Source organism: Nuphar pumila, chromosome 12 (assembly GCF_984573655.1).
Source record: "Nuphar pumila chromosome 12, dmNupPumi1.hap1.1, whole genome shotgun sequence".
Classification (NCBI taxonomy): domain Eukaryota; kingdom Viridiplantae; phylum Streptophyta; class Magnoliopsida; order Nymphaeales; family Nymphaeaceae; genus Nuphar; species Nuphar pumila.
Genome location: NC_143260.1, coordinates 44,119,364 through 44,191,452, shown reverse-complemented (window position 1 = coordinate 44,191,452; position 72,089 = coordinate 44,119,364). Strand labels below are relative to the sequence as shown.

The 72,089-nt window shown below is 35.1% G+C and overlaps 1 protein-coding gene across 1 annotated transcript; it reads left to right on the top strand.

The window, feature by feature from the left end:
* The first annotated feature begins 44,124 nt into the window (after positions 1–44,124).
* LOC149820851 (uncharacterized) lies at positions 44,125–59,613 on the top strand. The gene is made up of 7 exons (XM_089982332.1): positions 44,125–45,985; positions 48,508–48,925; positions 49,270–49,414; positions 55,868–55,983; positions 56,060–56,138; positions 56,338–56,571; positions 58,957–59,613. Exons 1-7 carry the CDS (start codon positions 44,692–44,694, stop codon positions 59,326–59,328), a joined length of 2,658 nt encoding a protein of 885 aa, XP_089838458.1. The 5' UTR covers positions 44,125–44,691; the 3' UTR covers positions 59,329–59,613.
* The last annotated feature ends 12,476 nt before the right edge of the window (positions 59,614–72,089 follow it).

The window sequence follows — 72,089 nt, the reverse complement described above, 5'->3', positions numbered from 1 at the left end:
TTTGTTTTTTTTTTCTTATTTCTTCTTTTTCTCCTTCATTTGCTGTTTGTTTTAATCCCATTTAACATTAAGCTTCGTCCCTGAGTTTGCATTTTAGATTTTTGTTTCTGCAACCTCATCACAGGCCTTCCCAATTTTAGCCTTATAGCGAGTTCCCCATGCGGTTCTGTTCCAATTCATGATCTATGAGTTGTTAGGCAACGACTCATTCTGTTTGCAACCTTCGGTTATTATGTGTTAACGTAATGCTAAATGACATCCATTTTTTTTTAATATAGTCATATGTGCAATTTTCTTCTCATCCATTATTTTGCAAGTTTCATGCTGAATTTGCTTTAGAATACCTATTACATTCTCAAAATCCCTCATTAGTCTATGTGTACCAATTCAGCCTTAGTCTTATTCTGTGCATAATGAGTAGTACCTTACCCCACTATCCTCCGTCCTGATCAATTTAGATAAACTCGCAGAGATAGATTCACTGCGAATCAATCTATTGCTGAGAATAGATTTTGAGGTGTTATGTTATAATAGAATGACGTGAAAGACCCTGATCAACTGATCCAAATTGAATCCACTTTTGATTTACCGTAAGGTGGGATGGAGGCGCGCATGTTGTTTTATTCTCTTACCGAATCATGACCTAGCATCTTAAGATGTGCATTTTTTTGTATATAATATTTAGTTCCTGTTATTCCCATTATTCAGTATTGCTCGATTATTTGGATTCTTCGTTTATCATATTTAATGGTATGCCGTATCCCTTTTATCACATTAGAATTATATCTCGCCCTGATTTATGAATATATATTTCCCAAGTTTTTTGCCAATCAGTGCCCTGCGTTTTGATCTAACTCCTTGTGCTTAATCCTCATGATTATTGTGTTTTGTGGACTCAGAAAGGTGTGTTCTGTCCCGATATACAGGTTTTGCCTCTGATCCAGATAAAACCCACTGCCACCGCTAGCTGAGGCTTTGCTTAAAAGGCATATTACTTCGTATAGTTTACATAAACCAGAAGCATTTCTTATGTATATAAGGGTTTGAAGTCTTGCCCTAATGAGTGAGGATCTTTTCTTGATTTATCTAGACTGACTCACTGGAGGACAATACAGGTGGTGATTTCTGTCACTAAGATTTATCAAAGCAAATGATATAAGGTGCCATCACTTGGCAAGTCCCAAAACAAAGGCAACTATATCAAAGGATCGAAGGTGAAAAGCTAACACAGAATATCTTGGAGTATTTCTACAGGTTTGATCATCTTTCTTGCTTTGTAAAAAGTTCTACATGCTCTATAACTTGATCGGAAGATGAAACTTTTTCCATTTTGATCATCAAAGCCTTCGGTCAGTCCATCAATATTTTCAATATCCAAGACATTCCTGAGACCACAAGTATCCTGCTTGATAACACGCTCTCAAAGTTGAGCAAATGTTGAAAAAGGTGGGTAGTGCTAATGTTATCGTCATTTGCTACTTGGAATATACACTAAAATTGCTAAGCTTTGCTACAAAGTTGGGTTTCCCCCTTTGTGATGGGTGCTACTGGAGAAGGCAGTCAGAAGCAACTACAGTTATATAAAAGTTTTCAATACAGTTGCTGTAAAAAAAAAAAAGAGAGAAACCTTCTTCTGCCAGTCCTCTCATAAGATGGGCTAAGAAGCGAGTTGTGAATTCGGAGAAATCATCAACTACGTCACATGAAGTCACTTTTTCTATAATGGTTGATAACTACATTGACAAAATGGGTGGTAGACCTTCAGCTAGCTCCTATTACGTTCACTTGTACAAAAAAAATGGAGTAGATGTTCAAATTGCATGGTCCATCCGACAGGGTGGGCGCACTTAAACTTATGTTGTGATGAGTATTCAGGTGTTGTGGTGGTGGACTATACCACACCTCTCCTGTAATTTCCTGTACATAGTGTGATCACAGTACATTTCCCACTGTCACAATTCACCCATTTGTGCACCACTATGTATATACTTGCATTTCTTCATTCAGCAACACTGTCATCGGTTTCCCACTGTCCACCCATCTTCATTCACCTTCATGTTCAATCATCAGTAGTTACATTGGTTACAATAACTTTCAGATGTGCAGTAGCAACCTCCATCTTACCCCCCCTATAATTTCATAATGCCCAGCATCTGTATGCCTGCACATACCATGACATTGTCAATTCTTTTACTCTAATTGGGAGCATCTAAATACCTTGCAACAGTGGAGGTCTACTGTTAGTCATGCGTTGTATCTGTGTCATAAAACAAGTGTATGTCCCATCATACCAACAATTCCAGTTTTGATGTTTATTCTGGGAGGTGGTTACCCTCTTGGAGTTACCTGTAGGTTTTATTTCCTTGGTGCAGCCATTGGTATAACAATATATATTCTTCCTTGGAAGAATAATTGAAAGGTCATTGGTTACTTCAAAATCGGAGGATTGTCCATAAGTATAAAATGCAGCTGCAACAATTCCGAAGATCAGATTTTTAGATTACATTACTGCCGCAGTTTGCTTCTCTGCTTCTGTTTAAAGCATTAAAACACTTGTTGTCCCTGTCGAGTAAGTTAAACCTATTGTCTCTGCCATCTCAAATCCAAGCTTTGCAAATCAATCAATTAGATCCTGTGCTAAGAAGTTGGAATATTGATGCCCGTATGTTGCACAGCTTCCCTCCAGCTACCTTTGCCAATATGATTTGCAGCCTCCCCTGCCACACAGAATTCCTGTGCATCCACATTTATTCTTGATCCATCATCAACATTCTTCCACCAGCTGTTGTCACCAGCTGAAATGAACACCTTCATTGCTGCACCTAGAAATTCACATTTCCCAAACACCATGTACCTCATTTTTCTTTTTTTTTTTATTATTTATTTATCACAAACTGCCTTCATTACTGAAAGGGTTTGCTTGCAGCAACCTGGACATAATCTGTCCCTCAGCATATTTCTCCATTAAATATACCCCTATATGTATATATATATGTGTATGTCTATACATAGATACATACATTTATGTGAATACACCAATACATGTATGTATATATATGTATGTAAATAGATATCTTTTCCATCCTTTTTATCATTGTCATCATTTGATTTCCATATATATATATGATTTTTCCTTTTACTAACCCAATTGTTTTGCAGGAAATATGGAAAAGATATCATTACTTAAGATTGTACATTTGATTTTATCCATTGGAATAAGAATTTACCTTTCCTGCTTTAGGTAGAATGGATGAGCATTGTAAATATCATTACTTGTTGTTCATGCATTTTTTTCCTTTATTTCTCAAATTCTCACAATGGTAAAACACGAATGACACGTGCACCATTTCGTAAGAGGTAATCGATACTAAGTTGATGATCCATATCAATGGCCATAGTCAGGGTGTGGACAAAACTTAGTATTTTTATCTCTTACAAAATAACACTGGATCCACACTGGATTCACTTTCAAAATTCATCATATTTTCTCAAAATATTATCTTTCTTTTATCAGAATTTAACTTAGGATTAACTCAAAATATATACCAATGGCCATAGTCAGGATATATTGAGAGTTAATTTCATTTTAAATTCTATAAAAGCACTAAAAATGTATTTTATTCTTCTTTTGAATTTAAATATAGATTATCATATAATACATTCAATGACCATAGTCAAGGATGTATTATATTTTCAATCTTATTTTAATTCATTTAAAGAATGAAATAGCTTTTCAAATCCCAAATTTCAAAACTTATTCAAATTCATTCATCATATAGGATAGAATTGCATCATATTTTCAAAACTTCCTTTTCAAAATTCCAAGTGATTCTTCTTCTGAAATCAAATCTTATCCAAATCCAATTCTATTTTACTTCAAGATTCAAAATTTCAATTTCAAAGTCCAATTTGACTCTGAAAATTCCAAAATCATATTATTCAAAATTCCAACTCAATTCAAAATTCAATTTCAAAGTTTAAATTAACTTTGAAGTTATCTTCTGATTTCAAAAATCAAATTCACCTCCTTTATCTTCAAATCAAAGTTTGGATTTGAATATCAAGTTTAAAATTTGGGTTTCTAAAACCCAGATCCATCTTTAAAGGTCCTATCTGGACTTCTCAAAACCCAAATCCAAAGTCCAATCCTAGTCTCAACTTGGATCCGGATTTCCAAGTATAAACTCCACTCCACTTTGGATCTCCAGTTACAGATCCAAAATTCCATTTAGGATCCAGATTCTCATCCCATTTTTGGATCTCCAATTACAGATCTAAAATCCATTTAGGATCTAGATCCTCATTCTACCTTTGGATCTCAGATTCAGATCCAAATTCCAATTCTTAAGATCCAGAATCCAACTCTACCATTGGATCTCAGATTCAGATCCAAATTCCAATTCTACTTTGGATCTCAGACTTCATATCCAAATCAATTCTAGGATCCAAAACCCAACCCTATTTTTGGATCTCAGATTTCAGATCCAAATCCATTCTAGGATCCAGAACCAACTCTACTTTGGATCTCAGGCTTCAGATCCAATTCAATTTAGGATCCTGAGTCCAACCCTATCTTGGATCTCAAATTTTAGATCTAAATACCTTCTTGGATTCCAAATCTTGAATCCAATTCCATTCAAAATTCTAAATCCAAATTCTACTTTCCTTAAAACCAATTCCATTTCATTCCAGATTTCAGATCAAGTTCCCATTTCAGATCCTAAAATTCACAATTCAACTTTGAAACTCTATTCAGAATCCAGATATTGGATTCGAATTTCATCTTAAAAATCCAACTTTCAAATCAATTCCATTTCTCAATTTTGTTTAAAATTCCCAATTCTATCTTTCCTTCTGATTCAATTTTTTTCATTTCTATTCTGATTTAAAGTCCATTTATGACTTTGAAAATTCCTTTCATCTCAGAGTTTTATATTCCAAAACCAGATTCATATTCCCAAGCTTTTGATTCTTCTTAAACCTTAGAACTTTAATCCTAAGTTCTAAGTTAAAATAATTTCTTCACTTTATCAGATTCATCTCACTTGGAAAAATCTTCAAAATATCTCAAAAAGAGCATACATCTTTGCATTTGTATAAGCATGATTCTTTGTGCATCTAGACTTAGGATAAATACTTAGATAATTTCTTAGCAAAGCAAAAGGCATTAATTCGACCCTTGGTTCAATTACCCCTGGTAAAGGCCCCAGGAACGGTCGAACCTCGTACCGACGAGCGGATCCCGTCTCTCAGTTTTCCCGGAAATATTTCAAAAACGGAGGCGAGTTATTTCAAAATATTTTTCAAAATCAAGGTCAAGTGAGACCCGCAAAAGAGTTCATCTTCTCTTCTCTTCTCTTCTCTTCTCTTCTTTTCTTTTCTCTTCTCTCTTCACTTTCCGTCTTCTATTTTCTCCCTTCAAAAGGAGGACATAGAGGTAGGAAAGGAAGAGAAAGAAAGAGAATATTACGAGAGGAAAAATTTTGCGATGATCACAGGTTTGGCGACCGTGATGGGACTCGTCTTCGTCCGGTCGAATTTAATGCTTTTCTTTTGCTTTGACATTATCTAAGTCTTTATTCTTCATATGTCAGCTTCATTTCCATGCAAACCTTAGGAGCCTAGATCTTGTCTTAAGCTGACATCATTGCATATAGGATTTAAGTATGGTTTGGTAGGACCATATTGAGGAGATTATTCCATGCTCACATTAGACTTAGGTCTTAAATACAACTCTCCTCAATTCTAGGGATTGAATGCAAAACGATGTATGCAAGTGTATGCTTCTTTTCATTTTTATCTATCTCTTTAGGACTTGCATTAGAGCCATCTGATTTCTTGCATGTTGAGCATATTTTGAAAACCTCCTTACCTATATTGTCCTGGTCTTCACGTTGCTGGGCTGTCTCACTGAACCATAGTTCGGGAGAGAGCCTCACAACTGGATCACTTATTTTGGGTTCGCGCCCCCCTACCACGTACCTAAGGGCCATAGTCCGAGGTATATCGGTAGGTGCTCAAGGATGTTGGGAAACCATTACCTTAGAACCGGAGGAATATTTCTATGCCACGTACTTCGAGCTTCAGCTTGAGTATATCGGCGTATCTTGATTGGAATCAGATGATTTTTGAACCCTAGAGTTAGGATTAAGGTCCTACAAGCCATTTTAAAATATTGCATTTAGAGTCAGCCTCTAGGGATTGCTGTTTGTGCATCCTTGTTTGTATATCAATGATTGTATGATATTTTATATCCCCTATATTTTTCAAAACCCTGGGTATATATTATTTAAAATTTCCTCTTTTAAAACCCAGGTGTATTTCCCTTTTCTTCTCTTAATTTCTTCTAAATTCTTTTTTTATCCTGCCTGCAATTCTTCAAAATTTTCCTTTTCTATATTCTATCCATTTACAATAAAACATCTTTTGTCAGGATATGTCCTTTTCAAAATTTATCTTTATTCATATTTTTACGTGTCTATCCTTTTTCAGAAAAACAATGCGGTTGTCGCAAATTTTGGTGACAACCCGATCCCTCGTAATGGGATGTTTTCATTTTCAGATTATAATTTCCTCCTTTATTAAAATTTCTTCCTAGATCTTTTCTAAAAGACCCATTTATAATCTACAGAGAGCATCAACACTATCAGTTGAGTCGGGCAAAACTCAGAGATCACGCTACTCTAACATCCCAGTTACAAGCAGAGAGAGTAAGGAATGGATTCTCAAAAATCTGTCAGAAAGGGAGTTCAAGACAGCAAGAGTGAGATTGATCCTGCGATATATCAGTTATTCAAAAAGATGATGCTGGAGATATTATTCGAGCAAGCTGAAGCCAGTTGCGGAAAAGCTCCCACAGAAGGAAAGGCGCTCGTCACCTTCCCCATGAATAAACACGGCAATATCAGTGCATGAAATTCCAAAGCCAATAGGGGCAGCAATCAAGGCAACCAGGGCAACGACTTGAGAGAGCATAAAAGCCAGATTGGGAAATATTGTGAAAATCGCGATAGACCTCTTCAATGCAGTCCTCAGCAAAAAGGCAAAAAGCAAGAAGAGCCAAAGCGCAAGGATTGGAGCAAGGATCGAGATTTCACTCCTTTAGATGAACCGCTTGACAAAATCCTCGAATACATGTTGTCCAGTGGATTACTCAGGCTCCCGAAAGCTGCCAGCCCTTCCACAATCATGGGAAAATATATAGATCAATTATGTGGGTACCATCGAGCAATAGGGCATGACACTGAGCATTGCTTCATCTTCAAGAATATAGTTCAAGACTGCCTTGATAAGAATCTCTTTATCAAAATCGAAGAAGAAAGACGTCTAGATCTCCTAAACATGCAAGATCAGTCCAGCTACCAGGTAGAGGTCAGCACTCGGCAGAGGTCAAACAAGCCGAAGAAAGCAAAGCATGAAGGTTGGGGTCATGATCGTCAGTTTACCCCTCTAGGTCAGCCGATCGAAGAAGTCCTCAAATACTTGCTTGAAAAAGGCATGATCAAACTCCCAAGAAAGATTGATCCTCCTGTCATCATGGGAAAATGGAAAGATTGCTTCTGCAAGTTTCATCGAGCAAGGGGGCATGACACGGAGCGCTGCTTCGTCCTCCAAAACCTTGTGCAAGACTACATTGATAAAGAGCTCCTGGTGCCAGAGGAAGGAGAAGAGCAGCCTGCAGTTTCAACTGGACCTTTTCCAGACCAATCAGAGAATTGAGAATACCAAGAGTTTTCCGCTTTCATCCCTTTCTGTCAGTCGCTTTGTAGGGGCAAGTCAGCCCAGTCTTTGTGGCTCTTTTTAGTTAAAATACTTGTAAATATTCAGTTTTGTTATCAACTTTTGCTTATCAATGAAATGTCGATTTTCTTTATATTTTTGATATTCAATACTTTCTTCTTTTTCGCTATATTGGGGCATTAAATTTCTTTTTCAAAAATTCGGGACAATCCTGACATCATTCATGAGAAAAATGATATTACCTATGAGGGTCTTTCAAAAACCATGAAAATCTTAGTTCAAATATTTTATTACAACCTTTTTCAAAGATCAACCCTTGTGTTAATCATATTTTTCTACAAATTGATTTTGAATCATTGCATTTCAAAGATCAACCCTTGTGTTGATCATATTGATTTCGAATTATTTTATTTCAAAGATCGATCTTTATGTTGATCATATTTTCTAAAAATTTGGTTTTCAAAATATTACGTTTCAAAAGATCAACCCTTGTGTTGATCATATTTTCTAAAAATTTGGTTTTCAAATCATTACATTCAAAGATCAATCCCTGGTGTTGATCATATTTTCCAAAAAAATTGACTTCAAATCATTTCATTCAAAGATCAATCCCATGTGTTGGTCTCATTTTCCAAAAAACTTCAAATCATTTCATTCAAGGATCAATCCCTTGTGTTGATCTCATTTTCCAAAAAATTGATTTCATTTCAAAAGATCAATCCCTTGTGTTGATCATATTTTCTAAAAATTGATTTCAAATCATTACAATCAAGTATCAACCCTCGTGTTGATCATATTTTCTACAAATTGATTTTCAAATCATTGCTTCAAAAAAAAATTAACCCTCATGATGATCTCTCATGAATGATCCCCTTTCAAAGATTAGCTCTCGTGGTTAATCCTTCTTTCCAAAAAAATGATTTTCCCATCTTCTTCTCTCATTTTAAAAATCCCACATGCAGGCAGGATCAAACTCTTTTTCTCGATTTTTATCAACCTTTTGTTTATCCATCGTTATCAGTCTTATCAATTTTTTTTATTTATATTAATTATTCATCCATTTTTCTTCTTGATTCTTATTTCAAAAATTACCCTTTCAGGTTAAGGAACAAACCTGATGCCTCTTTTCCATGAGGAATTTCTTTTTCCTTCTTTTCTTTCTTTCTTCCCTCTGTCAGGTTAAGGGATAAACCTAAAACCTTATCCTACGAGGTTCTTCTTTCTTCAGGAGAAGGGATAGTCCTGAATGTCTCTCTCTTTTAAAGCTTCGTTAATCTCTGTTAAACCTTTTTCTTCATCCAAATTTTATCAATCTTAAGGGGCAATCAGATCATATGCAAATAAATTCAGTCCTCTAAATGGTCATTCTCAGGTCCGGTCCTCGCACTGGCAAGATTTCAAAACTCAATCTTTTGATTAAAAACTTTCTGTCAAAAACCTGAGTTCTCATTTGAGCTTCTCCCTCTATTCTTTCATTTGAAGTTCCGAGTTTCGACTCGGACTTCCTTTTGAATCCAATCCTCGCATTGGAAAACAATCATTTCTTTATAAATCCGAGTTTTTTAAAACTCGGGTTTCTCTTTATCTTTTATCTGAGTTCCAGCTCGGGTTTTTCATTTATTATTTTCGTTTGAAGTTCCGAGTTCCGACTCGGACTTCCTTTTGAATCCAATCCTCGCATTGAAAAACGACCTTGTCGCACCTCGAAGGAGATGTGACCTTCAGGAAAGATAGGATCGACTTGACTGGATGCCATTGAACTGAAAACAGAGAAAGACTCAGAATGGGACTTAGGAAAATGTGAGAAATTTTGAAAATTTTTGCAGGCAGGATAAAATGCATCTAGAAATTCGAGATCCAGTAGAAAGGTAGAATGTAAAATCGCCTGGAGTTTTGAAAGAAATTGGATATTTGAGAAAATCATCCAGGGTTTGAGAAAAACATCTTATGGAAAATAAGGATGTTTTGAAAAAGGCCTAATGAGTTGAAAAACATTGGGAAACATAAAGAATTGAGGAAATCATACATACAATCTCATCCTGCACAAACATTTATGCACATTCAGCACTCCCTAAAAGGCTGACTCTAGATGCATCAATTTGAAAACAGCTGTAGGACCCTAATCCTAACTCTAGGTTCATATCATCTTTGTCCAATCCAGTTATGCCGATATACCCGAATCGAAATCCGATGTACGTGGCATAGAGTTTCAACTCCGGTTCTAGGGTAAGGTTTTCCAACATCCTTGAGCGCCTACCGATATACTTTGGACTGTGGCCCGCGGTACGTGGTAGGGGGGTGTTAACCCAAATAGTTGGCCCAGTTGTGGGGCTCTGTCCCGAACTATGGTTCTGGAAGAGAGCCCAGCAACGTGAAGACCAGGTAATGATAGGTAATTAAGGTTTTGAAAAATGATCACATGCAAGAAATAGAGGGCTCTAAATCCTAGAGAGATAGACTTTTGAAAAATCTTTGAAGAAGCATACATTGTTTGCATTCAGATCCTAAATTGAGGAGGGTTGTATTTAGACCTAAGTCTATGTGAGCATGAAAATTTCTCCTCAATCTGGTCCTACCAAACCATGCCTAAGCTATATGCAGTCAATGTCAGCTAGGTCAGAATCTAGGCTCCTAGGCTCACATGATATTGAAAGTAAAGAGCTGACATTTAGTGAACATAATTTTGATAATTAAACTAAGTCAAGCATAATTCAGGTCAGACAAGGACAGGTCCCATCACGGTCGCCAAACCTGTTATCGTCGCAAAATTTTTCCCCCGCCTTTCCTTCCTTGCGGAAGAGAAAAAGAGAGAAACGCTTTCGCGATTCAAACTTTGACCGGATTTTGGAAATTGTTTTGAAATACTCGCCTCCGTTTTGAAAATTGCGGGAAAATCCATAGGATGGGGCTCGACCTGTCGGTACGAGGTTCGACCGTTCCTGCCGCCTTTAACAGGGGTAATCGAACCAAAGACCAAAACTATGCTTGACTTAGTGAAATTATCAAAGTTATGTTCTATCCTAAATGCACAGAGAATTCAGGCATGTGCTATGAGATTTTGGAAAATGCCAGTTGGAAAACATGATGTATGCTTAGAAAACATTTGGAGTTGGAAAGAATCTCTCAGGAAAATGGTCAATTTCTCAGGAAACTCAGATAAAAAGGGTTTTTTGAAAACATGAGAAAGCTTATAAAGATGTGAGAAAAAATCAGAAATAGTTGAAAATCTTGGGAAAATGGAAGTGATTCTTGAGAGAAGATGAACCTTTTGAAAAGGGAAACACTTCTTAGGAAAACTTGGACTTTGAGAGTTTTCTTAGGAAAATGATGGAAGATTTATAGGAAAGCTCATTGGAGAAGGAAATTCAAAACTTGTGGAATCGAAATCCTGGGAATTTTACCTTTTTAAATACTTGGAAATCGATTTTGGATCTTGAAGAAAGATTGGAAAACTCTTTTGAATATCTTAAGAAAATATCATTTTCCTGGGAAAACTGTGGAAAAACTTGTCTTGGAAAAACCAATTTTGAAAAATCCTTAGAATTTCTTGAGAAATCGATTTCTTGAGAAATCGATTTCTTGAGAATGAAGTTTTCTTGAGAAAATCTTGAGAAAATCAATGATTTTATGATGCAAATGACATAAGTGAATGAATGCACTTTGAAAAGATTTTCTAAGAGATTTGTTGGAAAAATGTGCATTAAGTCAAGATAAATCCTTCACATATTCTGACTGTGGCCATGAATATGTTCAGAATTTAGTTGATTTGATGCACATGATTTTGAAAACTTTGGAAATATGATGTGCATTTTAAGATAGCCTAAGAGTGTAGGCTCAATGTGACTAGTAGAAAGATGACGGATCTGGGTCTCGTCCATATTCCGACTAGGGCCGTAAATATGGATCCCACCGAGTCCATCAACTCCCTAAGAGTTGGTGCACGTGCCATTCGTGAACATCCATAGTGCTTTTGAAATAAAATGCATGAATCATAGAAACAGGATATTGCATAAAATCAAACTATATGATATGCATCCTAGTCTAAGCAGAAAATTAACTCTCTTATTCCAAAATTTACATTATTACATCACTAAATAAAGGAAGTAAAAGAAATTTGCAGACTTCAGCTCCTTCTTTTGATTGTTCCTGCCAAACTTGAAATAGGGTTAGCTCGACTATGTGGGTTTTTCCAAGATTTTCCAATAATATTATGAAATTATTGGACTTAATTGGATATAAACCTTATTCTCATGCTTCCTTGATGTTTTGAAATGATGTAAATGCAGGGAATTCAGTGGAAAACATTTTGAAATTCGGAATTGGGGTCAAAATGACCACAATACCCCTAAAATTAAAGTTACACCTTTAAAATCAGGGTTTTTTGAAGGAAAACTTAGTAAAATTGAGATTTTGAAATTCAAATTGAATCAAATGATGATGAAATGCAGTAAGAGATATGATGACATGCTGCTAGACACATTAAGACTGTAAAATCAGAATTTGGTATTTTGTAATTTATCAAAAAAAGCGATTTTCGCTTGTTTTTCGCTTGGATCTGGGTCCTGCGGGACCCTGTTTTGGTATTATGGATGATCCGAACCTCAAATGGATTCCAAATTGCACCAAATTCGGTATGAAGCATCTAAACACTCTGATAAACAACCTAAAATGCTAAAAATCACGAAATGATATGATCTAAATGCTAAAATTCAAGGAAAGTCCTAAAATGGTGGATTTTGCCTATGGATCCGAACCAAATGCAATGCCTAATATGATAATGCAAGATTTACACCATGGAAACTTCTGATATTTTGACGACTGCTAAAAGACCCGAAATGGAACATTTTTGGTTTTTATAGCCTCGGGATTTGAGCTATGGTGAGTTCAATAACAGAGATTTAGTTCTGACAGATGTAAAAATCACACTAATCTGATGAAAAATGCTAAATAAATACAAAACAGCCATGGAAATTTATGAAATTAATCAGAGTTATGCACGACATCTACATGAACAACTTTCATGTTTATGACTTCGGCATTTAATCAACGGAAACACAAATAAAAATATAACTATTTCTGCCTAAACTAACAGAACAGACAAATGTAGCAAAACAGGGGGATGACAAGAAAAATCCGAAGCAGGGGTCAACACTGTTCTAAAAATTACAGGCTTTCAGATTCAAATAGAGGACATCTCGGACACCACTTTCACTTTTTACAGTTTCGGATTTGGAGCAACACACAAAGAGAAACCATAGCCCTAAGTCGATCCAAGATCTCAGAGGCCCAAATTAGGCTCTGACACGTGTACCGACATCTCGGATTTTTGTCAGACATTAAAAAAAAACAGAAAAATCTGATAACATCATATTAAAAACTAGACATGCTCCCGAGTTCAGAACAGCTTTCGGATTGAAAATCGGATCTCCCATGAGGGATATCTCGATTTTACAAGTCGTCAAATGATTTTCAAAACGTATCCCGGGTAACAAAACCCGACTTGCCATTTTGAATGTTTACCGTAGTAAACAAATCCAAATGCCTCCGAATTTTTGGCAAAATTTCAGGGACACCTAAGGGCGCATTCCGTGATTTTTTGGGGATTTTTAATAAAAAATAAATGCATGAAATGACGTGTGGACTGACTGACAAAAACAGAGACCTACTGAAAATAAGCAGAATTGAAATAAAGGCTAAATTAATCCTAATTAATTCATGAAATATGCTAAATGAATGAAATAAAATGCAAATTAAACCTAGCTAACTATATGAATGTTAAAAATCATCAAGGAAGCATAACAAAACATTTTTATATATGTCGTTTTATGAGAATAGCTCAATCCATCCCTCGGATGAGCTCTTTCTTCAAACGACTCCCGATTCGGATTATAGAATCACATCAAGGGGAAAAGAAATGCACCTTGCTTCGTTACGCAGCGTAGGAGCTCTTGAAAGGGGCAGCTATCACGAGCTTCCTTCGTCCTTCGCTCCGAGCTTCGGATGGTCCACCAAAATCGACCTCTGTTGGAATTGAATTGGCCACAACACGAGCTCTACTCCACCTTCTTCAATGCGCCAAAGGGGGCACGATTTCCACAGTTCAAAATCTGATTCTAGGAAGGCTAGGTCGGATTTTGCAAGTTCACAAGAGCTAAAAAAAATGATCTCCTTTAGGCTGGGCGTGAACCCTTGTTTTTATAACTTTTCTGAAAAATTTTGAAATTCAAACAGGCTGGATCTGAGCCCTCCATGTGGCGCCATCTCAGGGGGTGTCATCTGAGGGGTTTGAAATTCGAATTTGTCCTCTGCAGGGAGCCCTCAGGTGGCGCCACCTCAAAAGGCTATTTTGATTTTTTGAGAAAAATAAAAAATGGAAATTTTGTGGGTGAGACACCTCAGCAGGGGGAATTTGGAATTTTTTAAAAGTTTGCTTGATTCTCTCTGCAGGGAACTCCCAGAAGGCGCCACCTCAGAGGGTGCTCTCTTGGAATTTGAAATTCAAACTCACATTTTGTAGGGAGTCCTCAGGTGGCGCCACCTCATGGTGGGCTGCCTTTATTAAAATAAAATAAAAAAATAAACATGGAGCCAAGTGGAGTCCTGGAATGGTGCCACCTCAAAAGGTGTTTGACACATGTTAGAAGGACAGAGCAGTGGGCTCAGAAGGCGCCACCTCAGAGGAATTTGAATTTTGCTTTTTCTGGTGAAAGGAGATCTGGACATGTGGCAGTCCAGGATGGTTCCAAGTGTCAGCCTGCTGGAGGAGGTTCTTCAGATGGCGCCACCTCAGAGGAGAATTCGAATTTCAAATGGAGGTTGGCCCTGGAAGAATGGAGGATGGACATGTGGCGCCACCTCAGGGTGGCTCCTACAATGCCATGTGGCAAGAGGGAGGAAAAAGAGGGCAGTGACATGTGTCTCCTACTTTTCTGAAAAAAGTAGGGAGAGGACATGTGTCATCTACTTTTTCTGAAGGAGTGAGAAGGAGACATGTGTCACCTACTTTTTCTGAAAGAAGCAGAGAATGACACGTGGCAGAGGGGAGAGAAGTTGGGCCAAGCCATGTGGCGCCATCTCAGACAGGATGAAAAAGGTAGGAGTTCTTGATTTTCGCCACCTATGGGGATTTTTGAATATTTGAATTCTAGTTTTTCTGAGGAAAGCAGAAAATGACACATGGCACTTGCTTTTTCTGAGAAAATGAGAGCTTGCCATGTGTCCTCTACAGGAGACACTCCAGATGGCGCCACCTCAGAGGAGACAAGCCTACTTTTTCTGTAGGAATTTAGGAGTGACACATGTCTCCTACTTTTCTGAGAAAAGTAGGAAGAGACATGTGTCAGGCTACTTTTCTAGAAGGAGGGAGAGGTTGACACGTGTCCCCTGCAGGAGACACACTTCAAGTGGCGCCACCTCAGAGGAGACAAACTCCACTTTTTCTAGACAGGACAACCTATGACACTTGGCATCTCCTGGTAGTCTTTGAAATGACACATGGCGCAGGATGGATAGGGTGACACATGGCAGATAAATGGGATGACATGTGGCGGCTTCTGAAGGTAGCCCCACACTGACACGTGGCAGAAGAGGGAAGGTGACATGTGGCACCAACTCTAGGTGAACCCTATGCTGACACATGGCATGTAAATGGGAGGAGAGAGAAATGACGAGTGGCACCAATCCAGGGGACAAGGCTCCTATATTTTTGGGTTTTTTCAAAATTCAAATTTTTCAAAAGGAAAGCTTGTGTGACACCACCTCAGTGTGGGTCCCACATTGCTTCTTTATTGAAATAAGGATAAAACAACAATTTCTTTTTGGAATTTTCATAAAATCTGGACTAATTGGTAAAACAGGAATTTTTGGAAAGAGTTGGCCCTTGTAGGGCGATTTTGTAAAAGGAGGATATTTGAAATTGTAAAAAGGGGCAAAATCTGAGGTGAAGTGACTGAAATCCATATTGAAAACTATCCAGATGGTTTTCCTGAGGAAATATTTTGAAATTCAGAGTCCTGGGGGTAAAATGGGAAAAATTGATAATTTTGAAGACCCAGGGTTTTGAAATCAATTTTGAAAAGAGTTGAAATTCTAATCTGGATTGAAAATTTTGAAATCAAGAGTTCTGGACCTCGAAATGACATGTTGTGCAGTGCAGTGATTTGAAATGCTCATGCAATGATATGCAATGACGTGTCTTATGAAATGCAATCTTGAACCAAGACTCTGGAGATGTCTGTCTCCTGTCAGGAGTAAAATTTTGAACATCTGAGCTAAAAATAGAGAAATTTTGAGAGTTTCAGATGAAATTTTGGACTTTTGCAAAGTCCGAGCTCAGAAAATGACCATTTTGCCCTCCAGCGATTTCAGAGGCTGGATGATGGTGTTTGGTGAAAATGTCGGGGAGGTGAGTGAAAATTTGGGGTGTTTACATCAACCCTTCTCATTTTCGTTTAAAAGTTGCAATCAAATATCCGCAAAAGGGATCTCTCAATTGTCGTCAAGATGAAGGCGAATTAAGCGAGTAGATCCCCGGGGCCAAAGAAGATTTGAAACATCTCCAAGATGACGGAGTTTGTGACGGATCCTTCCAGGGAAAGTTCGGATCGCTGTCGAGATGAAGGCAGATGCGATGAACCTACCGACAAACCCTAAAAGATATTTGATTTCAGACCTTTTTGAGCTAATATCATATATAATCCCTGAGAGAAAGAAGGATCGGAGCATCTCCAAGATGAAGGAGCTTGTGACGTACCCTTCCCTGAAAAAGAGAGAAAAGTCAGGACATCCAAATGAAGGATGATGTGAAAAACCGAGAAAGCCCAATGACTCAAAAGAGTGCAAAAAGATCATTGTGGGAAAACACCCAGATATCAAACTGCCGAAGTTGCCAGAAGTCATCTTTTCTCATGCAAAATTCTTTTATCAATATCTCTTCATTTTCTGCTTTTATTAAATTAAGAATATTTCTTTTATTCTCATATCAGGGAAATGGATAGCTTCCTTGAAGAAAATCATCAGTGCTAAAATTTTGAATTTGACTCTTAGAACTGAGGAGTTAACCTCATTTGGGGGAAATACTCTAGGTAAAAGAGAGAATATCTTTTGCACATACGTGCACATTTCCAAGTGTTTGAACCTACTATGATTTTATCTTATTGGCAAAATTTTCTAGCTATTCCAAAAATAAAATAAACATTCAATATCCATTTTGATGCAACCTAGCGTTGTTTATATTTCTCAAAAGAGTTGCCTCTGAAGGAAGTATCTCTTCCTGTCCCATCACGGTTTTCTCATTGAAGAATTCTGTATGGACAACCCACTCAGGATAAGGGTCAAACCTGAACCATTTGCGAAAGATCATTAATTTCAAAAGTTATTTCAGTCTCATCAATGAGACGCCCAATTTCTTCCCCTTTTCAAAGCTTTAGGGACTCTATATTTCCTCCTTTCGCAAAAACCCCTCTCGGATTTGTTCGTCCAAATTCCGAAGGTCCCATCATGCTTTCTCCATTTTTGAGAAACCCGTATGGTAGATTTCCCATCCAGATTAAAAGTTAACCCGGAATCTCGCTTCGCGAGGTATCTTCCTTACAAATTTGGGTTAAACCTGAGTCTCGTTCCAACGAGATTCCTCATTTGGACGAGATGATTTCTTCCAGTCCCATCATGGTTCTTCCCATCAAGGAACCCATGCTTTGTATATCCATCCAGGATAGGATTCCACTTAAGCTTCATTTCACAAGGCATTTTCCAAAATGTCCCATCAAGGTCCCCGTGTATCCCTTTCCTCAATTCAAATTCATTTTGATATATCTTCGTCCCATCCAGGTTAAGGGCTAAACCTGAATCATTCCAAAAAGAGTATCTTGTCTCACCCATGAGACCTGATCAAAATTCTCATTTCCCACCATTTCAAAATTTCCACCCAAAAGTCCCATTACGATTTCCTCACTTTTTACTCAATCATATCGTTTTCGAGGGTTTCGTCTTCCCCAAAACCATTCAGGATAATGTTTCAAAGCCTGAAAAATCATACTTTCAAAATAATTCTTCCACACCCAGTTCAGACCTGCTGACTGGGGCATTTTCAAAATTTGGAGTGTTATCTTTGCCACTAAGCTCGGCTTTCAAACCGGCTTAGTAGCAAAGAGGGGCATCTATGAACACCCCAAATTTTCCAAAAAAATCTAAAAATGACCCTTTTTGCCCCTGACTCCATCTTCTGAGAAAATCAAAGCTAAAATTCAGTCATTCTTCAGATTTTCTGGATTGAATTCCATATTGATATATTCAAAATCAACTCCGGATCCTAATCCAGTACTTTAAATCCATATTTCCTCAAAATCCGGATCAAAAACCCATTTCTGAGGAAATTTTCTCAAAATAGCTTTTAATTTCTCAGAAAAACTCTCTTTTGTAAATATTTTTGCAAAAACACAAAAAATTAGTTTTAATCTTTTATTTTCTCAAATCTTAGGACTTTTACTTAAAAATACAAAAAAAATTGGAAAAATAAAACAAAAACCAAAAAAATGGAAAATTTCAAGAAAAATGAATGAGTTGAAACTTTTTAAAGTCGATTTTGCTAAAAAAATCATTTTTAACCATTTTTATGAATTTTTTTGTTAAGGGAGCCTCTTTTTGGAAAAACCAAAAATTTTCACAAATAAACCCTTCTAAACCCTCCCTTTTTCCTCTCTCGCCCGATTTCTCTCAGGGTTTTCCTCAGAAACCCTAATCTCGGATGGCTTCCAGCCGCCCCCTCCATCTCTCTCAACCCTCTCTTCCTCTAAGCCCTCCATCGCACGAACCCTTCCTTCCTCTGCTCATCTCCAACGATCTTCTTCCTGAATCCTCTTCCTCTCCTTTAAAAGAGCACGCAGGGCTCTCTCTTCACCACCCGTTATCACTCTTCCATCTTTTTCTACTTCACGAGACCGCCTCTCACCACTCCACAACTCTTTCTTGATTTTTTTTCCTGATCTCTTTCCCTCTGAGCTGCTGAAGAGATCTGCCCTCATTCCTCCCCTTTCGTGGAATCCAACAGCCGAACTCTAATTCCATCTTCTAAGTCAAATTCTACCATCAGTGGCAGGAGGGCCACCCAACATCACTTGGAAGAAAGGAATATCACCTTTAGCTTTCAGGTAAGAGCCTTCTTCTCTCTTCTTTCCGAATTGCTTTTTTTTTGGTGTTTTGTTTACTCCATCAATGCAACCACTGTAACCTCGAGTTGCATATAGCAAAATCGAGTCGCAGATATGCAATATCAGACGGAATCCTCTGATTCCAAGATCTCATCTCATTTTTCTTTCAATTTTTGGATTTCTCATTACCATGCGGTGTTATATATATATATATATATATATATATATATATATATATATATATATATATATATATATTTTTTTTTTTTTTAGAATCTTGTTCATCTCTGCATTCATTTTATCCTTTCCCTTTGAATCGTGAGTTTCTCTTTTGTTTGCAGAAGCCCCATTTCAATGTTTCAACCCTGTTTCTATCATTTTGGTTTCATCAAAGGGGCACCGGAGGTGCGATCGACCTGCATATAGCAGGATCGGTCCACTTGCTGCAATAGTAAAAGGAATGAATCATTCCAATATATATATATATATATATATATATATATATATATATATATATATATATATATATATTTTCTTCTTGTGTTTCGTTAGTTCTGCCGGCTTATTATTTTATTCTGCAAGGGTTATCAGGATCAAAAATCCAATATGGCCTGAATTCTGGCCTGATTCTCCTACCAGTTCTTGGTTTCACTTTAGTTTTGATTTCCTGTTTATGCTATGGTCCTTCATTCCAGCCATTTTTATTTTTTTTTTCTTTTTTTTTTTTTCTGTTTTTTTTCTTCTTCCATTTCCTTTCCTTCTCGTCTTTGAATTTCATCGGTTTATAAACGACGATGGTCTCATCATCGCCCTATGTATTATAACTGCAATGAATACTCTGTTCTATTTTTAATTCCCTCTTATGGTTAGTCCTCTAATCCATTTTGGATTGACACACATTCTGCAACACGAGGACGGTTGTTATCTTCCCTCTCCTTTCGCTCTCGTGATTTGTTTGTTTGCTTGTTTTTTTTTTGTTTTTTTTTCTTATTTCTTCTTTTTCTCCTTCATTTGCTGTTTGTTTTAATCCCATTTAACATTAAGCTTCGTCCCTGAGTTTGCATTTTAAATTTTTGTTTCTGCAACCTCATCACAGGCCTTCCCAATTTTAGCCTTATAGCGAGTTCCCCATGCGGTTCTGTTCCAATTCATGATCTATGAGTTGTTAGGCAACGACTCATTCTGTTTGCAACCTTCGGTTATTATGTGTTAACGTAATGCTAAATGACATCCGTTTTTTTTTAATATAGTCATATGTGCAATTTTCTTCTCATCCATTATTTTGCAGGTTTCATGCTGAATTTGCTTTAGAATACCTATTACATTCCCAAAATCCCTCATTAGTCTATGTGTACCAATTCAGCCTTAGTCTTATTCTGTGCATAATGAGTAGTACCTTACCCCACTATCCTCTGTCCTGATCAATTTAGATCAACTCGCAGAGATAGATTCACTGCGAATCAATCTATTGCTGAGAATAGCTTTTGAGGTGTTATGTTATAATAGAATGACGTGAAAGACCCTGATCAACTGATCCAAATTGAATCCACTTTTGATTTACCGTAAGGTGGGGGGGAGGCGCGCATGTTGTTTTATTCTCTTACCGAATCATGACCTAGCATCTTAAGATGTGCATTTTTTTGTATATAATATTTAGTTCCTGTTATTCCCATTATTCAGTATTGCTCGATTATTTGGATTCTTCGTTTATCATATTTAATGGTATGCAGTATCCCTTTTATCACATTAGAATTATATCTCGCCCTGATTTATGAATATATATTTCCCAAGTTTTTTGCCAATCAGTGCCCTGCGTTTTGATCTAACTCCTTGTGCTTAATCCTCATGATTATTGTGTTTTGTGGACTCAGAAAGGTGTGTTCTATCCCGATATACAGGTTCTGCCTTGGATCCAGGTAAAACCCACTGCCACCGCTAGCTGAGGCTTTGCTTAAAAGGCATATTACTTCGTATAGTTTACATAAACCAGAAGCATTTCTTATGTATATAAGGGTTTGAAGTCTTGCCCTAATGAGTGAGGATCTTTTCTTGATTTATCTAGACTGACTCACTAGAGGACAATACAGGTGGTGATTTCTGTCACTAAGATTTATCAAAGCAAATAATATAAGGTGCCATCACTTGGCAAGTCCCAAAACAAAGGCAACTATATCAAAGGATCGAAGGTGAAAAGCTAACACAGAATATCTTGGAGTATTTCTACAGGTTTGATCATCTTTCTTGCTTTGTAAAAAGTTCTACATGCTCTATAACTTGATCGGAAGATGAAACTTTTTCCATTTTGATCATCAAAGCCTTCGGTCAGTCCATCAATATTTTCAATATCCAAGACATTCCTGAGACCACAAGTATCCTGCTTGATAACACGCTCTCAAAGTTGAGCAAATGTTGAAAAAGGTGGGTAGTGCTAATGTTATCGTCATTTGCTACTTGGAATATACACTAAAATTGCTAAGCTTTGCTACAAAGTTGGGTTTCCCCCTTTGTGATGGGTGCTACTGGAGAAGGCAGTCAGAAGCAACTACAGTTATATAAAAGTTTTCAATACAGTTGCTGTAAAAAAAAAAAAAAAGAGAAACCTTCTTCTGCCAGTCCTCTCATAAGATGGGCTAAGAAGCGAGTTGTGAATTCGGAGAAATCATCAGCTAGGTCACATGAAGTCACTTTTTCTATAATGGTTGATAACTACATTGACAAAATGGGTGGTAGACCTTCAGCTAGCTCCTATTACGTTCACTTGTACAAAAAAAAATGGAGTAGATGTTCAAATTGCATGGTCCATCCGACAGGGTGGGCGCACTTAAACTTATGTTGTGATGAGTATTCAGGTGTTGTGGTGGTGGACTATACCACACCTCTCCTGTAATTTCCTGTACATAGTGTGATCACAGTACATTTCCCACTGTCACAATTCACCCATTTGTGCACCACTATGTATATCCTTGCATTTCTTCATTCAGCAACACTGTCATCGGTTTCCCACTGTCCACCCATCTTCATTCACCTTCATGTTCAATCATCAGTAGTTACATTGGTTATAATAACTTTCAGATGTGCAGTAGCAACCTCCATCTTACCCCCCCCTATAATTTCATAATGCCCAGCATCTGTATGCCTGCACATACCATGACATTGTCAATTCTTTTACTCTAATTGGGAGCATCTAAATACCTTGCAACAGTGGAGGTCTACTGTTAGTCATGCGTTGTATCTGTGTCATAAAACAAGTGTATGTCCCATCATACCAACAATTCCAGTTTTGATGTTTATTCTGGGAGGTGGTTACCCTCTTGGAGTTACCTGTAGGTTTTATTTCCTTGGTGCAGCCATTGATATAACAGTATATATGCTTCCTTGGAAGAATAATTGAAAGGTCATTGGTTACTTCAAAATCGGAGGATTGTCCATAAGTATAAAATGCAGCTGCAACAATTCCGAAGATCAGATTTTTAGATTACATTACTGCCGCAGTTTGCTTCTCTGCTTCTGTTTAAAGCATTAAAACACTTGTTGTCCCTGTCGAGTAAGTTAAACCTATTGTCTCTGCCATCTCAAATCCAAGCTTTGCAAATCAATCAATTAGATCCTGTGCTAAGAAGTTGGAATATTGATGCCCGTATGTTGCACAGCTTCCCTCCAGCTACCTTTGCCAATATGATTTGCAGCCTCCCCTGCCACACAGAATTCCTGTGCATCCACATTTATTCTTGATCCATCATCAACATTCTTCCACCAGCTGTTGTCACCAGCTGAAATGAACACCTTCATTGCTGCACCTAGAAATTCACATTTCCCAAACACCATGTGCCTCATTTTTCTTTTTTTTTTATTATTTATTTATCACAAACTGCCTTCATTACTGAAAGGGTTTGCTTGCAGCAACCTGGACATAATCTGTCCCTCAGCATATTTCTCCATTAAATATACCCCTATATGTATATATATATGTGTATGTCTATACATAGATACATACATTTATGTGAATACACCAATACATGTATGTATATATATGTATGTAAATAGATATCTTTTCTATCCTTTTTATCATTGTCATCATTTGATTTCCATATATATATGATTTTTCCTTTTACTAACCCAATTGTTTTGCAGGAAATATGGAAAAGATATCATTACTTAAGATTGTACATTTGATTTTATCCATTGGAATAAGAATTTACCTTTCCTGCTTTAGGTAGAATGGATGAGCATTGTAAATATCATTACTTGTTCATGCATTTTTTTCCTTTATTTCTCAATTTCTCACAATGGTAAAACACGAATGACACATGCACCATTTCGTAAGAGGTAATCGATACTAAGTTGATGATCCATATCAATGGCCATAGTCAGGGTGTGGACAAAACTTAGTATTTTTATCTCTTACAAAATAACACTGGATCCACACTGGATTCACTTTCAAAATTCATCATATTTTCTCAAAATATTATCTTTCTTTTATCAGAATTTAACTTAGGATTAACTCAAAATATATACCAATGGCCATAGTCAGGATATATTGAGAGTTAATTTCATTTTAAATTCTATAAAAGCACTAAAAATGTATTTTATTCTTCTTTTGAATTTAAATATAGATTATCATATAATACATTCAATGACCATAGTCAATGATGTATTATATTTTCAATCTTATTTTAATTCATTTAAAGAATGAAATAGCTTTTCAAATCCCAAATTTCAAAACTTATTCAAATTCATTCATCATATAGGATAGAATTGCATCATATTTTCAAAACTTCCTTTTCAAAATTCCAAGTGATTCTTCTTCTGAAATCAAATCTTATCCAAATCCAATTCTATTTTACTTCAAGATTCAAAAATTCAATTTCAAAGTCCAATTTGACTCTGAAAATTCCAAAATCATATTATTCAAAATTCCAACTCAATTCAAAATTCAATTTCAAAGTTTAAATTAACTTTGAAGTTATCTTCTGATTTCAAAAATCAAATTCACCTCCTTTATCCTCAAATCAAAGTTTGGATTTGAATCTCAAGTTTAAAATTTGGGTTTCTAAAACCCAGATCCATCTTTAAAGGTCCTATCTGGACTTCTCAAAACCCAAATCCAAAGTCCAATCCTAGTCTCAACTTGGATCCAGATTTCCAAGTATAAACTCCACTCCACTTTGGATCTCCAGTTACAGATCCAAAATTCCATTTAGGATCCAGATTCTCATCCCATTTTTGGATCTCCAATTACAGATCTAAAATCCATTTAGGATCCAGATCCTCATTCTACCTTTGGATCTCAGATTCAGATCCAAATTCCAATTCTTAAGATCCAGAATCCAACTCTACCATTGGATCTCAGATTCAGATCCAAATTCCAATTCTACTTTGGATCTCAGATTCAGATCCAAAACTCAAATTCTTAGGATCTAGAATCCAATTCTACTTTGGATCTCAGACTTCATATCCAAATCAATTCTAGGATCCAGAACCCAACCCTATTTTTGGATCTCAGATTTCAGATCCAAATCCATTCTAGGATCCAGAACCAACTCTACTTTGGATCTCAGGCTTCAGATCCAATTCCATTTAGGATCCTGAGTCCAACCCTATCTTGGATCTCAGATTTTAGATCTAAATACCTTCTTGGATTCCAAATCTTGAATCCAATTCCATTCAAAATTCTAAATCCAAATTCTACTTTCCTTAAAAACCAATTCCATTTCATTCCAGATTTCAGATCAAGTTTCCATTTCAGATCCTAAAATTCAGAATTCAACTTTGAAACTCTATTCAGAATCCAGATATTGGATTCGAATTTCATCTTAAAAATCCAACTTTCAAATCAATTCCATTTCTCAATTTTGTTCAAAATTCCCAATTTTATCTTTCCTTCTGATTCAATTTTTTTCATTTCTATTCTGATTCAAAGTCCATTTATGACTTTGAAAATTCCTTTCATCTCAGAGTTTTATATTCCAAAACCAGATTCATATTTCCAAGCTTTTGATTCTTCTTAAAGCTTAGAACTTTAATCCTAAGTTCTAAGTTAAAATCATTTCTTCACTTTATCAGATTCATCTCACTTGGAAAAATCTTCAAAATATCTCAAAAAGAGCATACATCTTTGCATTTGCACAAGCATGATTCTTTGTGCATCTAGACTTAGGATAAATACTTAGATAATTTCTTAGCAAAGCAAAAGGCATTAATTCGACCCTTGGTTCGATTACCCCTGGTAAAGGCGCCAGGAACGGTCGAACCTCGTACCGACGAGCAGATCCCGTCTCCCAGTTTTCCCGCAAATATTTCAAAAACGGAGGCGAGTTATTTCAAAATATTTTTCAAAATCAAGGTCAAGTGAGACCCGCAAAAGAGTTCATCTTCTCTTCTCTTCTCTTCTCTTCTCTTCTTTTCTTTTCTCTTCTCTCTTCACTTTCTGTCTTCTATTTTCTCCCTTCAAAAGGAGGACATAGAGGTAGGAAAGGAAGAGAAAGAAAGAGAATATTACGAGAGGAAAAATTTTGCGATGATCACAAAAATCCAATCTCAAAATTCTTTAAATTCATTCATCATTTAGGATAGAATTGCATCATATTTCCAAAATTCCCTTTTCAAAAACCCAAGTAATGTTAATATCTTTTTCAATCAATCTTCAATTCTTGTAAAATCCTATTCATCTTTTCATTTTCAATTCCATTTTATTTTCAATCTCAAAGTCCAATTTAACTTTGAGATTTCAAATTCACTTTGTATTCAAAATTTCCAATTCAAATCAGATTTCAAAGTTCAATTTAACTTTGAAAATTCAAATTCATTTTATATTCAAAATTTCCAAATTCAAATCAGATTTCAAAGTTCAATTTGACTTTGAAATTCCAAATTCATCTTATATTCAAAACTCCAATCAAATTCAAAGTTCAATTTAAACTTTGAAACCTCTGATTCATCTTCTCGTTTCAAAATCAAGTTTATTTTCTTATCCTCAAAATCCAAGTTTTGAGATTGGTTCTGAATCAAAAGATTCAAGTCTTTTTCTAAGTTTTAAATTCAACCTGGGTTTTCAAAGACCCAGATCCATCTTCAAAGTCCCATTTTGGATTTTCAAAGCCCAAAATCCAAAAGTTAGAATTCAATCTCAAATCCATTTCTAGGATCCAGTATCCAATGTCACTTTGGATCTCAGATTTCAGATCCAAATCCATTTTAGGATCCAGAATCCAATTCTACTTTGGATCTTAGACTTCAGATCCAAATCCATTTTAGGGTCCAGAATCCAATTCTAATTTGGATCTCAGACTTCAGATCCAAATTCCCTTTAGGATTCAGAAACCAATTTCACCTTGGATCTCAGACTTCAGATCCAAAACTCATTTTAGGATCCAGAACCTAATTCCATCTTTTATCTCAGACTTCATATCCAAATTCCATCTTGGATTCCGAATTTCGGATCCAATTCCATTTAAAATTCAGAATCCAATTTCATCTTGGATCCCAGATTTCAGATCCAATTTCCATTTCGGATTCTAAATCCAGAATTCAATTCTAAATCTCAACTTTATTTGGAATCCAGACTTTGGATTCAAATTTCATCTTGAAATTCCAGATTTCAAATCAATTCTTAAATCTGATTCCATTTCATTCCAGATTTCAAAATCCAAGTTTATCTTGATTCCTAAAAATTTCCAAAAAACCAATTCTATTTTCTCAATTCTATTTAGATTTCCCACATTTCATTCTAATTTCAAACTTCAAAGTTAGAATTCAATTCCATTTCATCTCTATTCTGATTCAAAACTCTAATTCAAAGTCCATTTATGACTTTTGAAATTTCCTTTTTTCTCCTTTTATCTCAAAACTTCAAAATCATCTCTTTCAAAATCCAGATTTATTCTTTTCAAACTCTGATTATTCCAAAAACTTAAAACTTTAAATCTTAAGTTCTAAGTTAGCGACCATTTCTTCATTCTATTATCAGATTCATCTCAGAAACACTTGGAGATTTCCAAATCATTTTTCAAAAAGGAGCATACATCCTTGCATTGCACAAGCATGATTCTTTGTGCATTTAGATTTAGGATAAATTCTTAGGTAATATTAAGGCAAAGCAAAAGGCATGAATTCGACCCTTGGTTTGATTACCCCTGGTAAAGACGCCAGGAACGGTCGAACCTCGTACCAACGAGCGAATCCCGTCTCCCAGTTTTCCTGCAAATATTTCTAAACGGAGGTGAGTTATTTTCTTAAATACTTTCAAAATTAAGGTCAAGTGAGACCCCGCAAAAGAGTTCCTCTTCTCTTCTCTTCTCTTCTCTTCTCTTCTCTTCTCTCTTCTTTTCTGTCTTTTATTTTCTCCCTTCAAAAAGGAGGAAATAGAGGTTAGAAAGGAAAGAGAGAAGGAAAAAAGAGAATATACGAGAGGAAAAATTTTGCGATGATCACACACACATTCATTATTCAGGAGTTTACGACACAATAAGCACAAGTGTGTCCTACTCATGAAAAAGGGCCTAATGCCCAACACAACTCGCCATGGAGTTTCAAAGTGCACAAGGTTTATAAACATGTGTCATATCCCTACTGTGATGTTCATGTCCCCTTGTCATACGAGATGAGTCAAGTGTCAAATATGCATATACATCCATGTGATGTGAAAAATACAAGAGTCTATTCAAGACATTGATACAAGTAGTAACATTGCACATTCATAGCTCAACTATAAGCACTTGACTCTAAGCATGATTAAATCAAATCATTTGAGTTCTGTGACATGATGTGCAAGTGACAAGTTTTCATTTGTGCTAAACATTGATACTTTCATGTCATATCATGCTCATAACGTAAAATTCATAACTATGCCAAGTAGTATGCTTCATTAAGCATAGAGCGAAACATCACAACATTTGAATACCATGACAGGAAATTCGCAGTCAGGTCGAGTGGTGCAGTGTTTTATGACGTAGTCAAGAGTGTTGCAAAAAATATGCTAATACATTAACACCACTATGTTGCTCTTACATGAGCCATGTGCATGTGGAAGCATTTCAATCTCATCAAGCATATTTTTGACAATTTCTTAAACTTATTAAAATGTGAATTATACTAACTAAGCATGTCACATATGCTTTATATCAAGATCGTGCCAATATGTGCAAGTGTGAAGTATACCTTAGCGGCAAAATTCATTGCACAAACACCCATAACTTTCACGTATGATTCTTGAATCATTCCACACATGTTATCGCATCAATATTTCCATATCATATCATGCTCATTTATATACTTGTGATCGTGTCAAGATATGTGATAAGTGCACGTGATTCGAGTCATTCTATCACGCATATGTGAAAAGCTACTACCTTTGAACATCATGGTTAACACTATGAAGTCCACATTCGTGCTTAAAAATGTGCATGATATATTGCATTCAAGTTGCAGTACTCCTTATTTAGCTCTAACTATGCTTCTTAATGTGAATGCATCCAAGGGATGTCGTAGGTGCGATGAGGGTGCAGCACTCGTACAAATTCATATATATATATATATATATATATATATATATATATATATATATATATATATATATATATATATATATATATATATATATATATATTGTCTAAGTGGTGATCTAACTATCGCAACATTGACAATCAAGGTGCTACCCCAAAAACGCCTACACTCCAGGAAACTGCAACAGCTATGTGCTGCCAAAGAAGGCCAAATGCATACGAAATTGGCAGCAAACTGTTTGTTGCCAAATGTGTGTGAAACGCCTAGGAAAAATTACAACAAACTGTTTGTTGTCATGCAAGAGTATTTTCGCAACGGAGTGGCAGCACCCGAGATGCTGCCACCATTACCTACTTGCTGGAAAGGAACGCAGCAGGTTGGTGATGTCCCAATGCACCTTCGACGTGCCGGAGATCGCAGCGAGGGGTGTGCTGCGATGCCTCCCAAAGTTGGGGCACAAACGCATCACTATAGGGGCTGATACTACGAACGTACAGCAGGAATTGTCAACACTATAGGTGATGTCACTGTGGTGCTCTTAGTGCGGGACAAGAACTGGCGAAGGCGCAGATCCAAGGGTTGGTTTTTTTTTCTAATGTTAAGGGGCACACCGGCTCTTACCGGTTTTCGCATAGGCGGAGTTCAGAGGCTTGCTGTGCAAGTGCACAAGTTGTGGCCTCTGCTGGGTAGGGTTGGAGTAGCAGGTACCCAGCCCACGGCTGGGCCAACAACCAGCATGGTCTGGTCTGACATACAGACCCAGACCCGCCAGCTAGGGTGTTGAAATGATGCCATGCGCACCATGATGGCAACCAGCTCGAGCTCATGCGGTTGGAGCACCCAGCAGTTGAACCGGGCGGTTATGGGTTGTTGCCACAACAGGGATGACACACAGCCTAGTCAGCTTGCTGGCCGGATGATCCGGGTTCACTAGCTCAGCCCAAAAATGTGAGCAAAGAAGAAGAAAAAATAAAACAAAACAAACGACATTTCTGTCTTATTCTTTTCTCCCTATTTTTTTCTTAAATTCATTTGACATCTTTTTCTTTACATGCAGGCTCATCCGAGACTGAACAACCCTAGGGTGTTGGGTTGCTTCTGGGCTCACCTGGGTTGCACCCAACTCGGCCCAGCCGAGTGGGCGCACCCGACATGCAACAGCCGCCCAGCGGCTAGGGTGTGCGTGGTTGGAAAAAGGGGATGCCCAGGTCTGCTCCAGGTAGACTCAGACCTGGGACAAGTTGGTCTGGGTGGACTGACTAGGTCTGAACCACGTGTTCAAACCCTAGTTAGGGTCCCCTCAACAGAACCGAAAACTGGACTAAAAAAATATCAATGCAAATACATATCCCTTTTTTTTTAAGGCGTGGTGCCGGAATGACACCCCCTGCACCCACGGCTAAGAGGGTGCATTCCAGTCACCCTACTGGGTATGCTATCCATCAGCTAGAGGTCCATACGACCATGGAAAGGCCATGGGACACCCAGTTGAGGTGTGGGTCGAACCATAAGGTAAAAAGAAAAGAAAAGAAGGAAATGCATAATGAAAAAAATGTGTGTGTGTGTGTCCAATAACATGTGAAAGCATGTCACAACAAAGAACACAATCATTACTTCTAATCCACCAAAAATCCATCATGCATTTCAGAAAATGCAAATGTTGGAATCAGTTTCATGCTTGTAAAAAAAAAGGGAAAAGAATATTATTCAAAAATGCAAATGGAAAGAGCAGATAAGTTCTCACCTTGTCTTCAAGAAAGGGGGAATGTGATATCCGGTTGGGAGGGTGAGAGAGACGTAGAGAGAGAGAGAGAGCTCCAAGAAAATTGCCGCTTGCAAAAGTGGCTTTCTCTCTCTTCCTTCAAAACTGAAATATGCTAGAGTTAGTTCAACTATGGCTGAGATTTAATCTCAAAAAAACGAATGCCTAGGGGTTGTTTCACGCCAATCTAGGCTATGGCAGGGTTAAAATATCCCAAACTTGCCTCCCACGCCCCCAATGAGCTTCCTCCATTTAAAAATTTTTGAAAATCTTGCAAAAATGCCATTGATTTATGTCTTTTATGCCCCTTTTGTTTTACAGCTTTTTCAAAAGGTGTCCCAAGGCTGCCGCCCCTAGGGACCAATGCGATTGCATCCATCTTTTACGTTTTAAAGTCTTTCAAAAGTGCCATGGGGCTGCCGCCCCATGCACCCAATAGGCGCACACCTCCTTAATCATAGCATTTCTTGAATTTACATGGATGCCATGGATTGCCGCCCACTTGGCCAATCCACAGGCCCTCTTAAATCCTTACCTTTATTACCCCCTTGCCACCGCCTAACTTGGTCAACGTGACCAGCTGGGCTCCCTCACATAAGTGACACCGAGTGAGGTCGAGCCAAGGCTGGGTTCAACCTCCCAATCGAGCCCAAGCCCACCTACAAAGGAAATTGAAATAAAATTGTATATATATATATATATATATATATATATATATATATATATATATATATATATATATATATATATATATATATATATATATTTAATTGCTCAATTTTCATTTTTGATAAAACCCATAATTCTTTTAGAGCCACATTCAAATTTTCTGAAACGAAAGGGTTTTAAATCAATCAAATTCTTCGATGTGCAATACAATTGATCTTATACAATTTGAATAAAACTTAGGGTTTTGATGAAAAATGTATTGCAATATGCATACATATGCATTTGTTTCAATATATATATATATATATATATATATATATATATATATATATATATATATTCGTATGTTCGTATTAGGGTTTCATATATATATAGACATATATATGTGTGTGTGTGCAAAGATCCTCGTAGGTATACAAAAACATTTCTCTAAAAATTCTTATCATACATTGAGTTTTCTCAGAAAATTTGTGGGCTTTACAGTTTTAATAATTTAAAATACATATCAAACTATTTTGCTAACCATAATTATTTTTCAAAACTATTCTCGAGAAAGGAAAAGATTGGCTCTCGATGTCTCCTAAGCACTTTGCATTTGCTCCACATTACACATCATAATCTACTTGAAACACTATAAAATGGGTTAGACTCGTGAAAGTTTGGTAGGAAATAACATACTTGCAATAAATGTACGATATCAGAATACATTCCAACACAGACTCATATATCAATCATGTAACACATATCTTAGCATGCAATAAACATAAAATCATGTTATCAAGTCAATTTAATGCACATTCATTTATCCTAAGATTAGCGACAATACAATAATTTATGTACATGCATGAACATATACAAGATGGATGAGCTTACTATTCCAGTAATGTGAGTCCTTCATGCATGAGTAAGTTCTTGTCCTCAATTATGATTTTCTTGCTTATATGATGCATATAATGTTCCATCTACATGCAATTTGCATTCTTATTTTACTTGTCAATATTTGTCTGTGGGTACAACACAGACTCTCCCAGTATGAAGGTACGACCCACATTTGTATTTTCAAGCAATTGTGTCTTATTAACCTGCATGATGCCCCAACTGTGACTAATCCAGAGAGAAAAATATAATTTTTATAGAGAGTTTTCAACCTTCTACAACCCGATATATTATATTTTTCTCATGAGTCATACCTACCACACCGCGGATAAATCATGGTATTTCCCTTAGTTAAGAGCTCTGTGGATAGGGGGCAAAACAACCTTTTTTGCTAAAACAATATCCCCATAAAACCATCAGTCCCATGCTTACTCTCTAAATAAGCTACAAGAGTAGTAATTTTATTTTGATTTCTTAATTAACACTCTTGTTAATCATACCAATATAAACATGAAACTATATTTAGGGTTCATATGCAACGACATTCATGGCATTGTATGCATGATTTTGATTAGTCTTTACTATAAAAATGATACAATAATGCAATCATTATATATTTACACAATCAAGGTAGGTTAATCATTCATATTTATGCAAGTACAATTCAATCAATAATAAAATGCATCCAGTTAACATGCATATCAGTTCAATATCTCATTTAAGCATCAATAAAAATAATACACAAAGTAAAATACAACTAGACACCAACACATGTCATACTGTGCAGTTCAGATCCCTGTTAACTTAATTTTGAAAAACCCACCAAAAATCACATGAACTGAATTTTAATCTTAAAATTTTATTAAAAATGCCCCAATATCTCAGGAACACAGTCCAAAAAAGAGAATTGCAAAATTCATTATAATAAAATGAGTAACATTCTGGGACTGAACCTTGTTTAGGAAAAATATCAGACAGATCCTATCAACTGTAGAAATTCATTCCAATTTGAGAAATTTCCCAAGGCTTACAGAAATATCTTTTAATAAAATCTTTTTTATAAAATCTTTTTATACATGTTACCTTTCACCTAGATTTTTCATAATTTATTTTGATTAGTTTTGATTAGGGTTTTTGAACTTTTAAAAGTTTTAGTCGAAACAATCCAACTGATAGGCAAAAAAACCCATACTATGTTGCAATTAACGTTTTGGCCTCAAAAGTGAACCAAACGGAATGAAACATGATTCTAAATTCAAGTTCTGGATGTGTTTCAAAAAAACACTTCAATATTTTTATTTTTATTTATTGACTATGGTTTCATATATAGATTAATTTATTTCTGAAAATGGTTAGAACAAAAAACAAAGACAGAATACCTAAGATTTAAACTCATCCAAGATCTATTAACCAAAAACAAGAATCATAATGAAATTTATATAACCATGATTTTTTTTTATGCTCTAAATACATTTACAACATCATACAACCCATCTTTGATCATATTTATGCTAATCTTGTTAAAACATTAACATTTATCATCCAAGAATCATAAAACATTCATGAAATATCTCAAATACAATTTCATTTATATAAGAATCTTAAGAAACCTTAAACAACATGAAATCATGGTTTATTTATGCAATAACATTTTATTTAATCAAGTTACACATGTACTAATCTACCATATAAGATCAGATTAACTTTTTTTAACATAAAGCATCAAAACCCTAAAACATTTTTGGCAAAACTTTCTTCAAAACTATTTTTTGTGTATCATAAACCAAGATCTATGCAAGAGACAAATTTACAACATCAAGATCTATTGAGAAACACTCAAAAATATCCTTATATATTCATTACATATGCTAAACATTTAAATAAAATACAGATCTAACTATTCACACAAGTTTTTCTTTTTACAGTTTTAAAACAAGTCTTTTCAAAATTGTTTTCTCAAAACTGATCTTCCAAAATACTATTTTGGGGTTTTAAAAATCTTTTTCTTATAGATCTAATAGACATAAATGTTCTAGGCATAGATTACATGTAGACCCAAGCCCCGAATCAAAAGGAGGGTATGCTAATACATCTCGAAATCTAACACCATGGAAGTAGAAATTTTCTACAGAAAATGTGTTTCCCGCAATGATATTGTCACTTTTTCTTCCACTCTCACCTCGCTCTAGGTTGGTTTAGACCTTCTTCAAGGTAGTTGCAGGTCTCTAATGAAGGTTTGAACTACCTCAAAAGTTGGGAGGAAGAAGGAGATATGAGAAAAAAGAAAGAAGAGATGCACTTCAATAGAGAGAGGGAGAAAGAACTAACCTTGTTGATCCTCTTAATGAAGGCCTTTATTTATAGATGGGTTTAGAAAAGAGTCTCGTCTCTATTATAAGAAGTTAATATCTATTAATATTAGTTATTAATAAAAACAAAAATAAATTATAAATTCTGCCTCATTAGATTTTAAAATTAATTAAACTAGAGAAGAAATGTAGGGACTTACTAGCCTTGCTTGGGTGCTAATGGCATGGTAACCTTCTGGAAGGCCTACAGACCCAAAGACTCAATAAAATTCAATGTTTAAATAATTGATTTGATGACCCTTGAAATATAGATCATCGTAGTGGTCTTATATTTAGTCGTACGCACACGGATTAATAAAAAAATTTAGTCGATGCCAAAAAATGTTAGTTTTCAACCTATAATTAGCCATGGACTTTGATCGATGATAAAATGCTCAAATCAATACCAATTTGGGTGTGTAGATAGTTGATTTTAATGCCCTCAAAATGAATAACATCATTGTCGACTCTTATTTAATAAGTGAGCTACCGATCAGTCAAAATTTCTATAGAAACAATAATGGCATTCTTCAGAGCGTCCAACTCTATGGGTCCAATCCAATGAGATATGATCCAAAATATCCTAAATCATATCCAAATCAATCCATCCCTAAATTGATTCAAATGGCATAGATTATACCCAACCTAATTGGGCTAGATCCAAAATACAGTCTGATCAATTTTAAACAACTAAATTTTGAACCTTATCCAAGTTGAAAACCCCAAAATAAAAGCTAATTAATTTTAAAAATTAAATTTTTTGAACCAACCCATAGTCGAAATCACCAAATCTAATCTTCTATGAGATCTATGGCTCATAATGGACCTAACTAGAGTCTTAGTTCAATTTAAACTCTTGAATTTTGCCTGAATTTAACCTGATTTTAACTCAAAATTAACTTGATTTTTGCTCAAATTTAAAAGTTAAAAAAAAATCATAGGTATTACAACATCATCATATCATGCTTCTCATATTGGTACATGCATCATGTTCTCATGGCATTCATTCATGATATGTAAATTTTTATGGCAAACTTATCTATGCATATATCCTCATAAGCATCTTACCTCATATGCATTTTGGCATAAACATGCTCATATAGATATTTCATAAAATCGACTGTGAATGAATTTATTTTCACCATATGCATCTCATCTTATTATGAATGCATGGGCATATACACACAGGCATGTTTTACTTATGCATTGCATCAAAACCGATAATGCATGAGTTATTCCATCATATGTCATCTCATAATTTATTTTTGCATGAATAATACATAGATACAGTCATTTGACCTCATAAGCATATTGTGTATATACTTATACCTTGGAATTTAAGCATTTTATTCATGTCTCACATAGACTAAAAGTGATATTCATAAGCAAGTTACTTTCTCACATATATGTATGTATATATGTGATTTTTTTTAACTTTTTTTTTACAGGTATATGCATGGCTAACTAGTAGATCTGCCCTAGCCAACACAGACTTGGTCTGGTTCAAACCCGTCTATGTGGGTTGGGTTCAGACTTGGACTGGACTAAACCCTCGGTTCAAGCTAGTCAGGCCCAACTAGGAGCAAACTAGGCCTTAACTGAGTGGATCGGTTCAGGCCAGTCTGGCCCAACTATATCCTGACCATGTTTGGACTGAGCCTGGTTCAGACTTAGTCATGTCTGCCAGGTGCAAACTAGGTCTGAACCATGTGCACGGTTTAGGCTGGTCTGGCCAGCAAGGGTCAATCCCTTGATGCTAGGCGATATATATATATATGTATGTGTGTGTGTGTGTGTGTGTGTGTGTGTGTGTGTGTGTGTGTGTGTGTGTGTGTGTGTGTGTGTGTGTGTGTGTGTGTGAAAATATACTTGTTTTCTTGTTTTTATAGGTGAACAATATGAATCAAGTTTTAACCATGGGTTTTTCAAAAAAGGATAAGTCATATAACAAATATGAATCATTCAAGTTTCTAACCATGAATGAGTTTTGAAAATGATAAGACATGATGGATCATTCATAGCTCAAGTTTCTAACCATAAATGAGTTTTAAAAATTATAAGACATGGTGAATCATTTATAGATCAGGCTTCTAACCATGAATGAGTTTCAAAAAATGATAAGACATGATGGATCATTCTTAGATTATGTTTTCAACCATGAATGAGCTTCAAAAAATAATAAGACATGATGGATCATTCTTAGATCATGTTTTCAACCATGAATGAGTTTCAAAAAATAATAAAATATGATGCATAATGCATAAACAAGATTTTTAACTATGAATGTGTTTCAAAAAGGATGACTCACAATAAATAATGCATAAACAAGGTTTTTAACCATGAATGTATTTCAAAAATGATGGCACACAATATATAATGCATAAACAAGGTTGTTAGCCATGAATGTGTTTAAAAAATGATAACACATCATGCCTATTGTATAAAAAATTATAACCATAAATGTGTTTCAAAAATAATAATACACCCTGCATATTATATAAAATATGGTTTTTAACCATGAATGTGTTTCAAAAATGATAACACACCATGCATAATGCATAAACAAGCTTTTTATCCATGAATATAACATCTATGAATTTTATTCATTTTAACTTTTAAATTTGAGTGAAATTTAAGCAAAATTCGAGTTAAATTCAAGTTAAATTCAGGTAAAATTCAAGAGTCTAAGTTGAACTAAGACTCCAATTAGGTCCATTATGAGCCGTAGATTAGATTTGATGATTTTGGTTATGGGTTGGTTCATAAAATATGATTTTTAAAATTGATTGGCCTGGATTTTTTAACTTAAATAAAGTTCAGAATTTGATTATTTAAAATTGATCGGATTGTATTTTGGATCCAACCAAATTAGGTTGGATATAATCCATTACATTTAGATCTAATTAGGGATGGATTGGCTTGAATATAACTCAAGATATTTGGATCTAATCTCATTGGATTAGACCCGTAGGGTCGGACGCTCTGAATAACGTCATTATTGTTTTAACAAAAATTTTAGTTGATCAGTGGCTCACCTATTAAATCAGAATCAACCTTGACATTTCTTATTTTAAGGACATCTAAATCGACTATCTATATGCCTAAATTGGTATTGATTTGAAAATTTTATCATCGGCCGAATTCATGCCTAATTATAGGTCAAAAATCAATATTTTTTTACGTTGACTAAAGTTTCTTGTCAAAAGATGTGTATATGATTAAATCTAAGATTACCATGATGATCTATATTTCAAGAAATATTGAATCAACTATTTAAACGTTAAATTTTGTTGAGTCTTTGGGCCCGTAGGTCTCTCAAAAAGTTACCATGTCATTGAAGCTCAAGCCAAGGTAAGAAGTCTACACCTTTTTACTCTAACTTAATTAATTTCGAAATTTAATAAATTAGGACTTATAATTTATTTTTTAATTTTATTAATAAAGGAGATTAAAAAATATTAACATCTTATATTAGAGATGAAAATTTTGTATAAGCCTATTTATAAATAGAGACCCTCATAAAGAGTATTAACAAAGTTATATCTCCCTCCCTCTCTCTATTGAAGTGCATCTCTTCTTCTTCTTCTTCATGTCTTTTTCTTCTTCCAAACTATTTAAGTAGTCCAAACCTCCATTAGAGACCTGCAACTACCTTGGTGAAGGTTGAATCCAGCCCAGAAAAAGGTGTGATTGGAGGATATAGCGACGGTATCATTACGAGAAGCGCATTTTCGATAGAGAATCTCTACTTTTATGGTGTTTAATTTTGAGATGCTTTAGCATACCCTCTATTTGATTCAGGGCTTGGATTTATATATAATCTACGCTTAAAACATCTATGGCTATTAGATCTACATGAAAAAGATTTTTGAAAACCCAAAACGGTGTTTTGGAAGATCGATTTTGAGAAAACGATTTAGAAAAAACTGGTTTTGAAACCCTAAGAAGCAAAATTTGTGTGAATACTTAGATCTGTATTTTATTGGATTGTTTAACAAAATGAATATAGAATGATGTTTTTTAGTATTTCTTCATAGTTCTTGATGCTAGAAATTTGTCTCTTGCATAGATCTTGGTTAAAAATATGCAAAAATCATTTTGAAGAAGGTTTTGTCAAAAATGTTTTAGGGTTTTGATGTTTTATGTTAAAGAAAGTTAATCTAAGCATATATGGTAGATTAGTACATATGTAGCATGATTAAACAATATGTATTGCATAAATAAACCATGATTTCATGTTGTTTAATGTTTCTTGTGATTCTTGCATAGATGAAATTACATTTGAGATATTCTATGAAGATTTTATGATTCTTGAATGATAAAAGTTAAGGTTTCAGCAATGTTAGCATAAATATGATCCAAAATGTGTTATATGATGTTGTAAATGTTTTTAGAGCATCAAAAATCATGATTATATGAATTTCACCATGATTTTTGTTCTTGCTTAATAGATCTTGCATGAGTTTGAATCTTGGCTATTCTGCCCTCAATTTTTGTTCTGACTAGTTTCATAAAAAAAATGATATCTCTATGAAAATAAGGTTAATAAATAAAAAAAATATTGTAGTGATCTACACATCCAGGGCTTGAATTTAGAATCGTGTGTCGTTCTATTTTATTCAGTTTTTAGGCTGAAACGTCCATTGCAACAAATCATAAGTTCTTTTCTTGTCAACAGGATTATTCTGATCAAAGATTTTGAAAGCTTTAAAACCCTAATCAAAATTGATCAAAATAAATTATGAAAAAACTGGGTGAAAGATAATATGTATAACAAGATTCTATAAAAATAATTTTGTCAAAAGATTTTTCTTTAAATCTTGAGAAATTCCTCAAACTGGAATAAATTTCTTCAGTTGATAGGATTTTTTGAGATTTTTCCTGAATAGGGTTCAGTCCCAGAATTTTATTGATTTTATTATGATGAATTTTGTAGTTCTATTTCTTTAAATGTGTTTCTAAGATATTGGGGCAATCCCAGTAAAATATTAAGAGTTAAATTTTGTTATATTGATTTTTGGTGGGTTTTCCAAAATTGGGTTAACAAGGATCTGAATACACAGTATAGCATTTGTTAATGCCTAGTTGTATTTTACTTTGTGCAATATGTTTATTGATGCTTAAATGTGATATTGAACTGATATGCATGTTAACTAAATGCATTTCATTATTGATTGAATTGGGCATGCATAAATATGAATGATTATCCTACCTTGATTGTATAAATGCATAATGATTTCATTATTGTATTGATTTTATAGTATAGACTAATCGAAAGTATGCATAGAGTGCCATGAATGTTGTTGCATATGAATCCTGAATGTGGTTGCATATTTACTCTGGGACGATTAACAAGAGAGTCAAATTAAGAAATCAAAATAGCATTAATTCTTTTGGAGATTATTGAGAGAGTAAGCATGGTACTAACGGTTCTATAGGATATTGGCTTACCACGAAATGTTGCTTTTGTCCCTCATCCACAGGACCAGTAATTGGGAGAACTACCATGATTTGTCTGCGGTGTGGGAACTCTCTCTATAAGACTCATAAGAAAAATCAGATATATCGGGTTGTAGGAGTTGGGAACTCTCTCTATAAAATTATATTCTCTCTTCGAAGTATGCATAGTTGGGGCATCATGCAAGTTAATACGACATAATTGTTTAAAAATATAAACTTTGATCGTACCTTCATATTGAGAGAATATGTGTTGTACCTACAGATGGATATTGACAAGTGAAACAAGAATGTAAATTGCATATAGATAGAACATTGCATGCATTATATAAGCAAGAAAATGATAATTGAAGATAAGAACTTACTCATGCATAAATGACTCACATCACTTGAATGGTAACTTCATGCATCTTGTATGTGTTCATACATTTTGTAAATATTCATGCATGTGCATAATTTATTGTATTATTGCAAATCTTAGCATAAATGAATGTGCATTAAATTGGCTTGCTAGCATGATTTTATATTTATTGTCTGCTAAGATATGTGTTACATGATTGATATATAAGAATATTTTTTAATATATTCTGATATCATACATTTATTGTAAATATATTATTTTTTACCAAGTTTTCATGAGTTTGACCCGTTTTATGGAATTTCAGGTAAATTATGATGTGCAACTATAGAGGGGATGCAGAATGCTTAAGCAGCATCGAGAGCCAGTCTTTTCATTTCCTTGGGATAGTTTTGGAAAAATAATTATTGTTATTAAAATACTCTGATATGTATTTTAAATTATTGAAACTGAATTAAATCTTAATGTTTATATTTTAATTCAGTTATGATAATTAATTATATTGTAACCCACCCTGAATATTTAACCTAAAGGAAAATATTGTTTTCGTTGTTTAAAAAAAAAAGTTTTCTCTTAAATTTTGGGGTGTTACAATGAATGTGTTTTAAAACTGATAACACACAAAATGTATTGCATAAACAAGGTTTCTAACCTTAAATGTGTTACAAAACACAATGTATGATAAGACAATGCATAATATATGTTTAACCATGAATGTACAAAAAAAATATGATATGACACAAGAGTAATATATGAACAAGGCTTTCAAAATGATTATGCAACAAGAACAACATATGAACCACGTTTCTAGCATGAAACATGGGTCGAAATGATGAAACACCATTAATATTGGTGGACATCATTTTCGACCATGGATTTACATTAAAAACATGCTTAATATAAAAGAAAACATATTGAATGTGTATCCATAGTTTTATCCATAAAAATTCATGTCTATACCCACATGCATTACAAGAATGCATATTTGTATGGATTAGAAAGGAGAAGAGCTTAAGATAAAATTTGAAATACAAATGAGTGTGAGATTAACTTACACTTTAGTTGAAGTGTTGCTTTGACTTTATGAAATGAGTTCCTCTACTACAAACTTGTATAAAATGAAGTCCCTCTAAGATACCCCACAGTACACTTAAGTAGAAAAGGGAGAGAACTCCAAAAGCAAAAAACCATTGGGAGAGAGAGAATGAGAAAGAGACAAGAAATGTATTTCTTCTACTTTTTGAGAGGTACTTATAGGCAAAACTTGAGAGCAAGTGAGATGTGTGGTTGAACATACAATAAGAGAGATGGAGGGTTGAGATGGAATCTAAGCCTCCTCTCAAAAAAAAAATGTCTTTCTAGGTTGACTTTTGCCCTCTTAAGTCACATGTGATCTTTCATAAAAATGGTAAGCTACTACATGGCCTTATTTCATGCCTTACCACTTTTGTTTTCCTAGGAAAGGTAGAGATCCCTCATTGAGATCCCATGTGAGGAGCTTTCTTGGTTCTCACTCCTCACACATTTTCCAAGGTTGGTTCTCTAGCCAACCCCCCCCCCCCCCCCCTTGGTTGGCTTAGTTTGTTTAATTTCAACTAAGTCCAACCAACTTAGTTATCATATAATATGTAATATAATATTTTATTTAAAAGTATTTATTTTATTTGTTATTATTTTGAAACCCTTAATTATAAAATTTTCATATTGGATCTCCAATTGGATCCCGTCTAAATATAAGCTTACTTAATTTATTCAATACATAATACTTGGCTTTATAAATCATAGTTTTGCTTAATGCGTCTATGTATTAAATTTTCATCGAAGTACTAATTCACTACCATAAGATTTTTTTGATTTTTTCTCTGGTTGGCTAATTGTTATTTTTATTATTATTACTATTATTTTTTCTCAATTATTAATCAAAACAGTAATTGTCACAATACTTTAGTAAAAAATCATAACTTCGATATTTTCCCAATTTCACTACACCCACATACTAAAGTGAACAAGTGAAATGATTTTTTTCTCATATTGATCACTAAGAGTCTAGTTTAAATGTCTAAAATTTTGTGGGTCTTACAACTTAAAACTTGATTTATGGTTTGATAGGCATATTAATTGAATATTTTTCATACTAAATCATAAATATTAACAATTCATATGTCATGCATGTTAAAGTGTATTATGCATCATAAGGCATGATCGGTGGGAAAAAAATGAATGCATGTATTATTTTATTTAATAAAGTATAATCATGACTGAATTATGTAGGCATGTGAGCATATGATATGGTGTATGCATGATAATAATGATGTGTGGTATGAGCATGAATATGTCTCATGAGTGAGCCTAGGTTCGGTGAAACCCACAGGTGTTTTTGGAGTACCAAAGAATGAAAAGACTAGACATACATGCACATGATCACATAATGTGCTTAAGGTCACCCAGAGATGGGGTTTGAACTGTGAGCAGTTTGAATGGGTTAAAACAACCTTGTATTATGGAGTCTCTCAAAGTGGAGATTGGGATACTAGCTGGTGTGCTGAGAGCACTTGAAATTAATGAGCCTAATGTTAAATAGCAGACTCGTTCAAACCCAGGACCACCTTGGAGAGGGTGGTGGTATACTCAATTGGTCGATCGTTATTGCTTTGGAGAGTTAGGCATCTTCATTGGTCTCTAGTCATTGATCGTAGGGAGCTGAACTACCGTGTGGCCTAGGTGATATGTCCTGAATCTCTGTAAAGTAGGAATCGATTCTTTATAGACTACTGAAAATTCTCTCTATCACAAACCGTTCCAGTGAGAACTCTGAAGGAAGTTGGCAGACTCTTCTAATTAATGAGTCTAATAAATTACATGGCATAACAGACACCTCATTGGATTGGTTGAATCAAAGTTAAGAACCCTGAGAATATACTCTTCATGGCTAGAAAAAAAATAAAATATTAAGTATAAAATCACTGACATTATTTCAGTTTGTATGTTATTGTAGGGTTTATGATAAATTGTTTGTTTGCTTTGATGCATTGTAGAATAATTGTTCTGAAATTTGACTGCAAGTTAAATTATGTTTATCTTGATATATTATGTTGCATGATTTAGTCAATTATCTGAAAATCTGACATGTTTATCTCTTGTATTTATATTATATTTGTGTGTATGTGTTTTTGTGTAATCTATTGGGGCTATGGATTAATGCCCTCTTTAACATTTTTTAGATAATGCATAAGCTGTTGTGATAGCAGGTTGCTCGGCAACGTCAGACGAATCATCATCGTTCTTCTTTTCAGGAAAATCCAACTTTTTTTTGGAATGTTTTTTATTAAGTTAGATTTGGATAAGACTTATAAACTCTAAATTTAATTGAGTATTGATTTACATTAATTTCTTAAAATACTTTAAACGCAATTGTGTTATTGTAATCTACCCAAAGTTGTATCGGTTTTCAATTCTACTATTTTGTTGTATCAAAAAATTTATTTAAATTTTTTTAATAAAATTTTAGAGCGTTACATTGAAAACTATAAGGCATTTTAAAAAATACATCATTTTTGTCATACAATACCAACCTTTTTCATTTTTTAAATGTGCTCTTGAAGGATTAGAGGACAACTAATAACACCAATAATATAATCATCACAAAACCTCCATATTCATCAAATGGTGGAGTCCCCCAAGCGTGGGGATGCTTTTGAGTGTGTTATAAATATCAGCAAAAAAAATGATATGCTTTACCCTTGAATCAGTTATTTTTTATTAAATATAAAAAATACTTAAAATTATTTTTTAAATATTATTTAAATAACTTTAACATGTGTCACGTTTTGATTGACACATAATTTTTTTAAATTATTTTTTAGCCGATTTGGAATGCTTCACTTGAGTATCGGTATTGGCTCATCAACTGAATGGTTGGCCAAACTATACATGGCGGATACCGATACAGACAACATTGGGTATCCCTTATCCCTTTTGGATCGAATCCAGAGTCCAAGATTGGCATGAACCTCAAACCTGAACAGTGAACGCGTCTACGCCCAAACTAGGACCACATGACTCTGCTCCCATCGACCACAAAAAAGGAAAATCAACGGCCATTAGACCTTCTCCTTAGATCAACCCACCATTTATATGGTCCGAATCACACTTCAAGACGACGACGACGACGAGTGATCATTTTAATTAGAAGACAGCTAATACACATCATTAATTCATGAATCGATTCATGTTCCTACTAAGCACCACGTCAGCTTTATCTACTCCAACCCCCAGCGGATCGCTTCAACGAAAGACAGGAAAAAAAACATAAGGAGTATAAATCGCGAAACCTCCCTCGCCATCGCCTTCTTCCCTTCTACCTCCGCTAAATTTAGCAGAGATTTGGATTGCCGCAGAGATGGCTGCGAAATGACTGAAATGCCCTCGGATTCTGGATCAGCGTCCCAGGCGTCTCCTCTCGTGTTCCTCGTATCGGCTTCCTGACCGTCCATCCATGGCGATTATCCCATTTCCCGATTGAGCGCCCGTCCTTCGTGGGTTTCTTTCGCGTTCGGAAACGGATAATCGAATCGCTTCGAGACGAACATATCGTCACCTCGATTTCTAGTGTTTCGAATTTGCTGAGTTTTTTTTTTCTTGCTCATTCCCTCAGATTAGGGCGCTTTTTTTCGGATTTTGGTGTAACTGGCATCGTTTGAATTTAATCTTTCCACGATTTTGGATTTTTTTTATTCTTGTTATCGTTTCTATAGGTCTTTTTCTTGGTGTTAGTTTTGGGGTTTGAGGGGTTTCTTTAGTGTTGGGGTTAAGGTTAGGGTTAGGGTTCTAGGGATGGTGGCATATGGGGCTTTGCCTGGACAGAAGGAAAATATTTCTTCTGGGAATGAATCTGGATTCGGTGGCTTTCCCGTGGATTCCTTCATCAATTCTCTGAATGTGATGAGGGAAGCGCTTGTTCCCCTGGAATCGGGCATCCGACGAACCGTGAAAGATTTGGAATTTCAGTTCTTGTGCGCAAAAGGCACTTCGGTGAAGTTGGATTCGCAATTGTTTGCTCAGTTGAGCGCTACCACACACAGGAAAGATTGCCGAGTTCATAGTTGTTGCTCGACTGGAGCCCCCCGAGACGCTGTCGTTGATGAGAGGAAGAAGAGCAATTCGATTAAGGTTCCTGTTAAGGGGCTTGTGGGCCTGGTTTTCCGGAACTCCAGGAGGGATCGTAGATCTGATTTCCCAAAGAAGGGGCTGGAAGACGAGGGTAGGAGTTCATCTACCGCTGGTAAAGATGATGTGTCGTGCTCGAATTGCTTGCAGTTTGCATTGATGTGGTCCCTTTTGTTCAACAATTTCGTTCAAGCTATTCCGAGCCCTTTTAAGACTGTGAAGAAGTGTTTCAAGAAACAGGGTAGGGAAGATGACAATGATACAGTCTCTTGTCTTGCTCGACCTGATGATAGAAATGTAAACCAGAGTTTGGAGAAAAATCGCTTGTTTCCGTGTGTTGGACCATCGCCAACGAATGACGTTTCTTGTGGAAGGAAGCATGCCCAGATGAATGATAAGGAACATCATACTGTTAAAGACGGTGAAAAGCCCCCAGTTCAGATCCTCATTGGGTTTGTTTTTGATCGTTTCTCAACAAATCTTCGAAAGGTGGATCAAAATTGTCTTGAAGGCAATGCTTGTAATAACCATGGTCACGAAGATAGTGCTATGGATTCTAGGCTGGGTGAATCATCATCTCCCCAGTTTTATCATCTAGGGGTTGTAACTAGTATCTTGAAGGGGAGGAAAGCAGATGTTGATTCTCTTTTGGCAAACCTGAGGTTTGCAAGAATGGGAGGAGTACCACCAAGTGTGGTTGGAGTGACTTCAGCCAAAGATGATTGTCAAGATCGTGTCACGAGCACCGCTGATACTGAGGCTAGTTCCCCACAGAAGATTGCATCTGGATTGCTTAATATTCCATTGTCTAATGTTGAGCGGCTGCGGTCCACCATATCCACCGTGTCTCTGACAGAATTGCTTGATCTTGTAACCCAGATAAAGAAGTCTTCAAAAGACCACCCAGACAAGAAGAAACTCTTCTCCGTTCAGGATTTCTTCAGATACACACAGTCTGAAGGTAAATACTTGCATTCTTACATCTGTTTTATTGGTTTCTTTCATCATTCCTTTCCATTGATCATTGTTAATGGCCACTTTAGTGGTCTGCCCAGTTCTTTCGACAAGATGATAAGGCCTTGAGATACCTGTGATACCTTAAAGTAATATATGAAAAGTAGGAATTTGAGGGCATGTGTGCTAACCCTGTTAAACCATTGCATAGGCAGGTTGCTTCTCTTCCTCCAACTTTCCTGGGTAACTGATATCTTTATAGTGTAAAATTTCTCATTGTAAGATATGTTCTCATGGTTTCATATATGCCCTAAAATTTACTATTAGTGGTTGGTTGGTTACTTGTTCTACTTGAGGGGGCATTGCTAGCCTAAACTCATCCATTGAATGATACTGAACAAGAAGATACCTGTTTCAAATAACATGATGGAAGCAGATATTCCTCAGGTCTTGAAGCAATAAATTTATTTCTCCTCTTTTTCACTCCATGAGCTGTATGAGTTTCTCAATTTAAAGAGCAATATGGAGAAAGAAATGGTTTTAGCTTTGTGAATGTGTGTGGCTGGCGGACCTATTGAAGACAAGGGCTGAAGCGTTGCTTATATGTCTTTTAGCATCAGTTTATTTCATTGGTATTTGTCTTGATATGATTCAGGCTAGTCAATGTTTTATTCAATATTCACTGAAGGGACATCCTTGAGAGCACCACTATATATAGGTCAAGAATGTTATGGATTACTCAGGATAAATATAATAGTCAAGAATCTTGTGGGTTACTCATGATAAAATATATTCATCTTGAACCTTGGCCTAGAATACAAGATTCTGCTCAAGGTTGGGTGACTTCAGTCATAGATATATGAACTTTTCATGGTCAACTTATATATTACATGGAACTACAGTTTTTTATTATTTTGATATCGCATACACTGCACTGATCCATATAATATCTGGTGATGTTATTATTAAACATCCATGGTGGAAGTTGTAATCGATTCCATTGCTCTTTGTAATTATTATGTTTTGCAGACTTTAGAAGGGAGAAAAAAACATCCTTATCTTAAAGGAAATGTAATAGAAGAAAATAATATTCTTATTTTCTTATTCTTTAGAGGTAATAGGGACAAAAATGAACAGAATGAAGAAAGAGAGAAGTATCTCCATGCTTTTCTCTTACGTGATGATGTAATTGAAGGTTCTAGCTTATGGACATTTTGGAAGAAGAAGCAGTCCAGTCTGTGCAATGAATAGAGGTGGAGGGGAAACACATAAGATGGAAAAATATCTTCAATCTGAAGGATACCGTATCCTATTTTTTTGCTTCCATGCTTCATCCGCAAGCTTGTGTTTGCATAAGTTGGGTGGAGGTAGTTAAATGAACAAGTATAAAACATTGGAAAACCAATTAGGTGCAAACTAACATGCATGTTTCCCATATATTCCAAGGGAATGTTCTAGTTACAGATTGCAGTATCATACTGTATGGGATATATTACTGATGTGCATATTTATCTTTACCAACTGATGCTGCTAATTTATAAGCTATAAATAAAAAATGTAAATGATGTATAGCTAATTTACTCTTGAACATGAACTATAAGGCTTTACGTACTTATGGTTTGTGAATGTTAAGAAGTTCATGAAGGTTTTTGTGCCTGAAAATTCTTAAATTACCCTTCTGATACCTTATATATAATGGAACTCTCAAGAGTGCCTCATAATTTCTGAAAAGGTACCTTCCACTAAATTGAAGGTTTATGAAGGTAGGTACTCCTGTATTGGGAAATTTTCTTTGTCAATTACATCAAATCCAGCAAAAAATAATTATACCAAATGGAACTAGGAAGCTTCAGTACTGGACGTCTTGTCTGATGTCAGCTCATATTTATCTGTTTACGTATCTGTGCTATGGCACATATTCTGTTTTTACTCTTTTATGCATCACGATGTACCACTTTTGTTGGAAAACTCCATCCTATAGCCTCCTCTATGAACGTTTGTTATGACCATGTCAATGATAATGCCAAAATCTCGCTGCATGTGTATGTGCATGTGTATAGGAAGTCATCAGATTAGATGCCCAGAAGCTAAAGGGATTCTCTGCATCTTTTGATATTTGTTATCTGAATATGGTCACGATAGCCATTTGCTATGTCACAAGGATAAGGTTGTGGATATGGGGATGTAGTCATTTTTATGAAATTTCCAATATGACTAACATATAAAGAGGGAGATATGGTACGGGAGGCAAAATGAAGTGTCTGTGTGACATAGATGATATGTTGGAGAAAAAGGAAATGTGAAACCTTAGCCATACATTTTTAGACAGCAAAGCTTTTCTATTTAGGGAATAAATGTCCATTGATTATCTCAGAAGCACTTCTTTGATCATGGTTGTTGTTGTTGTATTGTATGGCAGATTCTTCCAATGGCAAAATTTTAGAAACTGATTATGTGTTGTTGTTGAAATGATCTCATGATGTTTGGTCATCCTAGTTGCACAATTAACCACATCTATGCATTATTCAGGTAGGCGTTTATTTGATGAGTTGGACAGAGATAGTGATGGCCAGGTAACACTTGAGGATCTTGAAATTGCAATGCGGAAGAGAAAATTACCCCATAGATATGCACATGACTTTCTTCGGCGCACGAGGAGCAATTTATTTGCCAAGTCCTTTGGATGGAACCAATTTTTGTCCTTGATGGAACAGAAAGAGCCAACTATTCTTCGTGCTTATACAACATTATGTTTGAGCAAATCAGGCACATTGCAGAAAAGCCAAATTTTGGCATCATTAAAAAGTGCAGGGCTTCCATCCAATGAAGAAAATGCTGTTGCTATGATGCGCTTCTTAGATGCTGATGCAGAGGAATCTATATCTTATGGCCACTTCAGAAATTTTATGCTTTTGCTTCCATCAGAGCGACTCGAAGATGATCCAAGGTAAGACTACTTTATAGAAGGTAATACAATGTCAAATATTTTGCACAAAGGGGGTGTCTGTTATTAACTGGATTTTTTGTTGTTACAAAGTTTGCGGTTATACATAAACAAGCAAAATATTTCTTATCATTTCTTTCTTTTCTTTTTCTTCATTGAGATTTACGCCAATAGAATACTGTTAGAAGATGAGTTGTTCTTTTATGTGTAAGATCTGTAGCCTATATGGATGATGCCTGACAGAGTTTAGACATGAGCTACACCAGGAATTGTGAAGAAAGTGGTAATTACTGTTGCTTTATTAGTATGTTTCCAGGAAATCTTGACATGCTTTAAATTCCTGGCAGGAGTCTATGGTTTGAAGCTGCTACAGTTGTTGCTGTTGCTCCACCAGTGGAAATACCTGCTGAAAATGTTCTTAAATCTGCATTGGCAGGTGGCCTTGCCTGTGCACTGTCTACATCTCTTATGCATCCAATCGATTCAATGAAGGTAACATCTTTTCTTGTAACCATTAATAACATCTGTCTTTTGGAAATGGTATCTGAGTTATTTTACTTGCTAATGTGATTTGGAATTTTAATATATGTCAAGTTATGCAAAAGTAAATGTCCTGTTTCTTAGGGGCTAACTCCTATTGTGGACCAAATTTGGTGCTTGATTGAATTACTAATTTCCTTAATTGACATGAATTGGAATGGGCAGATGTACTAATTTGACCTGCATCTCTGACATCATTTTTGCAAACATTTTATGCTATATTGCTTCATGATTTTTACTGAGGCCATCTTTGCTTAAAATTTCAGAATTGCAGCCATGGTTTGTTTGATTCTTTGACAAGTCTTTGCTTGTGTCAAGACCAGCTAGAGCAGAGTGGAGTTGTGAACCCTCTGACTTTTTGACACATTTGATATAACTATTATAAATTTCCTTTGTAAACATGTTTAGGTGAATTCTGTAGTTTTCAAGGCTTTAAACTTTGGTTTATAATGCTAATATGATTTTTGTAATCAGTTCTTCATTTAAGATAATATAATCAGAAGCTTATTGTTGTAAGATTATTTTGGGATTGTGCAACTTTTAATCTTGTAAATCTGCTGTATTGTTCATTATCTGTACTCCTGACTATGTCACATAGACACATCAACCAGGCAGCCGTACTCGTGTCGATACGGCTCGACACGGGTACCAGTAATGGACATAGCATGGGTACGTGCTGGTCTGGATCAGGTCGGGTCCAACCCTGACCCAAACCATTTTTTTTTATGTTGACGCAGGGAAGAAGAAGAAGAAAGAAAGACGCGGAGAAGGAAAGGAACAAGGTCAAAATTTTCAAAAAAATCAAGAAAAATCAGAAAAAATTAGCAAAAATTCTAAAAAAATCATATCACATGAAACAATGATGAATTGCACAAAATACAGCCATAAAATCACATATAAGACATTTATGTCTTTATGAGCCGCATAAGACATCATCAAATATCAACTATTATAGAATCATAGATAATATTGCATACATATCTCACAATAACAATGCAAAATATTAAATATCTTGCAATTAAGAGAACATGCTACAAAACTCATACTTTCATATTATATAAATAAAAACAAAATAACCAAATTTATGAACAATTAAGTGTTAGATAACCAAGTTTTTTTTAAACATATTATATAAAACCTCAATAATTATAACCATCTTCATCATCATTATCTTCTTCTTTTCCTCCTTTGACATCCACATCGTCTTCAAGATACGTGGAGTCTTCATCGTGCTCCTTCCACGTTAATCCACTGAATGGCTTCTTCATTTAAAAAAGTCCATGTTTTTTCTTCAACCCATGCATTCAATTCATTAAAATGTTCCAAACTGATGGGATCAAATTGCTCTTTGTGCCTCTTTGCTGATAACTTTTCAATTTGCCTAAAAAGATTACATGAAAAAATTAAAATTAGTTGGGTTTTGAATGATAAAAAAAATTTAAATAAATACATGAAAATGATAAATAAACTTTATAATTTTATATACTGAACGTAGACAATGTCAGTAAGCCTTTTGTGCTCCAATTAATGTTGTGAAAAGCGTTGTACCATAACGTAGTGTTTCACCAAAAACTGAAGCGAAGTGTAAGGCGTAAGCCTCAGAATTTTTTTTCTTTAACTTTAAAAAACCTTTAAAAATATCTACAAATATAAATAAATAATAAAAATGCTTTATTGATAAAGTAACAATCAATAAAAAATAGAAAATTGCAAATAAATAGCAAAATTAACATTTTTTCTTCTTCTACAGAAAATTGCAAATATGAATAGTTTTCTTTCTTTTTTTCTTTTTTTCTTTTTTTCTTTTTTTCTTTTTTTTCCTTTCTTTCTTCTGTTCTTCCTTTCTTTTTCTTTCTTCCTTTCTTTCTTTCCTTTCTTTTTTTTCTTTTCTTTTTTTCTTTCTTTCTTTTATTTTATTGTTGCACTATTTACCTATGCCTCAAGGCACAAAGGGCCTCACCTCAAGGCGAGGTGCATTATTTGCTCCTTGAGGCACGTTTTTGATAACTATGGCTCCAATGTATTTTTTTATTTTTGTAATGATTTGCTCAAAGACACTCTAGTTTCTCTCGTATCCACTTGCACTACACGTTTGGCTAATAATGTGAATGACAAAAGCTCTCAAATTTGGAACATCACTTTTAAACCTAGCACACCACATGTATGGGAAAAAAAATGAGAAAACAATAAGACAATAACAGATACAATTAGATAAAATAAATTACTTAGACGCACCGTGGCACGGTTTTGCACTGTTCCAAGCCTCCCCATATCATACAATGCATTAACATAAGTTTTCATTTCCTTATGAATTTGATCTTGAATGCTATACTCAGAGTTCAACCTTTCAATGTAATCCAAAAGTCCTTTATTTACTTCTCTATCCATTTTAAATATAAAGGAGTATCTAAATGCATAATTTAAATAATATGTTGCATATGAAGAGGTTGATGAAGTTGCCCAGTCCACATATAATCAATGATGTTCCATATAGGTATGTACAATTTTTTATTCCTTTTTAAATTATCTCAGGTCTTTTTTGCCTTATCCATGACCTCATAGAGATAACCTATAGTTGGTTTGTCTTTACTGTCAATCAATCGAAGCACCTTCACCAAAAGTATAGTTATTCTCAACAACTTTACGCATGAATCCCAAAATTCACTTATAAATACAATATCTACAATTTTTTTAGTCTTTCTTTTTTGGGCATGGGGATATATATTTCACTCATCTCATGAAAACATTTTTTTAGTGCAACTCTATTCTTTACTAGATTTTGCACTATCGAAAACATTGTAGTAAATCTAGTAATTGCACTATAAATCAACTCCACACCACTAATGTACTTTCTCATTAGGCTCAAAATCATGCATATTTGTAAATAAATTTAGTAATTTTTTGGTAGCATTCAACTGTCTGTTTTATCTCATCCATGTTGTCGATGTCCTCAAGCATGAGGTCTATGCAATGGGCAGCACATAGGGTCAAAAAGAATGATTCAAAATTTTCAGTCAATTCTTTACTTGCTGCCCTATAATTTGCTCCATTATCAGTAATAAATTGCATAATATTTTAAGGTTCAACCTCTTGCACAACCTGATCAAAAACTCTAAGCAATTCATCTGCTGTCTTGGGTGTATCGGACAAATCAATTACATAGTTCCTTTGGGGTAATAGATAGGAAAATTTATTAAGGTCATTGATTTTCTGTCTATCCACCCATCTGTCATGATGCTACACTCAGTTTCTCTCCACGACGGCCTCATCTCATTGCAATATGCCTTCTCTTCTTTCACATTAGTATCTAAAACTTTTTCTCTCAAAACATGATATGAAGGCATTTTATATCCAGGTCTGATACTGGTTATGACATCTGACCTGACCTAAAAATGAAAGGCATTTACCACATTGAAAGGAATGCAGGCATCATAGAACCATGTCCCAACCGCAACATTCGCCTGCTCTGCTCGACTAAATATTGAGGAATCATAATAGTACAAATGTTGGTTTGCATTCCAGGGGCAGACTTAGGAGGAAAAAACTCTTAATAAAACCTCTAGCTCTACCTCCTCTTGAAGAACTCCTTCCTCTTTTTTTGTGCCCGCGACGGTACTACTACTGATACTAGCCACACTTTTCTCCTCATTGCAGAACCTTCCTACTTCTGATCCTATTCTAGGAGTTGTAGAATCAAAAGTAGGGAGCTCATCTTTGTCATACACATTGTTTCTGCCTCATTCATTTGTTTCTGGTCTTTTTTCGATCAGACCATCAAGTAATTGTTGGCATTGCCATTTCACAGCATCCTACAATTTCCTTAACGTGCATGCGACAACATTAAGATGTGTCTTGACTAAATGATGTTTCAACCGAGATATACCAAACGGAAAAATATTTTGGGTATCGTACTTTATTGTACGATACTTACAATGCTGAAAAGGAAGAAGAGGAAGAAAAAAAAAAGAAGGAAGAAGATGAAAGAGGAGAAAGAAGAAGACGAAAGAGGAAGAGGAAGTGAAGAGAAAAGAGGAAGAGGAGAAGGAAGAAGAAGGTGACGAAAGAGGAACAGGAAGAGGAGGAGATGGAAGAAAAAGACGAAAGTTGAAGAGAGAGAGAGAGAGGGGGGGGGGGAGGAACCTCCCGCCTTTATAGAGAGAGAGGAAAGAGTTTGTGTCTGGATCGTATGTGGATCCAGACCCAATCTTTCCTCTCTCTTATAAAGAGAGAGTAAAGAGTTTGGGTCTGGATCATACGTGGATCCAGACCTAAACTCTTTCATCTCTGTTTTATATATATATATATAGTTGTGCCCCCGTACCCGCATTTTTTTAAATTGTCGTATCGTACCCTCCATACCCGTGCCCATGTGACATAGACTCCTAAGCTCTTCCATGAGGTCTAGACATAGAACTGGGAAAAGGCACTTAAAAAGTGTGTTGGTGCTCATCTACCATCTTGCTTGAGCTCAAGAAACAGGTGCAACATGTGGATCTGGGGGTTATTAGCTGAGCTTGAGAACACTTTTACTGTAGATTGTCTCAGCTTTTCATTGCTCAAAGAAAATATTACTTCCATATGCATGTAATGTAATATATATATACACAGGAAAATATTGGCTAGCCTCGAGTATACCACACCCTCTAGTAGAAACAGCCTATTCTGTCACATTTCTTGAAAAATTAAGCCCTACGAATATGATTATGGTTTGTTAGTTAAAAACATGTTTTAGATCATATGATCACATTGTATAAATAGATTTTTTGAAGGATTCAAAATTCAATGGTCCACAATGTGTAAAAGTTTTACAATTGAGAAAATCAAGTTTTATGTTGAAACTACTCAATCAAAAGTGCGGCCCTTAGTAAATGGACCATGCTTATTTTTAGAAACATAGAGGTGGGGCTGGTCTTCGATTTGGGAAGCTAAGGAAATTATTGTCTGAGTTGCTTCACCCCAATTTATAAAGATTTGGGCCTACTTGGAACTAAGGCAACTTTAGACCAAATACAAGTTTCAGAATTTGAAGTTTGAGTTGGTAATTTTTGGTGGTGATAATCCCACTCAATGAGGTATTTGTTGTTTTAGCTGATTTAGTTGGAGCTTCTGGAGTCCTTTTCTAGAGATGCTTGGAGTGTCAACTATCTGGTTGACATGCACTCCGTTTAATCTCAATTGAAACAATTTTTAATGCATTAGCTGGTAGCGGCATGTTCTTTTTGAGTTATTTGTGTTTTGTTTTTTTTGGGGGTATGACGGTCCTCTTCTGCTTTGCTTGTTTACTATCAAGTCGCTTTTTCCTGTCATCTCTTTCGGCCTATGTCACATAGGTGCGGGTGTGGCGATACGGTACTTTAAAAAGACTTGGGTGCGGGGGTGTAGGAGGATATATATATATATATATATATATATATATATATATATATATATATATATATATATATATATATATATAACTTATCCACAAAGCAAGCTCTCAATGACAAAATCTGTTTTTCACCAGAAATAATATATATATATATATATATATATATATATAAAACTTATCCACAAAGCAAGCTCTCAATGACAAAATCTGTTTTTCACCAGAAATAATAAAAATTAGAATCCAAATTCAGATGCAGAAAATTCATACCGAATCAGGATCCGATTAGTTAACCGGATGTGTAGCCTAATCGGGTTACCAGTGAATTCAACCATTCAACAATAAAATAGTTGCTTGAAATTAGAGCAAACCTCTCTCCATTTAATGCAGAAATCTATTCCAATGCAGTTTTCACTTTTTTTATTAATGCATTTATGACAAAGCTATGTAAAAAGTATAAAAGAATGTACATGGCTCAGCTTTTTATAACAAAGTTGTGTAAAAACAGTAAAAGAATATACATGGCTCAAAGCATTATTAGCACAACATTTTCGGCTGACATTGGGACAAAACTTTAAATATTTAAAGTAAAGCATCTTTTATGACTCGTTGTAAAAAGTATAAAAGAATGTACATGACTCAACTTTTTATGACAAAGGTTTGTAAAAACAATAAAAGAATGTATGTTGCTCAAAGCATTTAATGCACAGCATTTCAAAAACTTTGTAAAATACGCGACTGGCGCTGGGACAAAATTTTATAATATTTTTAAATAATCCTGGGTGCGAGTTGACCGCACCTAGGGTCACGTTGACCGCACCGGTGGCCTCTATGCCGAGTCCCTATGACATAGCTTTTGTGAGTCTTGCAATTGTGATACAGTTGAGTTGCACATGGCTGAGGATGCCAGTTTATCAGGGAAGACCCTTGTAGATGTTCAATTTTTGTAGATGGTGTGTAGGTTGTATTGACAGATGAGATGCTGTTCATGTTCTTCAGGTTATTTTGATATAGTTTGATTATTTCTTGGATTTTATCAGACCCGAGTGCAAGCATCAACTTTATCATTTCCAGAACTTGTAAGAAAACTTCCAGAAATTGGACTAAGGGGGTTATACAGGGGTTCCATACCAGCAATTGTTGGACAATTTTCAAGGTAAGTTTGTTTTGAGCAATTCCTTGTGATTGAAATTTGTTTATACTTATCTGATTGTCACGTTCATTATCAACAGCCATGGACTACGTACTGGAATCTTTGAAGCTAGCAAACTTGTGCTAACCAATGTTGCTCCAACACTTCCTCAAATTCAGGTAATTAAGTTTTTTTTTATTTGGATACAGTGGATCTCCTTTTCTTTTTTTCGTTTCACCACTGCCTTAGTTCCTGTAGTCTGTTTTTTCACTACACTGCACATTTCTGTATAGACATGTGATTAATTCCAGTGGATGTACGTGCTTAATAAAATTAACTAGGTGTGCTGAAGAGTATGTTCTTCTCATGTCATTGCAGGTCCAGTCACTTGCCTCTTTCTGCAGCACCATTCTTGGAACGGCTGTTCGAATTCCCTGTGAAGTGCTGAAGCAGCGGTTACAGGCTGGCATTTTTGACAATGTGGGAGATGCACTAGTTGGCACTTTGCAACAAGATGGTTTGAAAGGTTTCTTCCGTGGGACTGGTGCTACATTGTGTCGGGAGGTTCCTTTCTATGTTGCTGGCATGGGACTATACGAGGAAGCAAAGAAGGTAATGTTGATCTGATGGTGTCAGTAATTACTCTCACGAACAACACTCCTGAAGATTGTTGATTTCTGATTGTATGCCTACTAAGCTATGTCACGTAGGGTAGGGTGCTGGTACAACATGGGAATTTCTAAAACTGTGGGTATGGGGGTTATGGATACAGACACATGCACATGTATGTATGATTTTATGTAACTATGAGAGAGAGAGAGAGAGTGTGTGTCTGTCACATGGACGCCATTTTTCCCACTGTACCCGTGTCGACAAGTGTGTCCCCATGTCGACATGCATTGACACCTGGATACACCATTTTACCTTCCCTACATACACATTTGTATTCAATTTATAATTTATAATTATATTTTCAGTATATAATATATATTTTAGATATAGCATATATATTTAGATTATGTTCAGTTAATTTTGAATTTATTTTGTATTTATGTGATATTTAATATATATATATAGTCACTAGAATATGAGAACTGGAAATATGAGAACTAATGTGTGAACCACAATTTTCATGGATCTTTTGTTCTTCTCTTGAATCTAATTGTATGGATGTGATGTACATGCTTGGTTTTATAAGAACTCGCTCTTGAATCATCCATTTTTTATGCATAAATTAGATTTTTTTAAGGCTTTAAAATCAATGGCCCGTAATCATCATAAATATTCAAGCATTCAAAAATCACATTTTTTCACCATGCCAAGCACATATCCACATAGTTGGATTTACAAAAAAAATGTTGGAAATGCCCATGTTTCTAGTTCTCATATTATAGTTCTCATATTTCAGTTCTCATATTCTAGCAATTATATATATATATATAGAGAGAGAGAGAGAGTCACTAGAATATGAGGACTGAAATATGGGCATTTCCAACACTTTTTTTGCAAATCTAACCATGTGGATGTGCTTGGCATGGTGAATTTTCTAGGAATCAACCATTGGATCATGTATTTTCAATCAAAAAATGTGATTTTTGAATGCTTGAATATTTATGAAGATTATGAGCCATTGATTTTAAATCCTTAAAAAAATCTGGTTTATGCATCAAAATCCGATGTTTCAAGAGCGGGTTCTTATAAAACCAAGCATGTAGATCACATCCACACGGTTAGATTCAAGATAAAAGAACAAAAAATCCATGAAATCGCGGTTCACACATTAGTTCTCATATTCTAGTGATTCTATGTATATATATATATATATATATATATATATATATATAGAGAGAGAGAGAGAGAGAGAGAGAGAAATGGGTAGGTGCTTAATGATATGTGTTTAATGGGTTTTTCTGCTCTTCTGGTATTTTTTTCGCAGTTCCGACCCTATAAATGTGTTGGGCATGATGGGTTGGGTCTTGATAGGGCCATATTCAAAACTGGTGACCCCATACCCATGAAGCATCAGTACCAGTACCAGTGTTAATACAGGTCAACATGGATGCGGTGCCCTTGAAGTACCCATGTTACATAGCTATCAAGCTATGATATCCAATGGACGAGTCTTTAGCAGGGTTACCGGAAATGCTATAAGAGTGGGAGACGTATTTCCCTGGAAACCGTTTCGGAAACAGGAAACACTGCATTTCCAAAACGTTTCAGAAACCAAAAAAATCATGAAAAAGAAAAACACATTTCCCATGCTCTGGGAAATGCGTTTCCCACACCATGGGAAACACATTTCTGACACTATGGAGAACCCTTTCCCATGCGTTTCTCCTCACGTTTCCCATGTGTTTTGCTTTTGTAGGATACATATCTTTTGTTTTATTAATTTATTATATTAGTTTTTGTTAAATGTTTCTTATGTGTTGTTTCCTAGTCATTTCCTGATTCATTTCTCAAATTGTTTCCTGTTTCTCGTTTCACATGCACCTGAAAAACCTTGTTTCCCATTTCCGTTTCCCAAGACGTTTCCTGTTTCTGTTTCCCTTTCTGGCAAACTTGGTCTTCGACTTCATCATGGATCAAGTTAGAAACAGTGGCTGGGGTGGAGAGAGAGAGAGACATTGGTTTATCCCCTTTGCCGTGGCCTCGTCCCAGTGGATAGGCGAGATGATAAAAAAAAATCTGAGGTTTCACTGAAAAGCTCACTTCGGTTTAAGAGAATTTCAAGCTATAAATTTCAGATAGCTTGATGCTCTTAGCTGCTTTCTCTGCTCCCATATTTTCCCCACTGCCATTCAATTAATTAGATTGGTTTGTCCATACAGGCTTTTACATAACTTATCACCATCTTTGGACTTGTGCTTTTATTCAGACAAAAAAATTAGACGAAGAAAGATGCTTGATGAATGGCTGTGTTCACATTTGTGCTTCTGAGATATCTTCATTTCCTTGTTATTCAACTGATTCTAAAATGGATACGTGCATTTTCAGGCTACTCAGCAGATCCTAAGGCGTGAACTTGAACCCTGGGAGACGGTTGTGGTTGGTGCCTTATCTGGTGGACTTGCTGCTGTTGTCACAACCCCATTTGATGTTATGAAGACAAGGATGATGACTGCTCCACAAGGTGTTCCAGTAACTATGACAACCATAGCTTTCTCAATCCTGCGCAAGGAAGGCCCGTTGGGTCTGTTCAAGGGAGCGGTACCAAGGTTTTTCTGGATCGCACCACTTGGAGCCATGAATTTTGCCGGTTATGAATTGGCAAAGAAAGCAATGGTTAGAAAATATAATTCAACCGAAGAAAATTCACAAAGAATAGCTGCTAGCAAAAGCCAGGTAAATATACTGGTGCAAAAATAGTTTTTGCTGCTGCCAGTCAGTTTTTTTAATAGACACATCTGGTGGCTGTATTGTATCTGTCGATGCAGTTTTACGAGTGTATTATATTGCGGTCAATATCCCATAGATGTGCTGTTAGTAGTTTGCATATAAATGATATAAAGACATTGTTTGTAAATTGCTTCTGTTAGTATGTTATGCAAGCTTAACCAGCAGTGCCTACTCTTACCTGTTATGTGCAGATGATGTCTACAGTCACCAAATGTTGATATCATGTATATATGTAACTAAAAATTCTGAGGTTTTTTTGTGGTGCATTGATCTTACTCCCCTATATACTTCTAAAAAATTTTGTGGTATATTTTGCTCGTCTACATGGAATGTTTTGTTGTTACAAGTTATAATGTCATTATAGACGAAGTATGTGGAAAAAGTTGATATGAAATGAATACTTTGGTTATAATAATATATGGGTGGTCATGATAAAATAATCAGTGATGTGGTAGTGCAGTTTTTTCGATTTGCTACTCTAGAAATGGGCCGGAGTCAGGACCTAGTTGCCCTAGTCAGACCTGCCGTGTATGTGTGTGCGCCTGCCTAGGCACGTGTGAACTATGAAGCCCACAGTAAATCTAGAACTCAGTAGGCAAAATGTAATTTATACTACTTAATAAAAGACCGACTAGGGGTAGTGGTACGAAAAAAATTTGCTTTGTAAGAATTTCAAAATGAGATGATTGTCTGTTGTGGGTTTGTCCTTTTGTAAATTAATCACAAAAAAATTGTTTTGAGCCAAAGAGCCAAATACCCACGTTACGCAAGCATTTAAGGGGAAATGACCGTCTGACAAAAATGATGTATTTTCTTAAATGCTTTAAAATTGTCGAAATCCATTTGCTGTCCAAAATTGCAAATAGGCAATTTTTTTAGGACTTTTTTTACCTTTCTTACAACTAAAAATTATGAAGTTCACGATATATTGTTCTTCGGTTGAGGCAAAACTTCACTTAAATGTATATTAGTATATTTTTTTGGTGTCCTCAAGAAGCATACAAAAATTATGTTATTTATGTGGTCTTCGTAATATTGTGAATACCTTAGCAAGATCGCATATTTTATACCAAAGTTGAGGAACTTCTTTTTTTTAGCCATCACTTAAATGTATTATTTTTTTGTGGTCTTCACTGAACGCCCAAATATAACTAATGTGAACCTCTTGTAATCTTATCTTTGCAAATACTTTAGTAAAATAACATATTTTATAATAGGCACTAGAGATCGTGCAAACTTCTTTTCTTCTTTCTTTAATTGTCACTTAAATGTATGTTCACACCTATTTTTTTTAGTCTTCATGAAATACACAAATATAACTTATGTGAACCTCCTTAAATTTCACAAATACCTCAGTAAAATAACGTATTTTATATACAAGATATGTGATTTTAACCTAAATGATTCGCAATAAAGCGTTGCAAAGATGCAGAACTCTGCATTTATGTTTTGCAAATATAAAGAATTTTAGGACTTTCGCAATAAATAATATGTGATTTATCTCTTAAATGATGTTAAACAAAAAATTTGTAAAACATTAAACCTGAAATATTTGCAAAACAATGAAGAAACATAAATACATCCTTAAAGTTTAACAATTCATAAAGTTTGACAAATTTAAAACTCATTAAACATGAAAAATTTGATCAACTATAAGTTTTTGCAACTCAATATTAAATATTTAAAAAAACAAATTTAAACTCATAATTTGCATCCTTAAAGTTTGCCAATTTATAAATTATAATTCCTCATCAACATATAGTCTTCATAATTGCTCATAGTTCCAGAATATCTATTTTCGCAACCTCCGTCTCTGTAGCAATAGTTTCCACAGCCTTCGTCTCCATAGCCTCCACCTTTGCAGCCTCCGTCTCCATAGCTTCTACCTTTTTTGTCTTCATTATTTTTAGCTGCGGACTTTTTTGGTTCTTTGCCTCTTCAGCATCCTTCCTCATTTTCTTATAGAATAAGATCATACTATTTCTACAGTTTGTGACATCATTCTGAAAAAGGATTATAAGAAAATAACTAATATAGTTTATCTTTCATAAACATCACAAACAAGGACATATAAACATGTACTTAGGTCAAGGTCAATTCCTCGTTTCTACTCAGGTAGTGCATGTATAAAATAATAAATATACCGCAGTCGTACATGTAACAATTATATTGCAAGTCAACATGTACAAATCATTAATTAAATTAATAAACATATAAGCAAAGTAATTAATCATTTTCTTGTTGAGGAATACCATCCACAATTGAGTCCATCAATTTGGAGTAACTGTCGTATCCCATTCACATTATAAAAAAATTAGTCTGCAACAAAAATTACATATCAAGTATGAAAGAGCAATAAGATCATATTTAAATAAATAATCTTAACTTATTATGCTACAGACATTGTTATATACGCAAGTTGTGCTACAAATTAAATTGTACAACTTGAACTCATTCGCCTTTAGACTCATTTCTCAAAGAACTCAGTGCTTATTATCCCAATTGATATGAAATAAGATAAACAACATAAATCAAGTTTAAGGTCACTTTGGGCATCCCAAATTTATGTTTGCTACATATGCAACATTATCCAACATATACCTTGTCAACTTCAAACCAAACATAGGGCATGTTGTCAAACATCCAAGCATCCAACAACCCCCTCTTGTTGCCCTCTAGTTGTGACCAGTCAATGTTTACAAGTTGGTTTTTGTTTGTCGATAGTAAAATTAACAAAAATATTAGTTTTTAGACTTGCAAAGAAATAAGGGGTAAGGTAAACGATCCTTGACATATTATCTTTTTTTTTTCATATCTCAATTATAGATTTTTTTTAATCTTACTCCATATATGGTACATTCATGTTAGATTCATTTGAGTATATATACAAACATAACAAAAGAATAAACAAGTGACCATGTAAACTTAACACTTACGTCGCTTACCATCAAAGTATCTTCATAAAATTTATACTCTTTCGACTTATTTTTTCTCTCCTGCATATTTTGACTTTCCTGACCAACCTGTTCTTATCAACAATTAAAATTGAATATAAATACATATATGTCAGAACCGCTACTTGAAATTGAATATAAACAAATAAATATGACTCGAGACATTTACAAGTACCTCATAAACCACAATTTCTTTCTTGCTTGGGGCTGGAGATGGGGGCTTTAACTGTATTTTGCTACTATATTTTCCTTTTAGTTTATAAGTATTCATCGTGAACTACTTATGATATACATAGAAGATATAAGACATTAGAGCAATTCATTAAAAAAGACTACATAAATACAAAGAAGAAATTTATTAAACTCCTAATGAATACAAATTTTGCAAATCATTCGCACTCCATTTAAAGTCTGTAATTTCTCAAATTTTTAAAATAAATAAAACAAGAATTTTTATGAATTATTCTAGTTAAATACTATTTTTTTGGTAAATTAATTAGCTAATATTGGTCGATTACATAGTGATTAATTATCATTAGCATTTCGGTATTTTCTAAGTTGTTTGATATTTAATTGGGGATTTACAAAATTTATACTCAGCCTGGATCCTCTTCCTATGCTTAGGATTTGCCAAACCTATTTGGTGTCGTCGTCAGCAGATTCGCGTATCGGTGCAAACACCACACCCACACACTTTTTCATACTTGCGACACAAAATCCAAGGCAAACACATGCATCCTTACTTGTATTTAGATTATTTACAAAGTACAATCCATATCACGCTTATCAAGGAGAATCCCTAGGGGTATTTTTGGGATTTCTCTGTTCCTCATAAAATCACATACATTATGAGGCAGATTTATGATAACTTAACGTATATGTGTAGTTTTAGGTTTCTTGAAATGCTTGGGATTTTTGTAATTATGTAGTTAAACAAATATATATATATATATATATATATATATATATATATATATATATATATATATATATATTCAAAAAAATTCATGTTGCACACTTTACGAGAAAAATATATATTTATGCAACATTTGATTACAAGAATATGCATGTATTCAAAAAGTTTCAAAATTATCCATACGTGAGTATTTCAAATAAAGACACGTATATGTTCAAGTTTTATGAACATATTCCAACACATATATTTCAAATTTTATGAACAGTTAAATACGAGTGTATTTCAAAATTTTATGAATAAATGTATGTGGCTCAGACTTTTGAATATGCTTATTTCTGAATGAGTACATAATCATAATTGTTTAAACTTGTGCATGAATGAAAAAATAGATTTTTAATGCATGAGTACAATTTGGATTTATGAAGTATGTTAGCATGATGTTTATGCTTATGACATGAATGATGAATATATGTTTTTCATAATATTCATGAAGAAAAGCATGCTATGCAATTGTTAATTTATAATGGCTATGTGGACACCCTCTCCTCGAGTTTTTGAAAAATTGAAAGAAAGTAAGGTTTTTCCATGTTAAAATTATTTTTGAAATGAATCCGAATGAGAGGGTGTGTGGATCGTTCTTCAAGATAAAGAGTTTTTCCTCCTCCGACGAGTAGAGATCAGTCGAACTAGGAATCCTCAATCTTTGTTTTGGGCGGTGGAGTTGAAGAGAGTTGCGTACCTTCGTAGTTCAAACCTAAAAAAAAATGAGCCTGAAGGTAGGAGCCACCAAAACTAGAGAAAATTACACAAAATAACAAATATAAAAAATGTTAGACAGATCCAATCTTAAGGAATACGTGAAACAAATAAAGTATAAAAAAAATGGTAACCGAACTCTTCTCAAGCTTAGGTAGCCCTTTCTATAGTTGACGAGTGCACGAGCATGGGCAACACTTCGGCTAGGGACCGGCTCAGTATGGATGTGAGTTGGGCTGATATGGACCCTAAGCTAAGTCAACTGGGTTGCGAAGGCTAGATCAGACAGACTAGGTTCGTGAAAGAATTTGAAAAAGTATAGACGTGAAGGTTTAAAATTCCAGATCCTCCCCAAATAGGAGAGAATGTGTCCTTATTTATAGGTTTTGAAGTGGATCTAGATATTTTTTTTGCGTATCCAGGATCCATCTAGATGGACGACTGTGGTTAGAATAGGTTTGAATGAATGACTAGGGTTTAGTTTCCTCTAATGGGATTTTGGTTTAAGGAAAGAGGTTTTGGAATGGATGACTTTCCATTCTGGTTTTTTGGAAAGCTTATTCATCTCAAGGGCGCGCAAAATGGTGGCCGACGATAAGTTGGTCTCAGGATACGATAACGACAAGTTGCACTGACGACAACTAGCATTGACAACAACTTCAGTGCTAACAATAAGTTAGGTCATCGTTAGACCTGGGCTATGACGACAACTGATGATGTGGGTTTGTCTTGGCGACAATCAGTGGAGATCTAATGACAACTTAGGGTGTCATTGAGGGATGATGACACTATATCACTGCAATGAAAATTTCACTAACAATACTTCAAAGACACTGATGACACTTCATGAATGATGATGGTAGCAAAGGATCACTACCGACAATTCAAAAGGGGCTGACAAAAATTCAATGAGGTCTAACAACATTATAACTTGTTGGGCTAGAAAATTGTTTTTGTCATAACTTTTGATTTTGATATCCAATTAAGGTTATTTTTTGTTTGTTGGAAAGCTGAGAACTTCCTCTTTAACTTTTCTTTTGACCAAAAGTTTAAAAAAAGTAGTTTGATTGCCAAAATTGGATTTAAGTTACCTTTCTTTGAAAGAAGCTGGGATTTTAGACAAAAAATATCTCGATAAAAAATCAGTGTATGCCCTTCTTTGTTGTTGAGCGTGCGAAGCTAGATTGATAACAAAGAAGTAGACATATCAGCCTTTGAGAAGAGCAAAAGATCGGTTCTAACAAAGTATTTTTGAAAAAGAGATCTTTTAACAAAAGACATGCATAGTTTGATGGTTGACATTAGCTCAACGCAAGGGTCTCTCTTAGATGCCTGACACTTCATAGGTAGAGAGGTCTAGCCAAAATGGTTGGACTACATACTAAGCTATCACTTTGTTACACATGAGGGCTTTCCCTTGAACTTTGTGTTGTGAGCAAAAAGTTTTGCCTGAACATGATCAGACAAAGATGAAACAAGTGTCTTGTCACTAAAGATTGCACAAAGACAACTGACATTTTTTGACAAAGAAAAGGATTTTTCTGAAAAGATAAAGACAAAGACAAGTTTTTGGGGTAAAAGTATTAGGTAGACTGAGACATTATCAACTTTATTGGTGTTATTGACATTATTCACATTATTAACATTATTGACGGGGTGAGATAGAGTGGAAAGGGGATGGAACAAAATAGAACTGATGTCTAAAGAGCTCCCTTGGGACGTAGGCTGAGTTTAGGATAATTTATGCACTCGTCAAGAGGGCTATCAGATTGCTCCATCAATCCGTAGAACAACCTAAGGACCTAATGTCCCTTAATCTATAGGAGGATCCTAAGATGGGTTTGAGTAGGCTTTTCCTAAGGGTTTGGTTGGGGTTATGACAAGAAACATGTTAGAGAAAGATGTGGTATGCATGATATATACATGGTATGCATAAAAAAATGCATAAAATGATCACTTGCAGGACCTGTCGAGGTGAGAAAGCTTATCATTTTAGCCAACCGCTAACGATAGTTCATGCTAGTGATGATGTGAAGGTGCACTTGAAATCCAGTTTTTTTTGCTGTGAGGACAATTTGTCTTGTCATTACAGGAGTTTTCGAAATTGTTGACGATGGCTGAGTTGTCATTAAAGGCTTTCCTTTATGCTATGATGACAAGTTGAGGTGTTAGGCTCTTTATTGCAAGAACCTTCTATGAGGGTTAATGACAACTTCCGAATCTGACGCCTTTGTTCATGATAACTGACCTTGCTCTAATGACAACTCAGGTTGTCATTAGCAAAGATTCCTCACTTTTTTAAAATTTGAAGTCCTATCAGTCGGTTTTGGTGGGCCTTTTTTTCTTAATTTTCTGCACTCTTCCATCTTTCATCATGGTGATGATCAAGAAGGATGACAACTTTCCACATTTTGACATTCTGCGGCTGACCCACAAGTACCATCGCAGGGAGGAAGGGGACGTGGTAAGGCTGCTTTTCCTTTTTGTCCTTTTCGTTGTGCTTCTTTATTGATTATGCCCTTTTCTTTTGCAGAATTTGAGGGATATTATTCCTTCAAGTACCTTTCATGCTTGGTTTATGGACTGGATACCCATATTTGAGCTCTTCCACAAGGAGTACCAGATTTTTTTTCACCTAATCATGGTTGTTTGACTTTGTTCCTTCAAGATGAATGGGGCCCCTATTTTGGCACTTGTGGAATGGTGGAATCCGTGCACCAATACATTTTGGCTTCTGATGGGGGAGCTGATGATTACTCTAGACGAGTGCATCACTATTTGGAAATCACTCATCCTTATCATGGTCAAGCCATTCAAGATCAGTTCTTCCTAAATTGTCGTCCTTATGATGAACAGACTGTCTTGTGAAACCTGACTGGTGGAGCATAGTGGCCATGTATGGATCGTTATGGGGTCTCCTACTTATCTTTGTGATGCTTGTGGAAGGCATATCACAACTTTACCGACCTCACAAACTTGTTCAAGCATAGTGTGAAGAGACTGAAGGGCAGTTATACACTATGATTGGTTGCCTTTGTTGTCTTTAATGAGACTCGAGCATGTCCACATGTTGAAGAGCAAGAGCTGGTTCCGTCATGGGAGATGTCTCTCGCCGAGCATGGCGGCTTTGGCTTGTTTGTACCGGGGCTTGAGTTCCTACATGTATTGTTGCAATAAGAGCTTCATTGGCAGCAAGGGGTTTCATGGATACAATGTGGGAGAGGGGAGTGGGTTTAAATGGGAGAAAATGGTGAAATAAGGGGTCATTAGTGGGGTTAGTGAACATGAGTTACATTTTTTTTATAACTTGTGAGGGGGAGTTTCATAACCCCCCTCTTAATGCCTTTAGAGGAGTGGGAGAGTGGGGTTATCCATTCTTCTTCCTCTAATTGTAACCCCCCCCCCCCAAAAAAAAAAAGTGTATTATTATTTATTATTTTTTTCCTTCTTAATTTAGGTGGGGCCCACTAAGGAGGGGCACCCCACTATTACATTGATGTTTCTATTTGGGTCAACCCAAACCCATACCATATCCAAATCTGATATGGATTTTGGATCCTCTTGGGATCAAGATCCAAATACTCAAATACTATATTTTCTTTAATGTATCTCGGATTTTCCCACAAACCAGTCTAGATAATGAATTTGTTTACCCTTGATATTGGATTTCGAAAATTTTTATATACATGTCAACAATCCAAATCTCAATAGATTTCAATCTGTTTTTAATCTTCTTAAACCTTTAGTTTGTTCGAGCTAATGATTATATTAGCTTTTCAATAGATTAATTAAGATAATACTCAAAAAATTGGATTTATACTTGTTTATTTATTTAACTAATTATAAAAAATTATGAGTCTTACACATGGACCCTATGTCATTCACGGGCAAGGAGGAACTTGATGTTGCAAATGAAATTCCACTAGAGGGGGGGGGGGGGGTGAATAGTGAAATATAAAAAATATCGATAATATAAAAATTGAAGGCAATCAGGCACAACACATAAAGCACAAGATACTGGTTCGGTCGAGTTACTGACCTACATTCAGTCCCCAAGCAAAACACTTGAGCCTTTCACTATAAAATCCGAGTTACCGGATAAATAGTACAACACCTTCCTCAAAGGTCTACTTCTCTCAACAGAGAAGGGAAACACCCTCTTTCCCAGAGGTCTACTTCTCTCAACAGAGAAGGGATATAGTGAAATAACAGAAAGTTACAATACTTCCTATAGAATCTTCAGAATGATATGAATGCACGAATGAAGGATCTTCAGAATGTTCTGTTCTTTTCACTCAGATGATTCTCTTTGTCAAAGAGCTATTCTTGACTTTTTCTCTTTCTTTTCTCTTTCTTTTTCTAGGCTCTCTTTTTTAATATTGAATAAGAATTTTTCTCGTTGTAAGCTCACATGTCTCTTATTTGAAATATTAATTTGTTAGTGTATATATAGTCCTAAGAAAATAGTCGTTGCCTTTTTGAAATGATTGTCCTTTTGAGATATGATATGTCAAGTCATTTCAAAAACAACTTTGTGTAAAAATATATGTGTACTACATTGCTTTTTCGAAAAGTCTTCTTTTCATAAGTGTAGCATTTGGGGTACACTATTCGTTGTTGTATTTTAAATGAGATATAATTTGTAGAAGGTCTATTCTTATAATAAATGATTTGTAGTACATTGAACGTTGGAGTGTAAGATATCATGTAGTTTTGTCTTTACTCAATTTAATGATTTTCAGTATATTAGTATTTTTCTTACAAATCGTCACTTCTTTACTTAAATGCATGTAAGTACAATAAATGCTTTGTTGAGTACTTTATTTATAAATGGTCATTTCTCAAATAATTTATGAGGTGTTATTTGATGTCTACAGAAAGAATGATGACTTTAAGTAAGTCGACATTCTTGAGTGTTGAGTTTATTATTAAACAAATAGTCATTTCTTGGATGCTTTTAAGGTGGTATTTAATGTCTACAGAAAGAATGATGACTTTAAGTAAGTCGACATTCTTGAGTTGTATAAAGTAACTAAAGTCTTTTCCAAACATAATATAATAATATTGGTTTTGTTAATTCAAGATAGTCGACTATGTATTATGACTTAAATTCATTTTGTCTTTTTCTTTCATACTTGAAATCATTAGTTTTTATTTCTTTTCAAGTTGTCTTATTCATAAATGCATGTTAGAAGGTACAATTAATGCTTTTGAAATCATGAGCTATTTTATCTTGTCAAAATATCTTTTTCATAAATGTTTGTAAGAAAGTACAATGATTAGTTTTCAAAAATGTGCTTTTTGAAATATCATATGCTTTTATGAAACATAGCTTTTGTAAATAGATGGCTTTGTATGATGAAGCATGTAATATGAAATATGCACTATGCATCCTTCTGAAGGTTCTGTTACATATGACTCTAAAGAAGAAAAAAAAGTCTTCATCTTGAAATAGCTGATCTCCTTAGATGATCTTTAAGAATGTATGGTCCATCAAACTTTTTCTTCAGAGAGTATGATTACACCAAGGATTGTACTTGAGCAGGTTGTCTCCATTCTTTTTAGGTGAAATGACCTTGCATCAAATACTCGTTAAATACATGACAAATCATATCTAGTCATAATATAACATTTTTCATGAAGGCGTATCATCATATTATATTAAGGCATATATGACAGTATATCATATTATGTGTCATCAAAACATAGTTTCTCAACATTCTCCCCCTTTTTGATGATGACAAAATATGCTTCCCCTGTCAAAAAGCCATATGCATAATAATAATGATATCATAAAAATGCACAAAAAGCTTAAAAAAATTAAGTATCAGAGTATTTTTCTCCCCCTTTGTCATAGACAAAAAGGAGGGGATCAGAGTATAAAAAATTTATTACAGACCAAAAAAAAGAGGTTCATTCAGAGTCGGATGTGGGATGAAACTTCCAAAGTAAAGCATCTTGGCCGATCTTCAAAGACTCAAAGGCTTGATTCAGAGAAGCTTGGTTCCTCAGAAGAAGATCCTGGGTATTCTGGACATCGACAAGTGCTGAAAAGATGTCTAGTTCAGAATTTGTTGCTAGATCTGCTTCACCATGGCCTTCATCGTCAGAGGGGTATTGAGTTGATCCTTCCTCAGAGAGGTAGGAGTCATCAAATGCATGAATGGATTAGAAGACGACATCATTTTGAAGAGGCACTTGGAAGTACTGAAGAATGTGGGTGATGAAGTACCCGAATGGGAGAGAGCGAAAGGAACAAAAATTAATCATGTTATTAAAAATAATACTGGACCAGTTTATGGGAAAGCTACAGAAAATTGCATAAAGGAGAAGAGAGATTTCATTAGCAATGAATCTCTTGGATGGTGGTTTAGGGATGACATTGGATGAGAGGATTTGTGACAATAGCAGAGTATGAGGCTTCAAATTGCTCGTATGCCACGGAAAGTGAGTTGAACGAGTGGAGTGGAGGATCTTCTTAAACACAGTAGGATCTATGGTAACTATGTTTGGAAGTTCAATGTCATAAGAGAAAATGTTAAGAATACGGCCTAATTGAGGAATGCCGAAGGAAATGAGTTTTCCATGAACCATGGAAGTGATAGATGATCGGTCAGGGTCGACTGAAAGGTTGGTGTAGAAAATTTTGATAAGTTGAGGATAAGTGGTCATAGATTGGGATGATGCTAAAATATGAACAAAATCGGAAAGGGAGGTTTGTAGGTCAAATGAGGGGAATGCTTCAAGGTGAACTAGTTTACCGGTTTGAATTGGCATAGAGTTAATGGAGTGAAAGTGGTGAATGAGATCTGGATATCTCAATTCAACTGCTTCAATCATGTTGACATCGGAGGATGTTGAAGAGGATGCCATTTCAAGTAATCTTGAGAGAATAGGAAGTTTTGAAGAAAATAAGAACTTGGAGAGAGTAATAGCTTGAAGGATGTTAGAAGTAGTCGAACGAATTGGTGAGGAATGGCAATCATTTCATTAAATAGAGAGAAGAAAATTATTATGATAGGAAGTGAGTGGCATTTGAAGTGAATGAACTTTAGATTTTAGTTGAAGTGAGAACTCGTGAGTTGTAACTTAAGGCTCTTGTGAATGATAAATCAAATCATTCTTTGGAAGATAGTGTTGATGAGAGTATATTATATTAGGAAAGGTAAAAAAAAACATAATCTCAAACATTTTTTTTTTAAGGAAATTTGAATATAGGAAAGTCCATCGGTTTGTCATAGTTTGAGTATGGAGTTCTTATAAGAAAATATGGTTGAATAGACTAGGATAAAAAGATAGAGCCAAAGAGGTGTGTGCCACGATGTGAATTATGATCCATAGATTTTAAAGATTTCTATGTGAGGATGTGATGGGATGTGAAAAAGAATCGTGAAAGGAAAGGGTGTAAGAGTGTTATAAGGCAATATCATGTGAGATAAATAATGGCCTAATAAAACAAAAAAAATTACTTAAAGAGGATAGAATCTGAATTCGTATGGGATGCATTCAGAAGAAAACAAAGGAGACTTATGAGAGAGGAGTGATGATTGCTTATATAAAAAGTAGTTTTTATGGATTGACGTAGAAGAAGAAAGAGTTGACATAAAGAAAAGATGATGTCATTCATAGATTTTTAGAATAAGATATGAGTGGAGAAGAGGACAAAAGTAATAGATGATTGACATGGAATGAATGACATAAAGTAATGTCATGATTGACATGAAAAAAAACTCGAGTGGAGGGAGTTCATAGTTTTTGGAGAATAAAAAATTAAGTTTTTCAAAACTTGTAAAGGAGTCAAAGTCATGGATTTGAGAAAAAAAATGGAGGCACATTTCGTAGATGAGAGAGAGAAAGACAAGTTTGTCGAGAGGGAGTTTTTATATAAATTCTTATAGAGAAGAGAAAAAAAGGTGATTAGACAAAAAGTTGAATGTACTTTGAGAAAGATGATATTTTTTTTTAAAAGAAGAGGTGACAAAAAGGTGTTTGTTTTTATCATAACTTGTAATGTACGTGAATCCATGCAAAGACTCTTGTTAATTTAGAAAAAGGTGGTGAAAGGGAAGAAGGATGAAACATGAAAAGAATAAACACTTTACATA

Bases quoted from the DNA above. Each gene is read 5' to 3' on its own strand.
- LOC149820851 (XM_089982332.1), top strand. From the start codon at position 44,692: ATGGTGGCATATGGGGCTTTGCCTGGACAGAAGGAAAATATTTCTTCT. The intron at 45,986-48,507 runs GTAAATACTTGC...TGCATTATTCAG, and splicing joins CAGATACACACAGTCTGAAG to GTAGGCGTTTATTTGATGAG. The intron at 55,984-56,059 runs GTAAGTTTGTTT...CATTATCAACAG, and splicing joins ATTGTTGGACAATTTTCAAG to CCATGGACTACGTACTGGAA.